This window comes from Pan troglodytes, chromosome 16 (genome assembly GCF_028858775.2).
Source record: "Pan troglodytes isolate AG18354 chromosome 16, NHGRI_mPanTro3-v2.0_pri, whole genome shotgun sequence".
Taxonomy (NCBI): domain Eukaryota; kingdom Metazoa; phylum Chordata; class Mammalia; order Primates; family Hominidae; genus Pan; species Pan troglodytes.
In genome coordinates this window covers 9,880,906-9,952,994 of record NC_072414.2, presented here as the reverse complement: position 1 = coordinate 9,952,994, position 72,089 = coordinate 9,880,906, and the positions used below count along the sequence as shown (strand labels likewise).

At 41.8% G+C, this 72,089-nt stretch overlaps 1 long non-coding RNA gene across 1 annotated transcript; it reads left to right on the top strand.

The window, feature by feature from the left end:
• Nucleotides 1-26,652: 26,652 nt before the first annotated feature.
• LOC112205570 (uncharacterized) lies at nucleotides 26,653-69,550 on the top strand. The gene is made up of 3 exons (XR_008539284.2): nucleotides 26,653-27,523; nucleotides 61,956-62,109; nucleotides 63,028-69,550. It is a non-coding gene; the product is annotated as an uncharacterized LOC112205570 (long non-coding RNA).
• The last annotated feature ends 2,539 nt before the right edge of the window (nucleotides 69,551-72,089 follow it).

Below are 72,089 nucleotides of genomic sequence, written 5' to 3'. Positions count from 1 at the left end.
ATATTTTAATTATTAATGTCACCATGACAGATTTCTTTTGATATGTGTTTGCATGTTTTTTCATCTCTTTACTTCATCCTATCTATAAATGTATATTTGAAATATGTTCATTGCGAATAACATATAGCTTGGGCTTTTAAAAATAGCTGACTCACTTTGTATTTTAATTGGTGTATTTAGTCCATTTATGTTTAATAATAATATATAACTGATCTGGTTTGTTTGTTTATCATTTTGCTATTTGTTTTCTATTTGTCCTGAAATTTATTTTCTTTTTTCTCTGTTCCTGCCTTCCATTATATTAATCAGGTATTTAAAAAATATTCTGTTTTATCTTATCCCTTAGGATTTTGTTATAACAAAATGTTATAGTATACTTTATCTTATAATGCACTTCTATCTTATCTATTAGTATGTTATTTTTTTGCTATAAAAGATTAGTATCAATCTTTTCATCATTACACTAGAAATTTCAGAATGCAATCTTACCTTATTATGGTCTGCCCTAAATTAGTATTTTAACACTTCCCCAATGGTCTGATAACCATGCAACAATTTAACTCCATTTACCATCCCTTCCTTTTTTGCTTTTGTTGTCAGGTATTTTATTCTACATAAATTATCAACTTCATGAAACATGTTTATAGCTTTTTTTAAACAATAGATTTTACAATTTATACATGTATTTACTCTTTCCAGTGCTGTTCACTTCTTGAACATCTATCTCTCTGTAAAGATGTAGATGCTTGAAACAGTGGGATCCCTCCATGACAATAAGGAGAAAGATGTGGCCAGTATGTGGCACACCGAAAGATCCTGAGAAATTATGGACTTGCAGAACCAGCCCTGGGACTGCCAGCATCCAGGCTTGTCATTGAATAAATCTGTCTACTCCTTTATGTTACCAGTCACTAAAATACCTAAGCTAATGCTCCAACACTACCATTCTCGCAGTTAAATAACCAGTCTCAAAATATGGGTCATTTAGATTCTTCTATTTCTCTCTCTCCCCCCACCCATCACCAATTATTGATGCTAAGGGTTTTGCCTCCACCCTGCCTCCCACAGCAGTCCTTTATTTCCATAGTTACACCAGACTAGAGTCTGGACCCAAGTACCTCTTTTCTGACACTTTCAACAGCCTCCTTGCTCTTTTCAGATTTCTCCATGAAATCCATTCTACATTCTAAGATTAATATCTCTTTAAATATGGCATTCGTCTTCAAACCAGCAGTTCTAACTTTTTGGTCTTAGGAACCTTTCACATTTCTAAACTTATTGAGAATGACACGAGCTTTTTTTGGTGAGTTATACCTTTTGATAGTTATCATATCTACAAATTAAAACAGAAAAATGTTTGAAGTATACTTACTAAGTCATTTAAAAATACCGAGAGTAAACCCATTAAAGGTTAAAATAAATAACACTTGTTATGAAAAATAACTATAACACAAATAGTGAAGAGTGACATTACATTTTTCAAATTTCTGTAATGTCTAGCTTAGAAGACAAAAGAGTTCTCATATCTATTTGACTTGAGATATTCAAGCTGCTGAAATATTTTGTTTTGGTTGAAGTTGATGACTAAAATCCAGTTGCATATAGTATTTGAGGGATGGGAGTATTTTAATACATTTTTATGGTAATTATAGATATGCTACTTTGATACTACCCCCGAACTCAACAAGTGGTAGCTTCTTAAAAGTTTTGCAATGTAGATTCTGAAACCATTTCAATAAATTTGTTAACTGTACATTAAAATTAATTGGTCTAGTTTGTACTTTGGATGGATCTTTTCCTCATGCCTGATTGTGTAAAATTATGTACCAGACACTTGGAAAATATTAGTTCACTGAATAACACAACTGTTTCAAATATTTCCACGTTTCATTATATATTAAAAATTGCATTTATTGATAGTACCATCAATCTTATAAAAAATTTAAGCATTGGGAAGTCATCAAGTTCATGGTAGCAGATACAAGTTTTCCAAAATTTTAATTTTCATTTGAAAACTTAAATGTAATCATTAGCAACAAATACTAATTCCTGTCAGTTGTTTCCCTTAAAGTAACAGGCTTACCTTATTCATTTTCAGGACAAGCCTGCTGTAGGGGAGGGAAAATTTTCCCATTACCCTTCCTCTGAGGATTTGATAATTGAGTTTATGAAATCAACAGACATCAGGCAGATTAGCAGGAGAAAAAGTATACAAATGTATTACGTGTGTGGGAACATCAAAGGAAAGAAAAGTGAATATCCTCAAACCCAGTGAGATCTAGAAACTTACATACCCTCCTCTTAGGAGAGAGGGTAGGAGAGATGTAGGCAACTTAGGGGACAGTAAATTACTTTTGTAAAAGATGGGATTAGAAGAGGAGATAACAGCCTGTGACAAAGCCTGTGTGTGGCATCAACTTCTACTCTCCTCTCCCGTGATAGGAGTCAATCTTCTTCAGTCGATGAGATTCCTTGGGGATGAGATAGATGGCAGTTCAATTCCTTTTCGAGGATCTGTCTCTAGGCAGATAGGGGAGTTCAGAGACAGCCCCTCCCTGCATTTGCCATTCCCCTGGTGCCCTCAGTTTGAAGTAATCAGCACACCAAAGTGACATATTTTGGGGTGGCATTTCCCAAACTCCTTCAACTCCCAAATACGCAAACCTAAATAATCACCATTTGTCAGTTGTTCTTTCAAGTAAAAATTGTGTTTCATGAAAAAAGCAGGTGGCTTAGCTCACAACCCAAATAATTGCACAAGTCCTTTCCTTCAAGGTAACCATCCTACTTTATTATGTGGCTGCAGTGCGTGATGTGTACTTCCCATCTTATCACACGGAATGTTATAAAGTTGTGTACTCAAGAGTGGAGATTTAAGAATTTAAACGTGTTTTTTTTTTTTTTTTTTTTTTCTGATTCACTAGGACTTTCTTTAGTGAAACTGGCTTTTTTAGTTTTCCGGCAAGTATTTGTACCTTGACTACTAGTACAGTTTGGCCTCACTTTGATTTGTGCTAAGTCACTGCAGTTTTATCCACCATTGGGTTTACACCATCATTGTCAGGGTTAACACAATGGAAAGTCCAAATAACGTCCATAAAAATAGTTTTGGCTTTGCAGACAGTTTGAAAGGGTCTTGGGGACCCCCAAGAGTTGACAGACTATACCTTGGGAGCCATTGAGCTAGGTCATTTCAGGTCTCTCCAAGACCTAAAGAACAAATAAGTCATTTTGTAATCCAAAGTCTTTATGTGAGGCCACAAACAGGTAACCTGCAGATCAAATCCAGCCTGTAGACATGTTTTATTAATATTTGACTAACTTAGGGTTCTTTAAAAATTTGAATTTGAAAGCCCTTAGGGCAGTGTTTGTTGATAAGCACCACTCCTCATCATCTCTCCCCAATCTAGCTACATTCATGTGAATTGCTCATCTAATCCCTAAAAGCAAAGCCTTATCCCAACCTTTGCTTCCAACATCTCCTATTACTCCTTCAAACACACCCTTCTCCTGAGGCTCACTGCTCCTGTTACTTGGAATGCACCCTTTACTTAACTACATATCTAAGTTTTTTTTCATTCTGCAAAATTAGACTTGTCACCCGTCTCCCCTAGAAAACTTTCACTGGAAACTCTGATCCAGGTGACAGCATCCCTTCAAGTCCTGACTAAAGACTGGGCAATGTCACTCCTTGGTTGGAAAGTCACATGCTACCTCTGACTTCTTGTGAATTGTTACCTTTTCTCCTTATTTAGAGTTTCATAGTATATGTTTGCTATGGCTTGGATGTCCCCTCCAAAACTCTTGTTGAAATGTAGTTGTCAATGTAATGGTGTTGGGAGAGAGGGCTTTTAGGAGGTGATTAGGTCATGAAGACTCTGTCCTCATGAATGGATTAATGCCATTATTGCAGGAGTGGGTTACTTATTGTGGGAGTGGATTCCTGATAAAAGGATAAGTTTTGGCCTCCATTTTCTTGCTATCTCCCATGCTGTCTTTCTCTTCTGCCTTTCCTCTTCTGCCCTCTGCCCTCTGCCCTTCCACCATGGGGTAATGTAGCACAGAACCCCACCAGATGCTGCTGCCATGCCCTTGGTGTTCCCAGCCTCTAGAACCTGGAGCCAATAAACTTCTATTCTTTGTAATTACCCAGTCTCTGGTATTCCATTATAGCAACAGAAAACTGAATGAGACAATGTTTTTTGTTGCCTTGGAAACAAAAAGTTGGAAACTACTTAAGGAAAGAAAACAATTTTATACCTTTGGAAAATATATAATGTTCCACCTAAGGCAAGCATCTAACACACACTTCTTCAAATAATGAATGGATACTTCTAAAGCAGTATAAACAGAAAGCTGATGCAGATTCAGCTAAAATTTATTGTCTTGTTCTTACAGACCAGGTACTGTGTGCTGTGTAAGGTGCTGTATTAGGGTTCTCCATACAGATGTGCCCACACACACACACACACACAGATACATATACAGCAACACACACACCACAGTACTGTGGAGACTGGCATGCCCTAAATCCACAGGGTAGGCCTGCAGGCTGCAAATTCAGGCAAAATTCCTTCTTCTTTGAGGAATCGGATTTTGCTCTTATGGCCTTCAACTGATTAGATGAGGCTCACCACACCATGGACATTTATGAGCTTTACTAAAAGTCCAGTGATTGTAAATGTTAATCACATTTTAAAAAGTCTTCACAGCAACATCTAGACTACTGTTTGACTACACAACTAGGCACCATAGCCTGGCCAGATTGACACGTAAGATTAACCATCGCAGGAACTTTCACACTTATAGCATTTGTTACTGCTTTCATCTGGAAAGCCCTATATTAAAGAGTGTTGAGGATTAGTTTGTCTCTCATATTTTCACTTACAGTCCCCTGCAGTTTTCTTTATTTAGTTCTCCTGATAACTTCACGTGAGTCTCAGTCTACAGGTTAAAGAGCAAAGGTTGAGAGGTGAGCAGAGCCCGATACTATACAACCAGTGTTCATAAAACCTAAATTATTGGCAGAAACCACACAATTGGATTCTAGGAAATTTCCTAAATGGCAATGACTAGTGGTTTCTAAGCTCTTAGACTTCAAGCATTTTTGATCATGATGAAAAACGAGAAATACATCACTATATCCTGAGTTTTAAAACAAAAATCACAGAACTATTGTGACTAAGGAAGGGAACTTTCTTTCATTGGTTCATTCTTCCAGTAAACATTTATTTAGCAGTATAGGGTCATGAAAAAGAGGGTGAGCTTTTGACAAATGCCTTGTATCCAGTTCTTGCTGAATCACTGGCAGTATAATATTGAACAAATTATTTAACCTCTCTGAGTCTACATTTACTCAAGAGCCTAGTAGGAAATTAGGACATGTAAAAATAACAACAGCACAGGGCTTACACTTCTGGGAGGACAGAATGGACCTACTTTTCCATATTATTTTTAGTTTTATTTTATTTTATTTTTTGAGATGGAGTCTCGCTGTGTCACCCAGGCTGGAGTGCAGTGGTGGGATCTTGGCTCACTGCAACCTCTGCCTCCTGAATTCAAGTGATTCTCGTGCCTCAGCCTCCTGAGTAGCTGGGATTACAGACATGTGCCACCATGCCCAGCTAATTTTTGTATTTTTAATAGAGATGGGGTTTCACCATGTTGGCCAGGCTGGTCTCGAACTCCTGACCTCAGGTGATCCACCTGCTTCAGTCCCCCAAAGTGCTGGGATTACAGGCATGAGCCACCACGCCCAGCCCTACTTTTCCATATTCTTCCAAGTCATCGAAACTAAAAATCCAGGACATTTTGCATAGAATGAACATAAGAAGCTGAGAGGTTGGGAGAAGGTAGAATAGCTAGGGAATCTGGGATCCGAGGAATGCCACAACAGAGAGTTACCTGGATTTTCTTTTTACCTCATATATCCTGAATTGAATGCTGAGGAAACCAGTAACTGAAAACACCTGTAGGTGCAGACAAAGAGCAACAAACAAAACAATCAAGAAAGCCTGCTTTCCTTCACCAAACGACAAGGAAAGGGGTGGCCAAGCAAAGGAGAAAACTTTTAGATACTAATTACTTAAGCCAGACACCAGAGCAAAAACAGTGGACTCATCCCACCCTCGCAGGCCATATTGGGAGCCTAGAATTCCACCCTTCTGAGGCTGGATGAGACTCCAGGTCCCCACTGTAGTGGTGTCAGAAAGAGCAGGTAAGAAATGGGGATGTTTGTCTCTTCCTTTCTCTGACACCACGGTGTGTGCTTGACTCCTCTTCTTGCCATGTTTTCTCACAAGACTTTCAGGATTAAGCGATTCCTGGTCAAGAAACAAAAGTGAAATTGTCCCATTCCCCATTGGATTGGGATGAAAACTGGTAATAAAATCAGTACAACTCCAAACGGAGACATTGGAGAAGAACCAAGCTGGATCTCTAAGGAATTGCACATGAGATGGCACACATATTTATGCTGTCTGAAGGTCACAAACATGTTATCATATCAAGCTGAAAATGGCACCACTATCTGGAGAGTTGGACATATTTTATTGGGAATATATTTTTTCTCTCTGAATCTGTTATGAACGAGCTGGTTTGCTGGGTTCAGTAATAAATATGTGAGACCTTTCGTTTTTTTTTTTGAAAAAGAAATATGGGAATGTTCATTTATGCTAGGTAGTAATGAGATCTAGCAAGATTGACAAAAGAAAATAGAGAAGATACAAACTACTGATGTCAGGAATGAAAGAGAATACCACTCCAGACCTTGCAGGCTTTCAAAGGATTGTGATAAAATACTACAAACAACTTTAGACACATCAACTTAGATGAAATGGACCAATTACCTAAAAATCACAAACTACCACAATGTGCTCAATATGAAATGGAAAATGTGAATAGCTCTATAAGAATATTGAGTTCACAATTTTAAAACTCTCAAAAAAGAAATCTCCAAGCCCAAGTAGTTTCACTGGAGAGCTCTGTCAAACATGTAAAGCAAAATCAATACCAATTTGACACAATTTCTTTAAGAAAATAGATGAGGTGGAAAAAATTCCCAACTCAATCTATGAAGCCAGTATTACTCTGATACCAAAACCAGACAAGACAGTATAAAAAGAAAACTACAGACCAATCTCTCTCAGAAATATAGATGTAAAACTTAAAATATTAGCTAATATAAATCAGTAATATATAAAAAGTATATATGCCATGACCTAATAGGGTTTATTCCAGGGATGCAACACTAGTTCATTATTCAAAAATCAATCAGTGTAATTCACTATACTAACAGGCTAAAGAAGAAAAAAAAAATCACATGGTTATATAATTGTTGCATTAAAAATATTTGAAAAAAATTCAACATCCATTCATGATACAAATTCTCAGAAAATAGGAATAAAGAGGAACTTTATTGATATTTTATACAGAACATCTACAAAAACCCTACAGCTAACTTTATACTGAATAGTTAAACAGTGAAAGTCTGAATGCTCTCACCTCGGATTGGGAAGGGGGCAAGGATGTTTACTCTCACCACCATTATTCAACATAATACTGGAAATTCTACTCACTGCAATAAGACAAGCAAGGAAAAAATAAAACTGTCCTGATTTTCAGAAGACATAATTGTCTACGTTAAAAAAAAAAAAACACCCAGGAATCTGCAAAGCAAAAAGAAAAGTCCCCCAAAAACTAACGAGTGAGTTTAGCAGGGCCTCAAGATACAGGATCAGCATACAAAAGTAAATTATATTTTGATATAGTAGTGCAAACATGTTGAAACCAAAATTTAAAATAGAATTTATAATCACTTTTACAAAATAAAATACATGAGATTTCCAGTTTCAGCTCCAACATACAATTTAGAAGTCTTCACTCTTTCCTTATAACAAGGAAATGTTGGCCGGGCGCAGTGGCTCACGCCTGTAATCTCAGCACTTTGGGGGGCCGAGACGGGCGGATCACCTGAGGCTGGGAGTTGGAGACCAGCCTGACCAACATCGAGAAACGCCATCTCTACTAAAAATACAAAATTAGCTGGGCAAGGTGGCACATGCCTGTAATTCCAGCTACTCGTGAGACTGAGGCAGGAGAATCGCTTGAACCCGGGAGGTGGAGCTTTCGTGAACTGAGATCGCGCCATTGCACTCCAGCCTGGGCAACAAGAGTGAAACTCCATCTCAAAAACAAAACAAAACAAAACCAAAACCAATCAAACAAACAAGAAAAAACAAACAAACAAAAAACCAGAAAAAAAAAAACAAGGAAAAGTTGAAGAAATGGAAAATCAGTGAGTTATCCTGGATCCATTAGAGTGCTGAGGTCATGGAGTGAACAGCACCCTGAAATCTGGAGAGAGACATGCCCACAGGGAGCCTCGGCTGAGACCTGCTTCCCTGGAGAAGCAGCTGCTGCAGCCCTAAGCCCACAGGAACACTTGAATGGAAATTTGAACTGCTGGAGGCTCAGTGTGGACTAGTGTAACAGCAAGAAACTCCAGGGGACGCAGTCTTGGGGTACCCCACACTTCCATACGTTTTTACCCCAAGGAACTGCACCAGTTTCTCAAGGGGAAGAGCCAAGAAAAATCTCCTCATGTTTCTGACAGGAGGAAGGAGAAAATAACCATTTTGGAGTATGTCCAGGGCACTCATCATAACAGATACCTATTCTCCGTGAGAAAAATACTTACCAGAGCCTTATCCCATCTACAGGAAAAGGCAGCTGATGAAGCCCAGCTTTCCTATCTCACCAAAGGGAGGAGAAAAGGAAAGAAGCAACTGTGAAAGTCACAGGCCAGGGAGAACAGAACCAGTAAAAGACAAATTTAATCATAATATTATAGAAAGCTTACTCCCCAACACCTTCCCACCGCATCAACGGGACTTCCATATAATAACAGGCGACTACAGCTAATAGAGCCACAAGGCACAGGCTCTACCTAAGGAATTCTCAGAGAAGCCCAAAGACAAAGGAAACAGTAACAAGAAATGTGAAGCCTCTGGCACCTACAGCTACAGTGAACATCAAACACAGCCCAGCTCCTAGCCAGGTTAATATAAAACCTCAAATTTAAGGCCTATTTACCTCAGTTACTATTTCCCTTACAGATTGAGTATCCCATATACAAAATGAGACAAAACTCTTCCGGATTTCATTTTTTTTTTTTGACTTTGGAATATTTGCGTGTACAGAATGAGATATCTTGGGGACGGGACCCAAGTCTAAACACTAAACTCATTATGTTCCATACACCTTTAGCCATGTAACTTAACGTAATTTTAGACAACACTTATATATAATTTTGTGCATGAAATAAAGTTCTGACTGCAACCCATCATGTGAGGTCAGGTATGGAACTTTTCAGTAGTGGTGTCGCATCAATGCTCAGAAAGTTTCAAATTTGGGAGCACTTTGGATTTCAAATTTTTGGATTAGGGATACTCAACCTGTACATCATGTCTGTCTTTCACCAAAAAATTACAAGGCACACCAGCAGCCAGAAAAATGATCTGGAGAGACAAAACAAGACGAAAGTATGACATAGATGTTGGAATTATCAGGTGGGAAATTTCAAATGACTATGATTAATATTTTAAGGAGAAAAGTAGAACTATATACAAGAACAGATGGGTAATTTTTTAAAAGGTGTCTCACTTTATTCAAATATAGTACTCAAAAGGACTTTCAAAATCAACTATCTTTTTAACATTTGAGACATGCCTATTTCAGGGTAAAAACTTGAATTATCACCCCATATATTTGAATTTTTTTAACTTTTATTTTAGGTTCAGGGTTACATGTAAAGGTTTGTTATATAGGTAAACTCATGTCATGGGAGATTATTGTACAGATTATTTCATCACCTAGGTACTAAGCCTAGTACCCAATACTTATTTTTTCTGATTTTCTCCCTCCTCCCTCCCTCCACTCTCAACTAGGCCCCTGTGTCTGTTGCTGTCCTCTTTGTATCCATGAGTTCTCATAATTTAGCTCCCACTTATAAGTGAGAACGTGTGGTATTTGGTTTGCAGTTCCTGTGTTAGTTTACTAAGGATAGTTGCCTCCAGCTCCATCCATGTCCCTGAAAAGGACATGATCCCATTCTTTTTTACGGCTGTATAGTATTCCATGGTGTATATGCACCACATTTTCTTTATCCAGTCTACCATTGATGGGCATTTAGGTTGATTCTATGTCTTTGCTATTGTGAATAGCGCTGTAATGAACATACACGTGCATGTGTTTTTATAACAGAATGATTTATATTCCTTTGGGTACATACCTACTAGTGGGACTGCTGGGTTGAATGGTATGTCTGTCTTTAGGTCTTTGAGGAATCGCCACTTTCTACTATGGTTGAACTAATTTACACTCCCACCAACAATGTTCCCTTTTCTCCACAACCTTGCCAGCATCTGTTCTTTTTTGCCTCTTTAATAATAGCCTTTCTGACTAGTGTGAGATGGTATCTCACTGTGGTTTTGATTTGAATTTCTCAAATGATTAGTGATATTGAGCATTTTTCACATGCCTCTTGGCTGCGTGTATGTCTTCTTTTGAAAAGTGTCTGTTCATGTCCTTTGCCCACTTTTTAATGTGGCTGTTTGACTTTTTTTGTAAACTTGGTCAAGTTCCTTACAGATGCTGTATATTAGACCTTTGTCAGATGTATAGTTTGCAAAAATTTTCTCCCATTCTTCAGGTTGTCTGCTTACTCTGTTGATTTTACATTTAAGTCTTTAATCCATCTTGATCTAATTTTTATATATGGTGTAAGGAAGGGGTCCAGTTTCAATCTTCTGCATGTGGCTAGCCAGTAATCCCAGCCCCATTTATTGAATAAGGAGTCCTTTTCCTATTGATTTTTTTTGTCAGCTTTGTCGAAGATCAGATGGTTGTAGATGTGCAGTCTTATTTCTGGGCTCTCTATTCTCTTCCATTGGTCTATGTGTTTGTTCTTGTACCAGCACCATGCTGCTTTGGTTACTATAACCCTGTAGTATAGTTTGAAGCCAGGTAATGTGATGCCTTCAGCTTTGTTCTTTTCGCTTAGGATTGTCTTGGCTTTTGGGGCTCTTTTTTGGTTCCATATGAATTTTAAAATAGTTTTTTCTAGTTCTGTGAAGAATGTTATTGGTAGTTTGATAGGTATAGCAATCAATCTGTAAATTGCTTTGGGCAGTATGGCCATTTTAATGATACTGATTCTTTCTATTCATGAGCATGGAATGTTTTTCCATTTTTTTGTGTCATCTGTGGTTTCTCTGAGAAGTGTTTTCTAATTCAAATTGTAGAGATCTTTTACCTCCCTGGTTAGCTGTGTTCCTAGGTATTTTGTTCTTTTTGTGGCAATTGTGAATGAGATTGCATTCCTGATTTGGTTCTTGGCTTGCCTGTTGTTGGTGTATAGGAATGCTAGTGATTTTTGTACATTGATTTTTTATCCTGAAACTTTCCTGAAGTTATCAGTTTAAGGGGCATTCAGGCTGAGACTACTGGGTTTTCTAGATATAGAATCATGCAGTCTGCAGAGAGAGTTTGACTTCAGATGGGTAATTTAAAGCAAGATGATGGAAATTTTAGGAAAGAATCAAACGAAAGTGCTTGAAATGAAAAACATTATAACCAAAATAAAGAATGGCTTTGGGCTTATCAATAGCCTGGGCATAGCTGACGAAAGAAGCAGTGAGCTTGAAGATATGCCAATTCAAAACTGAAATGCAAAGAAAGAAAACAAGATATTCAGGAACTGTGGGACAATTGTGAAAGGTGTAACATATGCATATATGTAATACCAGAGGGAGAAAAGGGAATGGAACAGAAGAAATATTGGAAATAATAATGTTCAATTTTTTTCCCTAGTGAACGATAGATACCAAACCACAAATCCAAAAAGCTCAGAAAACACCAAGTAAAATAAATGTAAAAAACCCTACATCCAACCCTATCATATTCAAACCTCAGAAAACCAAAGACAGAGAAAATCTTGAAAGAAGCCAGAGGAGGTAAAAATGAAATACTTTGATGTAAGTCTAACAAAACATGTACAGTACCTGTATGTTGAAAACTACAAAATAGTGATGAAAGAAAGAAAAAATCTAAATAATGCAAGAAATATTTTGTGTTCATGGATTAGGGAATACAACATAGTAAAAATGTCTGTTTTCAAACTGACATATAGGTTTAACATAATTCCTATTCAAATCTTAACAAGGTTGTAGATATAGACACAATTATTTTAAAATGTATATTTAAAAGCAAAGGGACTAAAGAATTATGAAAATGATGAGTAAAGTGAGAGGAATTACTCTAACAATATTAAGACCTACTGTGTAGCTACATCAATCAAGACAATGTGGTATTGGCAATGGGATAGACACATAGATTATTGCAACAGAACAGAGAACTCAGAAATAGACCCATGTATGGACAGCCAACTCATTTTTAACAAAGGTGCAAAAATAATTCAATGGAAGAAGGATAGTTTTTCCTTCCTTCCTTCCTTTCTTTTTCTTTCTTTCTCCATTCTTTCTTTCTTTCATTTTTCTCCTCCTGCTCCTAGAACAATTTGATTTTCATAGGCAAAAAAAGGCACTTTGACCGAATTATCATGCCTTATCCAAAAATTCTCAAAAAGGAACAGATTTAATGTAAATCGTAAAACTATAAAACTTTAAGAAGATACCTATAAGAAGATAAATCTTTGAAACTTTAGACATGACACCAAAAGCACATTTTATAAAAGGAAAAATTAATATATCCGACTTCATTAAATTTTAAATCGAGCTCTGTGGAAAACTCTGATGAGAGAAAACTATAGACTGGGGGAAAATATTTGCAAGCTGCATATTCAACAACAAAATCCTATCTAGCATATATAAATAATTCTTAAGAGTCAGCTCTTGTTAGAAAAACAAACAATCCAATTAGAAAATGAGAAAAAGAGATGAAAAGACATTTCACCGAAGAAGATATATACATGGCAGATAAGTACATGAAAAGATGTTCACTGTCACTAGCTAGTAGGGCAACACAAGTGCAGACAGTAATGAGATATCATCACATGTTTATTAGAACAACTAAAATAAAAAACAATGACAATACCAAATGCTGGAGGGGTTGTGGAGAAACTGGATCGGTCATATATCACTACTTAGGAATGTAAGAAGATACAATCACTCTAGAAAATATTTTGGGAGTTTCTTTAAGAAAACTAAACATACATTTACCATACAATTTAGCAATTGCACTCTTAGGCATTTATCCCAGAGAAATAAGAGGTTGTGTCTGCACAAAAACTGTACATGATTGTTCAGGGCAGCTTTACTTTTAATGGCGAACAATTGGAAACTACCAAAACGTTCCTTAGTAAGTGAAGTTAAACAAGCTGTGGTACGTCCATCGTCTATACCATGGAATGCAGAGAATGGACTATGCATACACATAAACTTTGATGAGTCGCAAGAGCATTTTGCTGAGTGATTTTAAAAAATCCCAAAAAGTCACATGTCATATGATTTCATTGTATAGCCTTGTCAAAATGATGACATTATGGAGTTGGAAAGCAGATGACTGGTTTCCAAGGTTAAGGAGGGTGAAGGGAGGGGAATAAGTGCAGTTACCTAGGTGTACCACAGTGCAGTGTCGGTGGTGATGAAATAGTTATTGTGATGATCACATGAATCTGTACATGGGAGAAGAGAAAGAGACAGAGACAGAGCTGTACACTCACACTGTAGCAATGTCAATTTTCTGATTTGGGTATTATACTATAATTATGAAAGATGTAATCATTGTGGAAATCTCAGTAAAAGGGTACATGAGACCCCTATACTATCCTTGCAAAGTCCTGTGGGTCTATAATCATGTCAAACTAAAAAGTCTGGGGCCGGGCGCGGTGGCTCACGCCTGTAATCCCAGCACTTTGGGAGGCCGAGGTGGGCGGATCATGAGGTCAGGAGATCGAGGCCAGCCTGGCCAACATGGTGAAACCCCGCCTCTACTAAAAATACAAAAAAAAAAAAAAAGGTATCTGTGGTGGTGCACACCTGTAATCCCAGCTACTCCAGAGGCTGAGGCAGGAGAATTGCTTAAACCTGGGCAGCAAATGTTGCAGTAAGCCGAGATCACGCCACTGCACTCTAGCCTGGGTGACAGCAAGACTCCGTCTTGGGGATAAAAAGAAAAAATAGTTCGAAAGCACAGAAAGTAGAGTGACAACCCTAGGGGAGGTAGAAAGGTTGTGGAGACCATACAGGAGCTGAGCCCCACAAGTTGCACAGGGGCTTCCAGGAGTGGCAGAAGCCTTCTTCTAGGCAGAGATCAGATCAGCCTTTCCAGAAGCATGGAGGTGGGAACAGGTGGAGGATCAGTCAGGGTGCCTTTGGCCAAAAGTAACAGAAGTTTTGTCTAAAAGTGGCTTGATGAAGAGGGGTTTGTTGTAAGTGTTGGCTGTTCTCTGATGGCCCTTCCACATCCATACACTGCACTTCTCTGTGTCCTGGGGAGCTGACCTCACCACCACCTGGGCTCCCTCTTGGATTCAGCCAGTGAATCCAAGAACCCTTCCCTTCCCTTCCCTTCAGGATTTCAGAAGGTGCCAGGTGGCAGAGGTTCCAGTATTTGAACCACCTTTTCAACACTGGGCTGCAGTTTTGAAAATAACTAAAGAGTTACTTGACCTGATCCCTCATGCCCTGTGAATTAAGTCTCACCAGGTCCCGGGAACCACCTCTTCCTCGCCTTCACCGATGTGGTGTAGCAATTCATAGCTTCCTGCTGCTGCCTGTTCCTGGATGTTTTGGCGACCCTTGCAAGTTTCTTTCATCTCACCCACACTTCTGCCACCAGAACCTCCACTAACCTCTTCAGTGAACCCTTTGAGAGTGGTCTATGTTCTGCAAGAATATAATCTGAAATTGAACATCAACTCACATAACAAGAATTCTGGGGCAGATGGTTCCAGGTTTGGTTCACCTGCAAACTTATTTCAACAAGCGTCCAAGCTCTTTCTGTCTTTGGCATATGGTCTCAGCAATTAGTTTCATCCTCTAGCGGTCCAACTTGTTAAGGTTTCAGGCAACCTAATATAAGCACAACAACAGGATTGTCTAAGGGTGACACTGGAGCTGTGTGTGTGTATGTGTGTGTGTGCGCGCGTGCATGTGTCTTTGTATAAAAGCAGAGATGCTTCCATTACACTTCTTTTAGGTCCCATGGGCCAGGATTAGATCCATGTCCATGCCCTGGCTACAGGGTTGTGGAAGTAACTATTTGGTATTTTTATCCTCTGTGATAAGAGGTGGGCTCTGACCACTGGCAAGAAGTGAATGGCAAGATCAATGGGAGGGAGGCAATTAATCATGTCCTCCGGACTTGGAAGATCACAGGCTGACCATGTGGTGGCGTGGGGCTGAGGAAGATGGTGGGGAGAGTGGGGCCACTTCACAGAGAGTTTTGTGTGTCAAAGACGTAATCCAAGAATCATTCAGGTTCACTTAAGGACCTAAACCAGCAGTAAAGTCACAGAGACAGAGCATTTTTGCCTCTATAGCTTCCAATGGTCACTTTCAAGAACCCATACTGGGAGTAAGATGGAATATTCTAGACTAGAGCGGGATAAGCTCCCTGGCCAGTCTGCACAAGGCTCATTGGTTTCTGGGCTCCTCAGTGTATTCCACTTGCCTGCCTGTCTACGTCTGTACCAGCACCACGCCATCTTAACAATGATGACTTTATCATAAGTTTGTAATAAGCCCAACTTGTATTTCTTCTTCTAGAGGGTCTGGGAAATTTTTGACTTTTTACAGACTGATATAAATTTTAGAATCAATTTGTCAAGGTCCACAAAAAACTCTTTTGGAACTTTGATTGGGTTTTCATTTAATGTATAAATTAGTTCAGGAAGAAATGAAATCTTTATAACGTTTTGTTTTAAAACTCACAAACACAGCATCTCTCTATTTATTTAAATCATTTTTACTGTCTCTCAATAAAGTTTCAAAATTTTCCCATAGTATTTTAAAACACATTTTATTAAATTATTACTGGCTACTTACTATTTTATGATTTTGCTGTTAATGGCAGTTTTTTTAAAGTACTTTTAAATTATGTCTTGTTAACATATAGAAATACAATTCATTTTTATTTTTACTTAATATACAACAACCTTATTGAACTCGATTAATTCTAACATTTTATCTGTTATTTTTCCATACATAATCATATTATATCTATAATGTCTTATATATTTGTTTCTAACTCTTGTATCTTTGGTATATTTTTCTAGATGGCTAGTACTTTTAATAAATATTTCAATAAAATGTTAAGTAGAAGTGGTGATAGAAAGCACCCTTACATCCTTATTATATTCACAATTTCAAATAGAAAACTTTCAATGTATCACCAATAAAGATAATATTTGCTGTAGGTTTTGTGTGTGTGTGCTTTTTTTTCTTTTTTTTTTTTTTGAGACAGGGTCTCACTCTGTTGCCCAGGCTGTGGCGTGATCACAACTCCTTGCATCCTTGACCTTCTGGGCTTAAGCAGTCCTCCCATGTCAATCTCCTGAGTAGCTGAGACTACAGGTGTGCACCATTACACCCAGCTAATTTTTTAAATCTGGTAGAGACAGGGCCTCATCATGTTGCCCAGACTAGTCTTGGGCTCTTGGCCTCAAGCAATGCTCCCTCCCTCGGCCTCCCAAGGTGCTGGGATTACAGGCGTGAGCTACCATGCCTGGCCTTTGTAGGGTTTTTGAATATTCCTTTTTATCAGGTTATCTAAGCTTTTTCTCTGTTTCTCATTTTCTAGAGGTTTCTAATAATTAATAGATGTCAAATTTTAATAAATCCTTTTCCCACATCTGTTGGGATTTTTCTGTTAAATGATCATGATAATGGGTAAATTATATTTCTTAGTTTTCTATTGATTAAAGCAATCTTGCATTCCGGACACAAACTCAACTTGGTATTGATATACTTGTATTGTCCTCTTTATATATTTTTGAATTTTGCTTGCTATAATGTTGTATAAGTATGTGTGTGTGTGTGTGTGTGTGTATGTGTGTGTATTCAAATGAGGTTGGCCTATATAATTTTCCTGTCAGGCTTTGCAATCAAGGTTATGTGATCAACTTAATATCAACTTAAAATAGTTTCGAAGTATACACCCTCTCACCAATCTTTGTGTAAGTAAGATTAAAAGAATATTTCCAATTTGTGCCTGAAATTTTCATTATGCGATGATTTTTAAATTTCTGATTTAATTTCTTTAATGATATTAGGACAGTTCAAGTTTAGATGTTCCTCTGTCCCTACTTTTAAAAAATAAATTGGTTGTTAAATCCATAATCTTGATCAGAGTCAGGGGTTTAGATTTTGGCAAGAATACATCATGGCAGAGTTGTACACTTCCAGCAGGAGGCACAAACGTCTGTGTAGCTCTCTCATTGTGATAAGAGATGCCATTGGTGATACTTGCCTAGACCCAGCAATTCACTGGTAGTTACAAAATTATGATAATCTAAGTATATATTTTTCTTCTTCACATCCTGGATGGAATATTTCAATAAAGAAAAACTTTCTGGCTATTATTTTGTTACTGTAGTGTACAGTTTGTACAGGAAAGGCAGAACCAAAGCTTTCATTCTTTCCCTTTATCCCAAAATAATGAATTGCTCTTCCTAGCATCAACCAAATGACACCAGAGTTTTTGCTGTTGTTGTTGTATTATCTTTACAAATTAATGGATTAATAAACACATTTGCTTTGTTTTAGTTTGTAGCATGATTGCCCTTATTAATGCTACAATTTCCCATCTTGTCCACCAAGTGTTTCTTTAGGTTAACTCCTAAATCCTTTTGACACAAACTTAAGAGTCTCTCATAACTTCCTTGTTTTCTAATAATATGGGTTCATCTAATACATTTCCTCCTCCAGAGCCATAAAAGCCATTTCTCTAATGAGCCCTGGTCCTTCTATTGAGAAATGGCATTTAGAGACCACAATCTGGGGATCAGGAGTGCTCATGGTTAATGGGTTGTCATTGTTTCTGTACCATTTCAGTGGGAAGGAGTAGAAATATGTGTTTTGTTTTTTTCCTGAAGATGTATATACATCATGGATTCATATAGACCTTTCCAATTCAAATTTAACACTACAGAAGTTTTACTTAACCTCATTGATCTTACTTCTCTATCTGCTTTTACTGTACCTAAAATTCCCACTAATTTGCTTTTCCCCAAAACTGTATCTGTCTTGAATGTTAGCACTAATAAATTCCCAATTATCCAACTACCTGTCTGTGCTTCATTTACTTTGTTTTGATTTTGATTTTTAGAAATTATTTCTATTTAGTTTTGTCTTATGATTGTAGAAAATATATGGTTCAAAGTTAAATTTATAAAGCATACTAAATTGAAAGAAATCTATGGTTTATTTTTTTCACTTTTATGTCAGTCTATTTTGTGTTGCTGTAACAGAATACCTGAGACTGAATAATTTATACAGAAAAGCATTTTATTTTATGGTTCTGCAGTCTGGGAAGTTCAAGGGGAATGGTGCTGGTGTCTGCTGGGCTTCTGGTAAGAGTTTTTGTGCCAGGACAATACATGGTAGAAGGTCAAAGGGGAAGTGGACATGAGCAAAGAGGGCTCAAACATGAGGAGGAACCTCCCTTTATAACAACCTACTCTCCTAGGAACTAATTCATGCTTATGAGAACTAATCCAATCCCGTGGGAGTGAGAACTCACTCACTACCTCATGAAGGGCATCAAACTCTTTAGGAGGGATCTGCCCCCATCACTCAACACTTTCCACGAAGCTTCACTTCCCAACACGGCCACACTGGCAATTAAACTACTACACAAGTTTTAATGGGGATAAACCACATCCAAATCAGAAAGAATCACTCCTCATTATTTGTAGATTCCATATTTGCAAGTTTGCTTACTCATTAAAATTTATTTGCAACCCCCAAATCAATACTAGTCGCACTTTGGTGGTTATTCATGGTACAAAACAGTAAAAAAAATGTGGCATTTGACCCATCCCAACTGAGGTGGAACAAGGCAACATTCTGCATTCTTATTTTAGCTCTCATGTTGCAAAAAGGGTCCTTTCCTTGGTCTATTTGTGCCACATTTTTTGAATTTTGTGCTTTTATATTGGTGATTTCACTGTTTAAAATGGCCCCCAAGTATAGTGCAAGAAGACTGTGACATACCTGAAAGAAAATACATGTGTTAGAGAAGCTTTGTTCAGGTATGAGTTACAGTGCTGTTGACAATTAGTTCAATGCTAATAAATCAACCATATAGTACATCAAGAGAAAGGAAGAAGAAAATCTGATGCTTTATATATATGACACCACTCTGGAAATGGGCTAAAGTAACATCTATATGATGTGATGAAGCTATGGAAAAGATAGAAAAGTGGTTAAATTTCTGTGTTCATGAGATGATGACAACTAATTTAAAAAAAAAGCATAGTCAACAGGATTGTGTGAAGTTGAAAGCCAAAGGAATTGGAATTGGAAAAGTCAAAGGCTCATGCTATTCAAGGACAGGATAATAGGAAACCTTCTCAGCTAGTGCTGGCTGGCTTGCACATTTCAAAAGGTGATATGGTGTGAAAAATGTTAAAATTGCTGTTGAGGTATATGAAGCAGGTCCTTCGGATTAGGAGGCTGCAGAATAATTTTTAAAATATCTGCTGTGTGTTGAATGGGAAAAGGGTTATGTGGAAGACTGATGAGACAACCGGCTCATTTTACAAGGATGTTGGCAAACAAATCTATAAACTACATGTGATCTCCAAAGCCCCTGGCTTGAAATCATTCAAACACCATGCGATTAATTATTTATTAGAAATGTATATATAATAAGGTACGTTTAAACAGAAACACACATAAAACAAGGTTATGTATTGGTTGGTTGACAATAATGTTGTGACCAGAGGCTAATAAGAATCTCTGCATTTTTCCTAGAAGCAGTGGTTCAGTATTTACTAATTCAGTATTCTTGGTGGCTTTATAGAAGATAAATATCATGAATAACAGGAACAATAAGAGCTATCTAAGCTATCACCTATCTATCTATCATCTATCTATCTATCTATCTATCATCTATCTTCTATATCTATCTATCTATCTATCTATCTATCTATCTATCTATCTATCTATCTAGTCTGATTTAAACCTTACAACATGGGTCCCCAGTGCCTCCCTGGGCTGCAGACTGATATTGGTCCATGGCCTGTTAGGAACTGAGAGGAGGAGGTGAGAAGGGGTGAGCATGATCACCTGAGCTCTGCATCCTGTCAGATCAGCAGAGGCATTAGATTCTCACAGAGGTACACACCCTATTGAGAACTGCGCATGCAAGGAATCTAGGTTGTACACTCCTATGAGAATCTAATGAATGCCTGATGATCTGAAGTGGAACAGTTGCATCCTGAAACTATCCCCCGTCCAGCTCCTTGTCCATGAAAAAATTGTCTTCCACAAAACTGCTCCCTGGTGCCAAAAAGGTTGAGGACCATGACCTTACAACGTATCCTGGAGCTCACTCCCTGGCAATATTCCTTTTAATATGAGTATAGCATTACACCTTGTGCATGTACCATAGTCTACGGATAAGGAGCTGGGTGTGCCAGTCAGCTAAGACTGCCCAAATCCAAGTTCAAGGTCTGAGGTTCCCTGTGCCACACAGATGACTCAAAACCAGGTTGCAAGTCCTGGCATGGTTGGTTTATGTCCACTTCACCCTTTCCCCGCATGTTGTTGGCCTTTGGAGTCCTAGCTTTATGTGAGTACAGTGTGCCAGTAGCCCCATTTCAGAAAGCCTGGGCATTTGACTTTTATTTCTTCTAATCTGATTTCAGTTTTCCTGCTATTTCTTTGTTTATAGAGTAAATCCTCAGGGCAAAATTCACTTTGAGCCTTCAGCTTATTTTTTCTGGCTCTTGTCTTCTTTCAAAGTATGGTCCTGTGATTCTTCACTCTCATTGGCTCTTTGATGCTTTTAAGATAATATATTTCAACATCCTACAGATATTTTCATTTTTCTCAGAGCAAGGATTGGTCTGAATTACCCAGCCTGCCATTACTAGAACCATTTGTTACTTTTACAGTTGGGGAAAAAATTAAAAAGAAACATCCATGCATATTTGGGAGATCAGTGTCAGTTTTGACTTGTAGATACTGAACCCAAGAAAAATACAACGTTAGTATTTTTCTCCTTTGGGAATAAAATAATTCTCTTTCTCATAGCATAAGCCCAAGCACCTTGGAAGGTAAAACGACTATGTATGTCTCAGAATGTCCCCAGACCAGTTAATGAGAATGGACTGTGATTTGTAGGGAAGGATTATGAATCTTTTCAGAGACACCTTTCCAGCACACCCACGTCTCATTATCCCAAGTCACGGGAGAGGTTATGGAAGTAGTGTGGCCCCAGAGCCTGACCTTCACCTCTCCAGTGCAATACAGCAGCAAGAGAATTAGCAGATAAACAGACGAAAGAATGAGCAAATGAAGGAACAAACCAAAGATCATTTGTTTGTTTTTTTTTTAATTTTCAAAAGTTTTTTTTTAGACACAGGGTCTCACTATGTTGCCCAGGCTGGTCTTAAAGGAATCCTCCCTCTGTGACCTCCCAAAGTGTTGGGATTACAGGCGTGAGCCACCTCACCCGACCATAGACCATCTGTTTCCAGGCCTGAGCTCGATAAGAAGCCCAGTGCTACATTTTCAAAGACCTGAGTGGCCACTGAGAGAATATCCAAAGACAATTTAAATCAGACTGTGGATGCAATTATCACGCGCCCGATGATGTGCCTCATTTTCTATACAGAGGCCCTTTTCAGGAGATGCTGTACCTCCAGATCATAAAATCAGGTAGATGACCTCTGCAGATCGGGCTGTTCCCAGGAGGGCTGAGCGCAGCAGTCAGAAGCTGGCACGGAAGGGAGAAGGAGGCCGATGGGAACAGCACTGACAACAGCCCGTGACAGGGCCGGCCCTTCTGTCTGCACCAGCCCAGCACGCCGGGCTGCACAGCAGATGCTCCAACGCGTCTTCCAGACCTCAGCTTCCACACTGTGACGGTTAGCGAGGCTGACGGGCGTGGACGGCGAGGGGTCGGGAAGAGTGAGAACGTTTAGGATCATGCATGTCTAATTTTATTGAAGCAGGGGCCCATCTAGCTGTGCGGCTGATTCCATATGTCAGGCAGGGCGGCGTGTAAACGGCCCTGAAGTTGCGCCGTCTGTCTGTGTGAACAGGAGCTGCTTCCTCCGCAGGACTCCAGCTGCTGTCCGTGGCCGGGCCATGCGATGGAAATGGAAACAGCAGAGTAAGGCGGTGCTGATGTGTGTGCCCGATTTCTCCTCGGGAGGAAAGCCCTCTTGGTGTTGAAGTGATATTAGTGTAGTCGCCATTCTCTGCAACCACCAAGGGCCTGCTGGATGACTCCTGCTGTCAGTCTTGAATCCATGCTTTGTCACGATGGTATGCAGAGAAACAGCTCTGCCCAGCCGCGCGGAGAGCATGCAGCCTGGAGAATGTTTCTGAAATCCAGATTCTCAGATCAGGTTCTGAGCTGGGGAAAGCCCCATGTCTCTGGACAGCTCTGGTTTCCAGAGTGAATAACCCATCTCCTGTTGGCAGAGACAGCGGTCTGAGTGGGCTTATTCCTTAGCCGGCAAGCCTTTGGCTTTTCCCGGCTGTCCTGGAGCTGCAGAGCCTTCAGCAGGCCTCTCCGAACGAGTGGTCGCTGGATCCCGGTTCCTGCTCCACCAGCAGCGACTTTGGAGGCATTCCCTAGCAGAGGGACTGCGCTGATTCCAGACAAGGGAATACACCCTGTGAGACTGACGCTCCTCACTTCCTCAGTCACCACAGGTCCTCCTCCATCTCTTCTTCTTCTCCTTCTCCTTCCTCTTTCAAATTGCAGTTTATTCTCTTTTTCCAGATTCCATTTTATTGCCAACATCAAACTCTTCTCAGACTTCTGGCACAACTTTGGAAAGGCATAAAAGCCTAAAAAGGAATTAAAAACAAACAAACGGGCAAAAAGCCCAGCCCAGTTCCTGCCTTGCTGTGTTTCCTGTTCCTTTGATTAAGAAAGTGGCCCGCACAACTCACAGATGCGCCTTCTGGGTCCTCAGGGCCAATGCGATTTCCTCCTGAGGTAACATATCTGGGCCAGCGTTGAAAATTTACTTTTTTTTTTCCTATTAAGAAACTCTTTCTGGAATTTGTGCCTTGCTGTATTTGGCAGCTTTGATGGATGTTTTGATCATCTATTCTACTGGTTCTTATAATTTGCTGTTTATGTGCCTGGACCATTCCTTGCAGACCTGGCCCACTTCGGGAGTATTTCCATAGGTCCAATGAGGTCTATACAGTGGTTCACTGAGACCATAGTCTTGGAAACTGAGCTGCTTCATAGAGTCTATTTACTTGAAGAAAAAGGTGGCCTTCACGGAAATGTGTGACTTGACGTTGTGGTTTCTTCCTTATTACTTACAGAGATTTCACCATACTTTATATTTACTTTCCTTAAAAATTATGATTATCCCAAAAAAGTTAAACATAGAATTACCATATGGTCCAGCAATTCCAACTTCTGGTTATATACTCCAAACAATTCAAAGCAGGGACTTGAACAGGAATTTGCACACCCATGCTTAGCAGCAGTGTTCACAAAAACCAAAAGGGGAGAAACAACTCAAATGTCCATCAATGGATGAATGGATACACAAAATCTGGTATATCCGTAAAAGGGAATATTATTCAGCCTTGAAAATGAAGGAAATTCTGTCAAATGCTGCAACATGGATGAACTTTGATGACATTATTATGCTAAGTGAAACAAGCCACTCGCAAAAGGACAGATACTGTATGATTCCATGTATATGAGGTACCTAGAGTAGTCAAATTCACGGACACAGAAAGTGGAGTGGTGTTTGCCAGGAGTTAGGGAGATGGGAATGGTGAGTTATAGATGAGAGTTTCAGTTTTGCAAGAAGATTTCTAGAGAGTGGTGACGTGAATGTACTCAATGTCACTGAACTGGTTAAAATGATACATTTTATGTTATATATATATATATATATAGATGCACAATAAAAATGTGACTAATTTGGATTTGTATACATTAAACCATGCTCTACCTACAGAGCAAGAGTGCTCTGGAAGGGAAAGGCACAGAGCCTCTGTAAAGGGAGGGTTTGGGGCCTGCCTGTAGGCACTGGCTTCCTTTTGTCGGTAGGTCTACATTTGTATACAAGCATTAGCTTGTCTGTATTGCCTTGAAAAAGCTGTTGAAGAATTTTTTCCACTGTCATAAACCAGCCTAAGAGGCCACTGCTGAAACTCTCTTGACCCTATTGGTTTTTTATAGTTTACAGAAAATTAGTTGTGTTTTGTTTGTTTGTTTTCATTTTTTGTTTTTTGTTTTTTGTTTTTTTTTGTAGAGATGGGGTCTTGCTATGTTGCCCAGACTGGTTTTGAATTCCTGGGCTCAAATTATCCTCCTGCCTTGGCCTCCCAGAATGCTGGGATTGCAGGTGTGAGCTATTGAGCCCAACCAGGAAATTAGTTTTTATATGCCTAGAGTACTTATTGCAACACCAAAATAAAGGGTACATTGTGTATGGACTTTGATTCCCTTTCTTTAAGTAACCTTAGAAGGCATCAACGTAGAAAGAAAGAGAAGTTTCTGAAAAAGTTGTCAGTTTAGGGTTTATTGCTAAAGGAACTCGAACCAAAGTGCTGGACTGAAGCTCCTGGGTTATTCTGACCCAAAGCATCTTTGGGGCCTATAAGCAACATTGTTAACTGCTGATATTCATGGATGGCTTAGTAAAGTAATCTCACAGTATTGGCACCCAGACAAAGATGAAGGGATAAGGAGAGCCCTTCAATACAGTTACAACATGACTTCATGGTATTTCTAGAACTATCAAGTCCGATTTGGTATGCTTTTAAAGCTTGGGAAATATTTTCAATAGTCAAGTTAAAGTACACTTGATGAAAATGTTTACACTAAACCTAACTGAATCTTTTTGTCTGACTTCTGGTTTATAGAAAACACAGGGAAGAGAGCACCAAATTAAATGACGCCACAGATGACACTGCCATACAAATCCAGAATGTGGGCATTCCGTGAGACATTGTCCTGGCCTCTTCTAACATCATAATCAAAAGGGGCTAAGAACATGAAACAGCCAAATGCAATCTGTGAATCTTGGTTCTTTCCATGTTTTTAAAAATTTGAGCTATAAAATCATTTCTGAGACAACTGGGAAAATGTTGGCATATACTGGATATGAGATGATATTAGGAAATTGAGGTTAATTTTTAAAATTGTGATTATGCTACTGTGGTCACAGAGGAGACTATTCTTTTTCCTAGAAAACGCATGCTGAAGCAGTGAAATGTCGTAACAACTGCAACTCACTTTCTAATGATTCAAAAAACACATGGATAGTTGGCCGGGGGCAGTGGCTCATGCCTGTAATCCCAGCACTTTGGGAGGCCAAAGTGGGCAGATCTCTTGAGGTCAGGAGTTCAAGGCCAGCCTTGCCAACATGGTGAAACCCCACCTCTACTAAAAATACAAAAATTAGCTGGGTGTGGTGGCACACACCTGTAATCCCAGCTACTCAGGAGGCCGAGGCAGGAGAATCACTTGAACTTGGGAGGTAGAGGTTGCAGTAAGCTGAGATCGTGCCACTGCACTCCAGCCTGGGTGACTGAGTAAGACTTCATCTCAAAACAAAACAAAACAAAAAACACACAGATAGATTAGGCAGATACAGAAGTAAATACAACAAAATGTGGAATATTGAATACTACTGTGGGTATGTGAATGTTCACTGCAGTAATCTTTCAGCTCTTCTTTATGTTTCAATTTTTTATACTAAAAAATTGGGCAGAAAATTAACATTCAAGTTACTTTTGGGTAGTCAGTCTAAGCTACAAACTTCTTGCTAGGTAGACAAGTCCAGGTTTGTTCTCTGGCCTCTTGAAGAATTTTTTTGCTGATATACAAAGGAACGCCAGGAAAAGAAATTTAACTTGAGCAAGAGAAGGGAGGCTCATAAGAGCGTTCCAACACTTAGAACTGAACCTCAGCATGGAAAAGAGAATTTGGAGCGTGGAAATGTGGGGTGCTACTCACCTTACTCAACTTGTCCTTTGAGACTGGGTGGAAGGAGACTCTGAGTCATTAAATCTACAGAAGACTCAGCACCCACCATTGCCAGAAACAAGGGAGGAAGGCCCACATGGTGACTCACATCTGTAATCCCTGTAATCCCAGCACTTTGGGAGGCAGAAGCAGGTGGACAGCTTGAGGCCAGGAGTTCAAGACCAGCCTGGGCAACACAGTGAGATCCCTATCTCTACAAATACTGTTTTTTTTAAAAAAAAAATAGTCAGGTGTGGTGATATGTGCTTGTAGTCCCAGCTACTTGAGATACTGAGATGGAAAGACAGCTTGAGCCCAGGAGATCAAGGCTGCAGTGGGCTATGACTGTGCCACTGCATTCCAGCCTGGGCAACAGAGTGAGACCCTGTCTGTGAAAAAGAAAAAAAAAAAAAAAAGCTTTGGCTGGGTTCAGTGGCTCATGCCTTGCCTATAATCCCAGTGCTTTGGGAGGCCAAGCAAGGCAGGAATGCTGGAGTTCGAGACCAGACTGGTCTACATGGCAAGACCTTAGTGTAGAGGTTAGGCTACGTCTCTGCAATCCTGCACAGGACCTACAGTAACACAGTCTTGTGACTGCTGTTGGGGTCCTTTTATATAAGTTAAGCTTTTGTGTTAATTTTACTTCAATTTATCACAAACTTCTACCCTGAAAAAAATATATCTGGGCAAGTGCCACTTGTCAATAAGAATGGATAAAAAAAGTTTTTAAATTAAAGTGTGATCTTGATTCTTTAAGAAACGTGTTGCACCTTCAAGCAATCTGGTGTGCATTCTTTCTGCCCTGCTCCCCTTCCTACCCCTACTTGTCTGACCTAGCCATCCTTTCAAGGTTCCCACTCTATTTCTGCTCTCTCCAGCTTTCTATCCTGGCCTATAGTCTCATCTCCTGCACCCCTCCTCCCCAATCTATTCAGCCCACCACATTCAAAGCATTCTTTCTCATGTGTAATACCAACCATGTGTCCTCTCTCCCCCCCATTTTTTTTTAGCTTTATTGAGGTATAATTGGCATAAAAGAAACTGCACATAATTAGGTGACTGACTTCTTTCACTTAGCATAATGTCTTCCAGGTTTATTCATGTTCTCACAGACTGTAGGCTTTCCTTCTTTTTTTTAAGGCTGGATAATATTCTATTACATGGCTATACCAATTTTTCTTTATCTGTTAATTTTTCAACAGACATTTGAGTTGTTTCCATATGTTGGCTATTGTGAATAAACCTGCAGTGAACATGGGAGTGCAGCTATCCCTTCAAGATCCTGACTTCAATTGTTATGGATGTATACCCAGAGGTGAGATTTCTGGATCATATGGTAGTTCAATTGTTAATTTTTTGAAAATTTTTCATACTGTTTTTCATGATGGCTATACCATTTTACATTACTATCAGCATTATACAAACCTCACTAATATTTATAAATATTTTTATAATAGTCATCCTAATAGGTGCAAGATAATATCTGATTGTGGTTTTGATGTTCATTTCCCTGCCGATGGGTAAAGCTGAGTATCTTTTTGTATACCTGTTGTCCATCATTTGTATATCCTCTTTGGAGAGATGTCTATTCCAATCCTTTGTTCATTTTTTAACCAGGTTTTTTGTTTGCTTCTGTTTTGCTTTTGTTTTTGCTATTGAGTTTAGGAGCTCTTTATGTATTTTGGAAATTAACCCGTTATCAGATATATGGTTTGCAAATATTTTCTTCCATCCTATAAGTTGGCTTTTTACTCTGTTGATAGTTTCCTTTGCTGTGCAGGAATTTTTTAGTTTGCTGTAGTCCCACTTAAGCTTTTCCCTCATGTTTTCTTCTAGAAGTTGTATGGTTTCAGCTATTACATTCAAATCATTAATCTATTTTGAGTTAATTTTTGCGTTTCATATAAGAAAGCATACAATTTCATTATTTTGCACGTGGATATTCAGTTTTCCCAACACCATTTATTTAAGAGACTGACCTTTCCCCATTGTGTATTCTTGGCATCCTCGTCAAGAATCCATTAGCTATGTATACCTGGGTTTATTTCTGGGCTTTTTATTCTTTTCTATTGATCCATATGCCCATTTTTATGCCAGTATCAAACTGTTTTGTTTACTGGAGTTTGTAACGTATTTTGAAATCAGGAAGTGTGATTCCTCCCACTTCATTCTTCAACATTGCTTTGGCTATTTGAGATCTTTTCTAGTTCCATATGAATTTTAGGGGTTTTTTTTTTCATTTCTGTAAAAATACCTTTAGACTTTTGGTAGGGATTACATTGAATCTGTGGATTGCCTTAGCAGTATGAAAATTTTAACAATATTAATTATTCTATCCATGAAAATGAGATGTCTTTCTACTTATTTCAATCTTCTGATGAATTTCTTTCATCAATGTTGACAATTTTCAGTAAATTCTTTCATTTTCTTGGCTAGGTTTACTCCTAAGTATTATATATATGTTAAACATATATTATTTATAACATATATATGTTCTGTTATAAAGTTGTTTTCTTAATTTTCTTTTTGGATCATCTGTTCTTAGTATATGGAATTTTGTTCTTAGTATATGGAATTTTGTTCTTAGTATATGGAATTTTTTTTCTTTGGTATGTATTGCCTAGCTTTGGTATGAGGGTAAATGCTAGACTCATAAAATAAGTTTGGAAGTGTTCCCTATTATTTCTTGGGAGAGTTTGAGAAGGATTGGTATTAATTCTTCTTTAAATGTTTGGTAGAATTTACCAGTGAAGCCATCTGGTTCTGGGCCTTTCTTTAGGAGGTGTTTGATTACTGGCTCATTCTCCTTATTTGTTATTGATCTGTTGAGGTTTTCTATTTCTTCTTGATTCAGTCATAGTAGTTGTATGTCTCTAGGAATTTATTCATTTCTTCTAAGTTATCCCATTTGTTGGTTTATTATTATTCACAATAGTCCATTATAAACTTAACATTTCTGTAGCATTGGTTGTGATGTCTCCTCTTTTATTTCTAATTTTATTTAGTTTCATCTCTTTCTTCTTATTCTAATAGTTTGTTAATTTTATCTTTTCAAAGAACAAACTTTAGTTTTGTCAACTTTTTTTCTATTGCTTTTTTGGTCTATATCACTTATTTCTCCTCTAATCTGTATTATTTCTTTCCATTTTCTAATCTTACATTTAGTTTGTTTTTCTTTTTCTAGCTCCTTGAGGTTGTTTACTTGGGAACTTTTTTCTTTTTTAATGTAGGGATTTATTGCTCTAAACTTCCCTCTTAGTATTGCTTTTGCTGTATCCTGTAAGTTTTGGTATGTTGTGTTTTTGTTCTAATTTGTGTGTTTACATTTTAATTTCCCTTTTCATGTTTTCTCTGAACCCATGGTTGTTCAAGAGTCTGTTGTTGAATTTCTATGTTTTTGTGAGTTTTTCTGATGTCCTTTTGTTACTAATTTCTAGTTTTATTCCATTGTGGTCAGAAAAGGTACTTGGAATTACTTTAATCTTCTCAAATTTGTTAACATTTGCTTAATGACTTAGCATATATTCCATCCTGGAGAATGTTCTGTGTGCACTTAAAAAGAATGTGTATTCTGTTACCATCAGGTGAAATGTTCTGCATAAGTCTGTTACGTCCATTTGGTCTACAGTGTTGTTCAAGTCTGCTGTTTCCTTCTTGATTTTCTGTCTGGATGATCTATGTATTATTGAAAGTGGGTATTAAAGTCTCCTACTATGAAGGATGGTTAGCAGAGACTTAAAAGGGTAGGTAGTAGGAGTCTGTGTGGGGAGGTGTGGATGGTCAATTGGTACTAAAAATGAAAAAAATGAATAAGACTTTCTATTTGATAGCACAATATGGTGACTATAGTCAATAATAACTTAATTGTATATGTTAAAATAACTTAAAGAGTGTAACTGGATTGTTTGTAACTCAAAGAATAAATGCTTGAGGGGATGGATACCCCGTACTCTATGATGTGCTCATTTTACATTGCATGCCCTCACCAAAACATCTCATATATTCCATAAATATATGCAACAACTGTGTAACCACAAAAATTTAAAAAACTAAAAATAAAGAAAAATTTTAAAGAAATAAATATGACCTTAAAAAATAAAAAATGTCTCCTACTATGATTATATTACTGCCTATTTCTCCCTTTAGGTCTGTCAATATTTGCTTTATATATTAAGTGCTTTAATTCTGGGTGCATATATATTTGCAATTGTTATATATTCTTGTTGAATCAATCCTTTTATCAATATGTGCTGTTCTTCTTTGGTTCTAATCACAGTATTTGACTGAAAGACTATTTTGTTTAAGTATGGCTACCTCTGCTCTCTTAGGGTAACCATTTGCACATAGAATATATTTTTCCATTCATCACTTCTGTTTATGTGTCCTTAAATCTATGGTTGGATTTTTTTGTGTGTGTGTGTGTCCCATTCAGTCACTCTGCATCTTTTGACTGGTGAGTTTAATCTGCTTACATTTAAAGTGATTATTGAAAGGTAAGAATTTACTATTGTCATTTTGTTCATTGTGTTCTGTCTTCTGTTTCGTAGTTCACTTGTGCCTCTCTTCTTCTCTTGCCTTACTTCTTTGTGGTTTAAATCTTTTGCAGTTATATGCTTTGACTCTTTTGTCTTTAACTTTTGTGTATCTTCTATAGAATTTTTTTCTTTGTGGTTACCCCATGGGGCTTCTGTTGAACTTCTTATAGCTATAAAAGTCTGTTTTATGCTGATAAAGACTTAAATTCAATTACATATGAAAGTCCTACCCTTTTACTCCTCCCCAACTTCATATTGTTTTTTTCTGAGTTACTTTTTATATTGTGTATCCATTAATGCTTTTTTGTGGTTTTAGTTATACTTAATACTTTTGTCTTTTGACTGTTATACTAGGGTTTAGGATGATTTACATGCCACCATTATTGTATCATGATATTCTGTGCTTGTCTATTTGCCTTTTACCAGTGAAATTTGTTGTTTAATATGGTTTCATGTTATTGTTTAGCCTGTATTTCTTCAACTTGAAGAGTTCCCATTAACACTTCTTGCAAGGTAGTTCTGGGGTAACAAATTCCCTTAGTTTTTGTTTATCAGGGAAAGTCTTTATCTGTCCTTCATTTTGAAGCACAGTTTTGCTGGGTATGGTAGTTGTGCTTAGCTCTTTTTTCTTTCAGTAATTTGAACATGTCATCTCATTTTATTCTGGCCTGCAAAGTTCCTGCTGAGAAATCTATTGTTAGCCTTATGGGAATTGCTTCATACGTCATGGTTGCTTTTCTCTTGCTGCTTTCAAAATTATTTTTTCTTTGACTTTTGACAATTTAATTATAATATATCTATGTGTAGATCTCTATGGTTTCAACCTTTTTGGAAATCTTTGGTCTTCATGAATCTGGATGTCCATTTTCCTCCCCAGATTTGGAAAGTATTCAGTCATTATTTATTTAAATAGGCCTTCTGCCCCTTTCTTTTTTCCTTTGGAGATTCCCATGATGCACATGTTGTTTCACTCAGTTGTGTCTCTTAAGGCCTGTAGGCTTTCTTCACTCTTTTTAATTTTTTTTTTTTTTTTTGAGACCGAATCTCGCTCTGTCACCCAGGCTAGAGTGCAATGGCATGATCTCGGCTCACTGCAACCTCCACCTCTCAGGTTCAAGCAATTCTCCTGCATCCACTTCCTGAGTAAACGAGATCATAGGCATGTGCCACCACGCCCAGCTAATTTTTGTATTTTTAGAAGGGATGAGATTTCACCATGTTGGCCAGGCTAGTATCGAACTCCTGACTTCAGGTGATCTGCCTGCCTCAGCCTCCCAAAGTGCTGGGATTATGGGCGTGAGCCACCATACTCAGCCCACTCATTTTAATTTTTTTAATGCTTCTCTGACTGGGCAAATTGTGTTCCTCTTAATGAAGTTTTAGATTATTTTTAGTGAAGTTTTTCTCAGTTTCTGTGCTCTACCAGGGTGTTATAGCCTCACTCCTGGGTTCTGGAAGGTTCACAAAGGCATTCTCATCTGTGGATAGAAGCTACATCAGTGTTTCTTTAGAGAGACTAGGGCTGGAGGCTCCTTTTCTGCCATGTTGTTGATGTCACCCCTTTCCTCTATTTCTTAAAATACTATAATTTTCCCCATCACTCCTTCAGGATAAAGCCTAAACTCCGTATTTTGTCAGATGAGTTTCTTCATGATTTGGCCCCCACTGAATTTCTAATTTCATCTCTTCTGCTGGCTTCTATGGCTCAGCTTTACCAGATTTTCCATGTCCCCAAACTGAATGGTCTTTCCTTATGTTTTGTCCTGCTTTTCTTCCTCATAATAAGTCTTTATTTAGTACTAACTGTGTATTCATACTTTAGGGACCAAGGAAGGGGCAAGTAAACTAATGAAATCTTGCTTTCAAGGAGCTTCCTATCTGGAAGTGGTCAGACAAGAACAAAGGAAAGTTTCAAGTGTTTCATCTCCCATAACATCCTTCTCTCCCTTGTCCACCTGATGGCCGTTCATCTTTCCAAGGTGTTTCCAGACATACCTCCCAGTAATGTATTCCTTGACACTCCTCTGCCCACCCCGTGCTGCCCACTCCAGAACCTCCGCTGTTTGCCCCTTCCCGCTTTGTTTATGGGCCTTTGCATCTTTCAGTAGGCATAGCTTACACTATGGGCATCAGAATTTTGGTCTGTTTCACAAAGGAAAGGAGTGTGCCCCATAGTGACTTAGTGGCAGCTGTAGAAACTAGATTCATAGCATCTCCTCCCTTTGTGTGACTATTTATGATAGTACATTTTGACCTGTGTCATTGGGACCTTCCACTAATTTCATTAGAGAGTACTTGCTTTTCAAAGCAGTGAGATGCTCCTGCACACACAGGAGTGTGAATACAGACTTAGGACCTGGAAAGTTCTGTGCTGGAGATTCATTAGACCAACACATGACTTCACTCAATTATGTGGATTGACCGATGAAAAATTTATGAAAAGGAAGTTTAGTTTATGCTCCTGGTGTCCCTATCGGTGATTACAGCCATGGCTGATATTTTAATCATGAAGGGATAAAGGATTTAAAAACCAAGACAAATTTCCTCCTTCCCATAAAACACTTCTCATATCCCTTGTTCTGCTCTATCATTTTTCAAGGCACTGACCACCTCCAACACACTGTATAATTTGCCATCTGTCTTCTCCCCACAAGAAATAGATTCATGAGGAAAGGGGTTTTTCTCTATTTTTGTCGTGGTTCACTAGCGTAACTCAAATGCCTAGAGCAGCGCCTGGTGCATGGTGGCTACTTAAATGTAGCTGGCTGTTCGTATCCATGGGTTCTGCATCTACAAACTCAACCAGCATTGAATTCAACCAACCACAACTCGAAAATATTTGAAAAAATAACAATACAACCATAAAATAAGATAAATTCAGATATACAGTATAACAACTATTTCCATAGCATTTACATTATGTTAGGTATTGTAAGTAATCTAGAGATGATTTAAAATAAATGAGAGGGTGTGCATATATTATATGCAAAAACAGTGCCATTTTACCTTAGGGACTTGAGCATCCACAGATTCTTCTATCTATGGGGGGTTCTGGAAATAATCTTCTGTGATACTGAAGGACAATTATATTTCTTGAGAAAAAGAATGTATAAAAATATAAACTAAGTGTTTAAATACCTTCAGATACAAGAGCTACCAGACTTCGGCCACACTCAGAAGGATACCCCATAAATACACAGTGGCCATCCAGGCATCTTTGCACTCATAGCTGGGCCTAGGGAGGGGGTCCAGCTGGTGATGCAGTTTGTGAGTATGGCTCAGAGGCAAAAGCCAATAGAGCCTGGCGTTGTGGACGGTGAAGACTTCCAACAAAGGCAGACACATGATCAGTCCCTTCCCCAGGGTACAGCTAACTGGCACGGGGTTCCTCTTAATCTGCATTAATGATGCAGATTAATGATTTTAGCAACATGTATACTAAAATTACAGTGATGCAGAGAAGACTAGCTAGCATGGTCTTGACAAGGATGACATATTAATGACAATCTGCATTACTTGAAAACTTTGGAAAACAAAAAAAAGATTTTTATCTATCAAGCACAGGAACAAGAATGCCCAGCGCTTCTTGCAGCCTTCCTCTCCTCTAAATATTTGTGCTGTTGTTTTCTTTTAGAACTTCCCTCATTTCCTCTTATGGATACTGTTAGGCAGTTTTTCAATGAGCTTACCTGTCCCGCCACTTCACATTCTTACCCTGTCCAGCTTGAAAGGCTGGTGGGACAGGAGCACAAAGAGAGATCAAAGGCCATCCTTTTGCCCTGAGGGTAATGGCATGTGGATTAGGGAGCACCTGCCTGGCAATTGGAGTGGCGGAGCACAGAGGCCCGTTCCTCCATTGGGATCAGCAAGGGTCATCTGCCCCGCCTTGGTGCACAGGGATCACCCTCTTCAGAGATGGCGGCCCAATGGGAGTCGGACTCCCTCTCCAAGGGAGCGTTCCCTTTTCCTCTCCCCAGACAGAGAAGAGAATAAAAATACCTCCGTGTGAACCAGGATAACCACCCTTGTCCTTGTGGATTACTTACCCACGCAGTGTTGAGTTTACTCAGAAGTATGCTGAGTCAGCTTAGCCTGGCTTGGGAGGGCCGACTGTGCTAAGCTCATCTCAAACATGCCTGCAGTAACCTCACACTGTGGCTTGAAATTGGCCACAGCTGGTGTATTTACATCGTGGATATTGGCAAATTCTGCAAAGCAGAGTTGGTTTCCCAGAAAGCCACTTGCTAAAGACGTATTGGCCCATGGCCTGTTTATACAGCACAAAGAGTGTATTTGGTCTCATGGCCTGCCCTGTTCAGTGTCACATTATGGACAGAGTGACCAGGAACTGGAAGAGTATACCATCCATGATTATACCTAGGACTGTAATGGGAAAATGCGGATGCATGGTCACTCTAATCATGAACTCTTTGCCAGATTTGAAATTATTATTCCAAAACATAGTTATCTGTTGGCTGTATAACATTCCTTCATTTGGAAATTTAGAGGAGTTTTTTATTCTTCAACTGTTCACAGATTTTCCTAATGTAAATGATATTTCAATAAATATGTAGTAGAATAAATTTCTGAGGGTGTATTTCTAGGGTAGAGGGTATAAACATTATTAAAACTCTAAATACATTTTGCCAAGTTGCTTACCCAGAAGGTTAGAGGCATTTACACTCTCTGTAGTCAGCCCAGTTCACCAAGTTCCTATTTCCAATACTTGAAATAAGGACAGAGAACATTTTCTAACCACCTCTAGCTCCTCTCTGTGCTGAGTCTGCTTTCCAATTAAGCTGAGTATATTCTAGGAACCCAACCAATTCTGTTCTCTTTGGCCCTCATCTGCTCCTTTGCACCCACTGTTCCCTCCACACAGAGGCTGTGGCTCCCATTCCTCTCCTGGAAATCCTGTCCATTCTAGTTTTAGGCATGAATCCCAAAGTCATGATTAAAATTGCACTGGCCAGGCGCGGTGGCTCATGCCTGTAATCCCAGCACTTTGGGAGCCTGAGGCAGGTGGATTACCTGAGTTCGAGACCAGCCTGGCCAACATGGTGAAACTCTGTCTCTACTAAAAATACAAAAAATTAGCCAGACGTGATGGTGGGCACCTGCAATTCCAGCTACTCAGGAGGCTGAGGCAGGAGAATTGTTTGGACCTGGAAGGCAGAGGTTGCAGTGAGTCGAGATCGTGCTACTGCACTTCAGCCTGGGTGACAGAGTGAGACTCTGTCTCAAAATAAATAAATAAATAGTGCACAAAGACACATACTCAAGTGTGTTTATTTATAATAATGACAAATTAGAAACAACTTGAAATGTTTGAAATGTTCAAATATAGGGATTCATCAAATAAATTAATGGTATCTTATGACAGAATAATATGCAGTTATGAATAAAGATTGTGTAGACATAATTGTGCACATGAAATGATCCTCATGAAATGGTCACTAGAAAAGAATATGTCATCAAATAGAATATTAGGGTGTAATCTCATTTCTGTGTATTTAATTTAAAAGAAGCTGGACCTAAAAATAATTTAAAAGTTTTTAATCTATATTTATGACTTTTAGACAGTGAATTATTGAAAATGAATTATTTAGATAGTGAAAAGGCTTTGGGGGAGATTTTCATACATGAAAAAACAGTAACTCCTACCCATACGTCAGGATCCATTCAAATACTCCCTCCATTGGAGGAATTTGAGAAAGCAGCTATGACAGCTCCATTCTTTGTATCTTGGTCAGTCTTTGTGGCTCTTTCTGGATCCTCATATGCTATCAAATCAAAAGGTGTTGGCTTGCTTGTCTTGTCTTTTACTGATTCTGTATGTTTTTGTTTTTACTTTTTGAGATAGAGTCTCGCTCTGTCATTCAGGCTGGAGTACAGTGGTGCGATCTCAGCTCACTGCAGCCTCTGTCTCCCAGGTTCCAGTGATTCTCCTGCCTCAGCCTCCTGGGTAGCTGGGATTACAGGCACGTGGCCACCACACCTGGCTAACTTTTGTATTTTTAGTAGAGACGGGATTTCACCATGTTTGCCAGGCTGGTCTGGAACTCCTGACCTCAGTTGACCTGCCCACCTTGGCCTCCCAAAATGCTGGAATTACAGACATGAGCCACCAGGCCCAGCCTTGATTCTGTATATTTTAAAAGAAAGAAAATGCTCCATCACATTTTTGCTCAAGAATATGCTGGTGCTTCCAGTTTGTTGCAGAGTTTCAATAAATGTTTGATAAATTGATACAATTTAATTTTCCTAGGTGATCCACACCCTAGTAAAAACCATGTTTGCTGAAAGTCTTGGAACACGTGTGTGAGGCAGTCTTAGTAATGCATGACACACACAGAATGATGACATCTATGAGTCCTGGTTGGCTGTGTCGGGTGGAAAACTCATTGCTGGCTGCTTCTGGGGTTTGTGTTGCATTTTCCATGAGCAGCCGTGGCCTGCTCTGTCATGTGGGAGGTCTCAGTGCAGCCAGCACAATAGGCAGGATTGTTGGTCTTGTCCAGCACAGAGCACACTTGGTCCCATAGCTTCTGGGCAAGGATCAGATGAATTCATCCAAGAAAGCCAGCGCTGAAGCCCCAGCCAGAGGAAGCATGATCTGATCACACAGGATACCACTGCACTGGGCATTTTCTTAGTTGTACTGAAATCCCAGAATTGACCAGTCCCTTGTGCCTCCCACCCTCTGCTCCAGTGGAAACTAAGCCAGCCAGGGCTAGAACCAGGATGAGGGCAAAAATCTCTTTGGTCTTATCTTTAGGATTGACAAAATAATTGAAAGCTGTTTGACAACTCTTTGCATATAATAGGCATTTAATAGAGTTTTAATAAAAGGAGTGTATCAGATAAGAAAGCCCACTGAAAATTGAAGCATGATTTCATAATTTGACTTCTAAAATATCAATGCACCAGCCCCAGGGATTTGGGTAAATCTGGACTATTGTATCCTTTCTTATTATTGGGTAATTTTCAAGCTCCTCCTCCTGGCGGGTGGGTGTGGCTATCCCTCCCCAGAAACACCACCCACAGCCCCTGAAGAAGTGTGATCCTGGAGAAATGGGGCTGCGGCCCTGACAGGCTGGGTCCAGCTGCCTCCCAGCCATAAGAGCCTGAGGCTTCTCCTCCTTCCTGAGGATATGTGAGCGGCAGTGCGGGGGCCCAGGGCAGTTGTGAGGATGACAGGGAATTCATACTTTTCCAATGGTAGCCAGTATTTTTCCTGACATCTACCAGAGCCTGGAGCTCCCAGAAAGCCTGCCTGGTCCAAATACAGAACTCTCTGCTTTGTGCCGCAGGCTCTGCACGGGCACGCATCAGCCAACGGCAATTGTGAATGTAAACAAAGGGCGGCAAAGCAAAGGCTCTGCAGCAAGGGGCGGATGTCCTAAGGAAATGTATGGGCTCTTCACTTTGGTGGGACTCACACAGGAAAAAATGCCCGGGGACCAATGCTTCTGTCTTAGATCTGCTTTACAGGGAATGGCAGCTCCTAGCATGCAGCAAACCCTGAAGTACAGCCCTTTTCTGTTGAAACCTGCCTTGTAGCAGAAACATTTGTGGATCCTCCTCTCCACGTGGGTGAAGGCCACTCCCCGGGCACACCTGCATCTCTCTGACTGAGGCTTTCCCTCAGTTTCCCCGAGGGGAAAATCACAGGCACATCATGCTGGAAGCAGTTCTCCACCCACCGAGAAGGGGTCTTTGGTGGAGAAATGCCCCAGCCAGGGCCAGCCGCAGGAGTACGCGGCCTGTGCAGGTACATGGGCCCAGCATTGAGAAGGGCCCTGCTCCTGGTTCAGTGTTCTCTGCTGTCATTGACCGTCTTGAAATTCTTTGTTGTTTTATCTCTGACTAGTGCTTTGTAACTGAAGCCTGACGGGGCACTGGAGCATGCATGTCTGCAGAGGAGATTGGTGCAGTGTGTGTCCCTGATGCCCTTCCTTGCCCTCTAATTGCTATAGAGCATTCAGAGTGCCCCAGGAGCACAGAGTTTCCAGGACCTGTGATGCGTGAGAATTCAGAGAGCCAGGGCAAGCCCAAGGTCAGTGTGCCATGGCTGTGACGGAGCAAAGGGGATGTGGATGCCCCCACACTTTCCCATCACACCCGAACTCACTTCCAACGCAGAAAGAAGATACGGGAGCAGCCAAGTAACCCTGTCACATCCCTGCTCCCCCATATCACTACTCTGAATTAGCCAACCACTCCAGCTGACTACACCAAGACAGGAAAGGGAAAGTGGGACAGCCACTGTTCCTTTCCCTCTCCTTCCTTCCTTTCTTCCTTTCAGGGAGAAGGATGCTTCCTTCCTTTCAGAGAGAAGGATCCAGGTGTTGTCGCCAGGAGACTGGGAGGATGAGATGGGTGCCCATGGAGAAGTGAAATAAAATCAGATGAGTGAGTTTCCCACAGTCATTGTTCTGGTAAGAAACATACAGACATTCTGACGTGCAAAATACAAATGGTATAATTTCCTTGACTCTGCCTAGGAGTTAAATGTTGATATTTGCTGTCATTGCACAATATAAAGATGAATGGTGAATGTATGTGTATAATTTAAAATTACTTCTCACTGCTTGGCTGGAATAACTTTGGGTGTGTTCTCCATTGTGGATAGAGGTCCCCAGGAAAACTGGTCTCCAGCTGTCCCTGCAGTTACTTGCTGGATGACACCTCCTACTGGCTGTCTTCCCTCCCTCACTTGCAGTCTTCCTTGGGATCACCTCCCCAAAACAAGACTTGCACCAAATCCTCGAATCAGCTCCTCTTCCACGGAATCCATTGAAAACACCTGTCTGCATTGGCCACTGCGGTTCAGGGGCTGCTGGCAGGGCCGTTTCTTTTGTGGCTTAGCCGTGAGGGGCTCGTCACCCGCAAGGCAATGGAGAGCTCACAAGTGCCTATGACCAGCTATCCCTGGAGCTCACTCTTTCTCAGACAGGCAGGAAACTGCAGTGCTTTTTGAAGTTGTATTGATATTTTGAAGGAAAATATTGTTAGTTTTAGAAATGTTGAAACCAATGATCAAAATATTTTTTCTTAATGTCAGACCATCCCCAGATAAATACCTTTTCATCATTTCACCAACCTGTGGAATTTGTTTTGTAGACACCTGGGGCATTTTATTATTTTCATGAGGCCCGTGAACTTCATGGGCAAAGACAACATGAAGTCTGGAGCCCGTGTTGAAAGTGTGGACCTGTAGTGCCAGGGTGTAGACAGCCACACCGAGCCCTCTCTCTGTTCCTTGTCATAATTCTTTTCTGAATTGCAAGGCCTTCCCTACAGTCAAATGGCAATGAGGAGGTGGCGTTATCAAGGGAGACGGGAGACTGCTGTCCTTAGGTCAGGGGCGTTTGTCCAGGGAAGCTCCTCTGTTGCAGTCTTAGCCCTCACATCAGCACTGAATTATTGAGTGACCAAGGTACAGTCATTCTCGGACAAAGGTCACTGTCGGGACAAAGGTACAGAGACACTTCTCTCATGTCTGGAATCAGAAGACGCAGTGAGCGCCAAGGCCATACTGAACCTTTACAGTCAAATCCTGGTTGAAGGGAGGGCCAGGTATCCCTGGGTGGCTCAGTTAACAAATACGAAATGACAGAGATGCTGCCCTTCCTGTGTCCCTGAGGAGCAAGGGGAACACATTTTAATCAGACAAGGTTTTGCTGTCACTGCTGACACCAGAGCCCCATCTGGTCCTAACAGTGTTGACTCTGTGCTCCCTCTCTTGAGCAAGCACTGCAAACACCACAACGGGCTGTTCCAGAGCACTCACAAGGGGAAGGCGCAATTTACTGGCTCTATCCTCACCTGACCTCTCTCAAAGACTTCCTGCAAGTCCCCAGGAGGCATTCCCATGACACAAGACCCCTCCTCTGGATTTGTGAGGTGCCAGCTTTGCCCTCTCTCCTGATCTGGTTCAAAGTTGGGTCCAACTTGTCATCACTGTCACACTGACCCTCAGGTGCTTCCAACCATAGAGGGCAGATCACCTTTCCAGAAAAAGACTCAATGCAGCCTTCCTTCAGATAAGTTCTTTGCTTACCTCCTTTTTGGAAGAGATTCTTGGGTCTCTCTGTAACAAGGGGAGTCCCAGGCCCCTACCTGGAAATAGCCTCCCAGGATGATTGACAGGCTTAGAATGGGGCCCACATGTCACTCCCTTGTCATAGAAGCCACACAAGTGCCCTTGGGGTGCAGGACAGCTCAGGGTCAACCCTACTCAGTCAAATGCCCATGCTTTCTCTGAGATAGTCTAATGGCCTCCGAGAATCACCAGGATTGTTTTTAAAATTATTTCCAGAAAGGGAGAAAAGTGGGGAAAGAACTTACCATCACAAATGATCTGTCTGTCACAACCCGGTCTTTGTTTCAAATGAGGATATTTTTTGGAAGACGCTGCCTTAAGAGGACTCCAGCTTACACTCCAATGCCAAAGGCAGGAGAAAGCAACCAAGAGTTAGAATAAGAGCTCAGCTCTGAAGTAAAATGTGTGTTTGCGAAATCTCCAGGCAATCTCTCGTCTGGAAGTGTCGCATGGTGTCTTGCTTGCTTGCCCTTGTGTAGTGGCTCCATTAATCTTCCACGTGGATGGCTACCTTTTGATGGAGCCTCACTGGGAATTGTCAAGGGATAAGAGCTAGAAGGGGAATATGAATGTGAGCTCCATAGTCTAAGGGTCACCTTTCATAGTTCGTATGGTTCATATTTTTCTTTTCGGTCAGCACATTTTTATAAATCACCTGAAAACATTAACATTGATACAATTGCATTTTTAAAGTTATGTATCTGAAATTATTCTTTTTATATGTATGTATAATTTTTAATAACCTACTTGAGAAAACAAGTAGGATTTTTAAACAAGAAGGATTTTTTCAAAGATCATTCTTTTACCCATTTTCCATATTATATGTTATCTATTGCTTTATAATAAATTACCCCGAACTCAATGGCTTCAAATAGTGATAAATATTTGCTGTCTCACAATGTCTGTGGTTATGACTTGGGGTCTCTCTTGAGGTTGCAGTCAGGTGTCAGCCAGGACTGCAGTCATCCAGAGGCTTGAATGGGGCCGGAGGATTCAGTTCCAAGGTGCTATTCACATGTTGGGCAGAGAGTGCTGGCAGGGGTTGCTGAGTGTTGGCCAGAAGTCACTGTCTCTCCTCGTGGGCCTCTCCACAGGCCTCGCCAGTGTGCTTCCAGCACGACAGCAGGCTTCCCTGGAGCCAGTGACTCAAGAAACAGGGGTGGAAGCCACAGAGCCTTTTATGAAACAGCCTTGGGCGTTACACACCATCACTTCCGTCATATTGTGTGGGTCACCCACACCAGCCCTGATTCTGTACAAGAAGTGACTACCTAAGGGCATGAATACTGGGAGGCAAGGATCCTTTTGAAGTCCTTGGAATCTTTGAAGGTAGCTACCACAGTTATTTATTTATTTAGAAATGGAGGCTTGCTCTGTCTCTCAGGCTAGAGTGCAGTGGTGAGATCATAGCTCACTGCAGCCTCAAACTCCTGAGCTCAAGCAATCCTCCTGCCTCTGCCTCCCAAAGCACTGGGATTACAGGTATGAGCTACTGTGCCCGGCCAGCTCCAACAATTTAAATGTCATATTTGTGTACACAGTTTTCTTTATTATTATTATTATTATTATACTTTAAGTTTTAGGGTACATGTGCACAATGTGCAGGTTTGTTACATATGTATACATGTGCCATGTTGGTGTGCTGCACCCATTAACTCGTCATTTAGCATTAGGTATATCTCCTAATGCTATCCCTCCCCTCTCCCCCCACCCCACAACAGTCCCCGGAATGTGATGTTCCCCTTCCTGTGTCCATGTGTTCTCATTGTTCAATTCCCACCTATGAGTGAGAACATGCGGTGTTTGGTTTTTTGTCCTTGCGATAGTTTGCTGAGAATGATGGTTTCCAGTTTCATCCATGTCCCTACAAAGGACATGAACTCTTCATTTTTTATGGCTGCATAGTATTCCATGGTGTATATGTGCCACATTTTCTTAATCCAGTCTATCGTTGTTGGATATTTGGGTTGGTTCCAAGTCTTTGCTCTTGTGAATAGTGCTGCAATAAACATACGTGTGCATGTGTCTTTATAGCAGCATGATTTATAGTCCTTTGGGTGTATACTCAGTAATGGGATGGCTGGGTCAAATGGTATTTCTAGTTCTAAATCCCTGAGGAATCGCCACACTGACTTCCACAATGGTTGAACTAGTTTACAGTCCCACCAACAGTGTAAAAGTGTTGCTGTTTCTCCACATCCTGTCCAGCACCTGTTGTTTCCTGACTTTTTAATGATTGCCATTCTAACTGGTGTGAGATGGTATCTCGTTGTGGTTTTGATTTGCATTTCTCTGATGGCCAGTGATGATGAGCATTTTTTCATGTGTGTACACAGTTTTCTAACAATGAGAAGGAGGCATATGAAAATGTGTGAACTGTCCTAAGATGAAGCATCTTACATTGTCCTAAAGTGACACCAACCCTCAAGCCCCAGATGTTTGAGTCAGGCCAGCCTCAACCACTCTCCTGGTGTCCTGTACACATCTGTGTGCATGCACACACACAAATACACTCACACTAAAGACACACTCATACACACTTATTAACAGACACTCGCACTTACACAAACATACAGTAAGTCCTCCCTAAACATCCTCGATAGGTTCACAGTGAAATGATGTGTAATAAAACTGTTTTACCATAGGCTAATTGATATAAACAAGACTTAAGTTTCTATGACATATTTCTGTTCACAAAAAATCACCAAACTTCTTAATAAAGACCAAAACACTTCTAATATTAAACATTGAAGTACATGTGAGCTATACAAACACTTAAGAAAGATTAGTAAAAACTAGTATGAATTATTTACCCACTTATTCCACTTCAGGGTCTCACGTGACAGGAGTCTGTCCCAGCAGTTCAGGGTGCAAACTGGGAACCCGCCCTGGCTAGGACGCCATGCCCTCATGGGGAGCACTCACACAGCCACACTCATTCACACGGGGACCATAGAGACATGGGGATATGCTTTACCTGCACGGCTTTGGGATGTGGGAGAGAACAAAGTACCTGGGGAAACCCATACAGACAGGGGGAGAACGTGCAAACTCCACACAGTGGCCTGGCCAGGAATAGATTTTTAAATCATCAACATCGTAACAAAACAATCTTTAAAATGATGTTATTTGAGGACCTGCTATCCTCACACACATATATGCACACTCACACACACACACACTCTCACAGACACATTTATGCACTCACACTTATTCACACACCTATATACACACTCACAAAAGCCCACATGCACACTCACACATATAGACACTCTCACATACACATGTACACATATATACATTCACACTCACATGTGCACATACGTACACACTCACCCACATTCATGCACTCATGTATACACACTCAAACACGCATTCACACATAGGCACACTACTCACAAACACACACATGCTCTCTCACACACTCACACACTCACACATATATGCATGCACACTGACGCTCGTTCACACACACTGTCCATGCACTATACTGAGACCCTTGGCTGACGCTGTCCTCACTGCTCAGCGGCCCCTGCCCCTTTCCCTATGCGCACCCCACAGCCTCCCAGAGCTGCAGTTTACTGAGTTGGCTCATTCCATGCTCCAGGCTCTTGGCTTCCCACCTGCTCTAGATGCCCCCCTTCTGGTTTTACATGTGCCCATCATCCTGCACTCCTCTCCGATTTCAGAACCGGATCTTCCTGCATGGTTTTCACAGGTCCCCTGCTTCAAGCTTGTTCTTTCCTTTCATATCAGAAGAAGATTCCCCAATCCAGCGCCAGCCCGTCTCTCCTGCTTCTCTCCACTCCAGCTTTGTGACCAGGACCCTGCTGGGAGCAGCACCAGCTCCTTACTGAAAGAAATGAAAGGATTTAGATATCACCGCCATAAGGACCATAGCAAGCGGAAATGAAACACGATTTGAGCTGACACTTCCAGGCATTTCTCTGAGCCTCTTTAGCCTTAATTTGAAAAATTGTCCCTGAAAGCCCAGACTTACATCCACCGGCCACCGGCCATGGGGGTTGATGAGAGGCATCTTCCCCCACTTGCTGTTAAGCCATGCTCTCTGCGATCTCCAGAACTCATTCCATATAGGTTTTATTTTCTTAGCACATATTTCTGCCTTCACTACCTGCATATGGGGCCTTGGAGATATTCCAGCTTAAAAGGGGATTTACACGTCCTTGTGAGAATTAGTACACCAATGAAGCTGGTCACCAGGAGTGAAAAATGGCTCATTTAGGCATCCACAGCCAATTTCATAATGCAATATACCAAGAGAAGATAAAATGTTTTCCGGCACTGGCTGGAAAGCCAGTGTACGAATGGGAAAGCATTTGCAGAAGTCGCTGATTCAGGGTGATGGGTGCCTATGTCTAGGAACGCATGTCTGGGATGAAGAACTCCATGAAACACACCCTTTCCAAGAATGCTGCTGCACGCCATGCTCTTGGCTAGGCTCTAGGAACACAAAGATGACAGGTGCTCTAACCCTATAGGCCTCCTGGCCTGGGACAGAGTCAAACATGCAGATACCAATGGGTAAGCAGATGTCTAAGAGCACAAGTAGCTGTGCCTGCCCCTCCTGGAAAAAGACTGCTGTGTTCACCCCAAGCTCTGATTGTCTGAGTCTTTGGCCCTAAGCAGAAGCACTTCCCTACTTTCCTTAATCTAAAGGTTTAGGCAGGGCAAGGTGGCTCACGCCTGTAATCCCAGCACTTTGGGAGGCCAAGGCGGGTGGATCACTTGAGGTCAGGAGTTCGAGACCAGCCCGGCCAACATGGTGAAACCCGGTCTCTACTAAAAATAAAAAAATTAGCTAGGCGTGGCTGCGGGTGCCTGTAATCCCAGCTACTCAGGAGGCTGAGGCAGGATAATTGCTTGAACCTCGGAGGCAGAGGTTGCAGTGAGCCGAGATCACGCCACTGCACTACAGCCTGGGCAACAGAGGGAGACTCTGTAGCAAAAAACCAAACCAAAACAAAAAATCTAAGGGCTTAAAAATATACATTATTTACACTTATTTGGATGGCTGCTATCCCCCAAAATAACAAATATTGGTAAAGATGTGAAGAAAGTAGAAACCCTTGTGTGCGCTGCTGGTGGGAATGTAAAATGGTGCAGCCACAATGGAAGACAATGTAGAATTTGCTCATAAAACCAAAGATAGAATTATTATATGACTCAGCAATTCCACTTCTAGGTAGATACCCAAAAGAATTGAAATCAGGGTCGTGAAGAGATATCTGCACTCCCACATTTATAGTAGCGTTGTTCTTAGCAGCCAAAAGGTAGTAACAACTCAAATATCCATCAACAGATGAATGGGTAAGCAAAATGTGGCGTATGGATACAATGGAATATTATTCAGCCTTAAAAGGGAGGAAATCGGAATGCGGCACAGCATGAATGAACCTTAAAGACATGCTAAGTGAAATGAGCCAGTCACAAAAGCACAAATACTGGATAATTCCACTTACATAAGGTGCCAAGAGTCTTCAAATTCCTAGAGAAAGAAAATAGAATGGCGGTTGCCAGTGGCTGGGGGGAGAGGAAAAGGGGAGCTCCTGTTTAATGGGTACAGAGCTTCAATTGGCAAGACGAAGAGTTCTGGGGATGGAGGGTGGTGGTGGTAGCACAGCACTGGATGTAAAAAATGCTGCTGGACTTCATGCTTAGAAATAGCCCAAGCTTCTGAGAACCTGCCTGGATTGATGGCACTGACTCTGGTGCGCAGGCTGGTTCCTCCCTTCACTAGAAGCCTGGCCAAGCAGCCCAAGCCTGGACACAGATCCATCATGGTGGGCACCAGCCAGGGTCAGCAGACATGTCCAACTCTGCCGGCATCTGCCTTCTCTCCCCAGGGACCCTGAGCCATGGCAAACTCCCAGTCACAGGCATGCTAGCCCTGTGGGTTCTGCCTAGAACTCAGATGTCCTGTGTGAGAGAGACACTTCCCTATCTGGGCCCCAGAGAGTGTTTTGCTGGCTTGAGGCTGCCATGAGACCACCCTGAAGATGTTTGGTTCCTGGAGTTCCTGCTGTTTCCTGGCTGGCTTCTCTCCACCCTGGAACTTGACCCTCCAGCCACCTCTTGTAGCAGATTGGTTTTCTCTCCTGTCCTGAGAATCCAGTGGCCACTGGTGTCTGGGAGCCAGCCCTGGCCCCAAGGGCTTCATTCTTCAAGTTACCCCCACTGCTGCTGGTTTTTTTGTGTGTTTGTTTGTTTTTTGATGGAGTCTGGTTCTGTCACCCAGGCTGGAGTGTAGTGGTGCAATTTCAACTCACAGCAGCCTCCGCCTTGTGGGTTCAAGCAATTCTCTTGGCTCAGCCTCCAGAGTAGCTGGGATTATAGGCACCCGCCACCATGCCCAGCTAATTTTTGTATTTTTTAGTAGAGACAGGGTTTTGCCATGTTGGCCAGGATAATCTCAAACTCCTGACCTCAGGTAATCCACCCGTCTTGGCCTCCCAAAGTGCTGGGATTACAGCTGGGAGCCACCGTGCCCGACCATGCCCCCGGTGTTTCCACTCCAAACCTCGGAGGTGCGTCTGGGGAAAGCTCTCCTATTCAAGTGTCCACTGCCCCAGTGATGGAGCACTGGGCAAGAAGACACTACAGCATGGGGTGGGGGTGGCTTTGGGACCAGAGGCACATGACATGGAACCTCCACTTTTCCAAGTCCTGGCTCTGCGACTGTGGCAGGTTCTCAACCTCACGGGCTTTGGTTTCCTCTTTGGTAGAGTTGTTGGAGGAAAATCAAATGAAAATAGATACGTGTGAATGTCCCACAGTGTAGGGTGCAGAGGAGGGGGTGCATCAATGGTAGCTCTAAGTGGTGGTGTTTGCAGTTCGGCCTAGGTCTCTGGTTCTTTATCCCGAGCATGGTAGGGCAGATCCCATCCTGAATCACAGCCGATGTTCCCCTGAACACATGGAGGACCCTGGGTGCCCCAGGGGTCAGCGAGTGGAGCTGGGAATTTACTCCACAGGCGAGGGCTCCCACACCAGTGAGAAAGTCTGCTCACCTGAGTCTCTGAGAGGGAAAGTTCAGGAATGCTGATGGTAGAGGTTTTACTGTGGCCATGCTAATGGAGGACTGAGGCTGGCCCCCAGCTCGGATTAACTAATTGGTTACATTGAGTCCCAATTGACTTGCTGGTCAGGAAGCATCTTCAGTTAGTCCCAGAGAGGGTCTGGTATCCCAGCTGGTTATGTCAACGAGAAACAGCACAGGACACTTGTTAAAGGTGGCAAGACAGATTTATTCAGACTATTTCAATGGGGGAAAGGGACACCAGTATAAATGAACTCAACTCCAACCAAGACCTAAAGGTGATAGGGGTTTTAAAAGAGAGAACAGAGAAGGAACAAAAACAGGCTATGAGAAGTATAAAAGGGAGAACCAAAAAGGTGACGAGAGGGAATGTGGGGAAATGAAAAGTTACAGGATTGAAGTAAGCAGGGGATTACTGGAAATTGTTTTGGCGATGTGGGTTCGGACGATGTACATTTTGCAGTTTGGCAGCAAACTGCAAAGACTCAACGTGGGGGCTGGTCATGTTAAGGGACTCGGCCAGTGCAGGTGAAAAGCAGGCTGGAGTGTGGCTGAGGCTCCCAGTCGAGTGTCTGGGCAAGCCCTTTGTGTCTACTGGAGTTTGCAGTTGGAACCAGACAGCCACCGGTTTGGTTAACTCCTTGGAAGATGCTGGTCCAACTGCCATTTCTTCCTTTTACACCTGGACGCTTCTTGAAGCCACCTCCAGGGACATAGTCTTGCAAGATCCTGACAGTTACAGTAGCAATGTGAGCAGCCTTGGGCAAACAATAACAAGGACATGCACTGAGAAGCAAGAGGCTACTTGCCCCTAACAGCAAAGTGTAGAAGGTCAAACTGCCAAGGCTTCAGGAGGGGCGAGAGTGTCCTTGGGACTGAATGCACAAAGGGCCACTGGCATCTGGGTTTGCGTGGGAGCTTGCAGAGGGGAGTGCACCATTCAGTGGGATCCTCATTTCCAGATATTCTACGTTTGTCGTCTGGCTTGCTGTGATTATTGTGCAAAAAGGACTTTCCCCACTTTTATTTGCTTAGTATTGAATCCAAGCAATATTTTCAAGAGCTATTTGTCAGGGGCTGAAAAGATCAAGGAGGCACAAAATCGTGGCTCCAGGGCACATGGGTACCTCAGAACAGGCCTGGAAGGAGTCCATTTGCTGCGCCCAGGACAGTGTGAGTGGCTCACTCCCTGAATCCTAACATGGGTTCACCCTGCCTTCTCTCATGCTGACTTCTCCTACCTGACTTCTGCTCCTTCACACCTGGCCATCCTCCAGGACTCATCCCCCTGGCCTCCACCCAGCTCTGAAAAGCTTTTCCCGGCACCCTCCTCACCAGCCCCTCCCCAGCACTCCTCATTCACTGGTTCTCTACACCACTCCCTGCTGCCCTCAGCAGGACCCTGCTTTGTAAAGGCTTGGGGACTTCATACGTGTGTCTGGTTTCTCCAGCTGCTGGACAGAAGGGCAGAGAAGGTTCTTCAACTTTCGCCATTACACCTCTGAGCACAGTGATAGATGTAGTCCTTTTGGCAATGAGTGGGGGACGAGGTGGATGTTTAGGCTTATGCATTCATAGGCAAGACCACCGCAGTGCCTGGATGTGTCAGGCAGCATTTCAAGCCAAGAGAAACTCAGCAATGGCTGGAGAAAGTCCAGGACGGTCAGGAGAGCAAAGACTGAGTTACTTGAAGCCTGCTGCTCACAGACTCCGGGCAAGCACCTGACTCTAAGCCTCAAAGCCCAGTAAGATCTGGTTCATCTTCCAAGGTGGTGTGGAGAGGATGGCTGTTGCCCTGAAGAGTCCCTTTGCAAGGCCACTTGCCCAGACTTGAGCTGGACAACATCAGCTTTTATGTAGTATAATTTTGCAGAGGAAGGTTCCTCTTGATTTGACCATTTGTCTTGAGTTTTGTTGCCCTGAGTATTGTCTTGGGCATAGGGAAGGGCTCTGATTTCTGGAAGAGGCCAGACAAGAAGAAGGAGAGCCCAACTCTAAAGAGGACTTGGGTCTCAGGCATCCTGGCCTGGAGAAAGAAATCCGGATCAGCAGCTCGGTTCAAAGGAAGCAGAGCTGGAGTTCCCAGAAGAGGAACACCAGTTGCAGGAACTGTGCTAGGCGTGGAACCAGTGGGCGTGAGTGTTTTTGACTTCTGGTCCAGCTTGGCTCTGGGGCTGTGGTGGACTGAGCCCACAGCCGAGGACAGCTGAGCTCAGCTCTGGGGAACACAGAGGCATGTACACTGCCACAGGCATGCTGGATTTGGTTTGAGCAGAAGTAGCCTCTGTTTTGTCTTCCCTGTGTTTCTCAGCATCGCAACAGTGGAAGCCGACATCACTGTGTGAGTGTGTGAAGCACACCGTTCTTCAGCTCTGCACAGCTCGCTGGGGACTCTGGATCAGCCCAGTCACCTCTGCGGCCTCAGGCCCATGGCCCATGCCATGAGGGGCTGCTCTCTTCCAGTTCAAAGAGGCGATGACTCGGAAGTGCAGACAGACACCGGGCAGCTGAGGGGAAGGCTGCAGGCTCAAGATGGCAGCTGTCTTTCCCATCTGTTTAATTTGCCAAGCAGCAGGATAGAGTCTCCAGGGGCAGGAATGGAGCAGGGTGGGGAGAAGAGGTTTGAAAGGTTATCACAGTTTGAAATTAGCCTAGTGTGGCCGTGTATTATTATTTCCTTTTTCTTCTTCTTTCTCAGGCAGTATGGAGACTTTGAGAAACACCAACTCATGTTGCTGAGTTTTCAGAGAAAGTTAATTTCTAGAGGAAACATTTCTAAGTATGAATGAGGACACAGAGAGTTTGGGTCTTGCCATCCCCACAGACTCAAGATCTGCCTCTGTGAGCAGTCTTGGGTAGGAGGAAAAGTTCATCCAGAGCCAGCCGCGAGGTGTGTCTGGGGCCTCCGTGGACTGCCCCTCAGGGCTCTGTTTCCTGGCTTTAAAGAGGTTATGTTTGCACTTTGGGAGGTGAGGTGGGTGGATCATCTGAGGTCAGGAGTTCAAGACCAGCCTGGCTAACATGGTGAAACCCTGCTTCTACTAAAAATACAAAAATTAGCTGGGTGTGGTGGTGGGTGCCTATAATCCCAGCTACTCAGGAGGCTGAGACAGGAGAATTGCTAAAACCTAGGAGGCGGAGATTGCAGTGAGCTGATATTGTGCCATTCCACTCACTCCAGCCTGGGCAACAGAGCAAGACTCTGTCTCAAAAAAAAAAAAAAAAAGAAAGAAAGAAAGAGAAAAAGAGGTTATGTCGGTTCCCTCATGCACCCTACACATGTGGGCCTGTTCTGAATCTTTCAGAAGCTGCCTCTGTGAAGTTTCCATTCCATTGCAGAACAAAGATCATTCTCTGGTCCAGATGCTCTGAGCTGCACAAATCTGAAGACACGGAGGGTGGCTGGTGGTAAATGAAGATTATAGGAGGCCATTGTTGTGGACTAAGTCTAGAAATCAAAGTAGAATCAGCCATGCTCAGCAAACCTAAAGTAAGTTGTTATCTGACCTTCTGCAAAATCAGGAGCGACAACACCCTATTTCCCAAACAGACCAGTTTCCATCTTCTGTTGACTTCTGTTGAAGGTCATGAAGCTGCCTCTGTTTTCATCCTTAACTGAAGTCACCTGCTGGCAACAAACAGTTATTTTTCTATTGTTCTGCCTCCTTGTCCTCATCTTATAAGACAAGTAACTGTGAAATGACCAATCTGCTTTTGTCCTGGTTTCTGCTCTCTTCAGCCCTTCCTTCTCTGTCTACAAAGCCCCTCTCTGTCTACAAAGCCCTTCTCTGTCTCCTCTGCTCAGCTCATTGGAGCACTGATCCTGCATTATGGAATGAGGTGTTGCCCAACTCTGGAACTGCAAATAAAACCAGTTGAGATCTTTAAACTAAATTTGTTATAATTTTGTCTTTTGACAGTGGCTAGACCTTAACCCATGGGTGGCTGCTGCTGTGAGCAGTAATTCTCTTTTTCTGTCTGAGCCACTGGAAATAAACAGAGTTACTAATAATAACTGGCCAGGCGTGGTAGCTCACACCTGTAATCCCAGCAATTTGGGAGGCCAAGGCATGGTGATCCCAGCTAACTCGGGAGGCTGAAGTGGGTGGATTGCTGGAGCCCAGGAAGATGAACCTACAGAGAGCCATGATTGTGCCACTTCAAATTAAATGAATAAAAATTTAAAAGCAATGACTAGGAATAAAATGCTAATGAATACAATAAAAACAGATTGGCCTGGGTGCTGTACTCCCCCTGATTCCTGGGAATGACAAAATTTTGAGTAAATGCTCAACTTCAAGATGAAATAGTGAAGTTTACCTTGAGGGATGGTGATGGAGGCTGGTGAATATTTAACTTTTTTTTTTTTTTAACTTTTAATTTAGGTTCAGGTGAACATGTGCAGGTTTGTTGTATAGGTGAACTCATGTCACAGAGGTTTGTTGTACAGGTTATTTCGTCACCAAGGTACTAGGCCTAGTACCCAATAGTTAGCCTCTAGCTCCATCCATGTTCCTGCAAAGGACATAATCTCATTCTTTTTTAGGGCTGCGTAGTATCCCACGGTGCATATGTACTACGTTTTCTTTATCCAGTCTACCATTGATAGGCATTTAGGTTGATTCCATGTCTTTGCTATTGTGAATAGTGCTGCAATGAACTCCGAGTGCATGTATCCTTATAATAGAAAAACTTATATTCCTTTGGGTACATACCCAGTAATGGGATTGCTGGGAACTTACACTCCCACCAACAGTGTATAAGCATTGCCTTTTCTCTGCAACCTCTTCAGCATGTTATTTTCTTGACTTCTTAATCATAGCCATTCTGACTGGTGTGAGACAGTATCTCATTGCGGTTTTGATTTGCATTCCTCTAGTGATCAGTGATGATGAGCTTTTTCTTCATACGCTGGCCACATGTATCTCTTCTTTTGAGAAGTGTCTGTTCATGTCCTTTGCCCACTTTTTCATGGGGTTGTTTGTTCTTTTCTTGTAAATTCAAGTTCCTTATAGATACTGGATATTAGACCTTTGTCAAATGCATAGTTTGCAAATATTTTCTCCCATTCTGTAGGTTGTCTGTTTACTCTGTTGGTAGTTTCTTTTGCTGGGCAGAAGCTCTTTAATTTAGTTCCCATTTCTCAAATTTTGCTTTTGTTGTGATTGCATTTGGTGTATTTATCATGAAATCTTTTCCAGTTTGATGTCCTGGGTGGTGTTGCCTAGGTTGTTTCCCAGGGTTTTTATGACTTGGGCTTTTACATTTAACTTTTTAATCCATCTTGAGTTGATTTTTATATATGGTGTAAAAAAGGGGTCCAGTCTCAGTCTTCTGCATATGGCTAGCCAGTTATTGCGGCATCATTTATTGAATAGAGTGTCCTTTCCCCATTGCTTCTTTTTGTCAGCTTTGTTGAAGATCAGATGGTTGTACGTGTGTGGGCTTATTTCTGGGTTCTCTATTCTAGTCCATTGGTCTATGTGTCTGTTTTTGTACCAGTATCATGCTGTTTTGGTTACTACAGCCTTGTAGTATAGTTTGAAGTCAGGTAATGTGATGCTTCCAGCTTTGGGTTTGTTTGTTTTTTTCCTTAGGATTGTCTTGGCTATTCAGACTTTTTCTGGTTTCATATGAATTTTAAGATAGTTTTTCCAGTTCTGTGAAGAATGTCACTGGTAGTTTCATAGGAATAGCACTGAATCTGTGAATTGCTTTGGGCAATATGGCCATTTGAATGATACCGATTCTTCCCATTCGTAAGCATGGAATGTTTTTCCATTTGTTTGTATCTTCTCTGATTTCTTTTAGCAGTGGTTTCTAATTCTCCTTGTAGAGATCTTTCACCTCCCTGGTTAGCTCTATTCCTAGGTATTTTTATTCTTTTTGTGGCAATTGTGAATGGGTTCGTGTCCCTGATTTTGCTCTTGGCTTGATTATTGTTGGTGTATAAGAATGCTTGTGATTTTTGTACATTGATTTTGTATCCTGAAACTTTGCTCAAGTTGTTTATCAGCTGAGGGAACTTTTGGGCTGAGACAATGGAGTCTTCTAGATATAGAACCATGTCATCTGCGAACAGGGGTAGCTTTCTGTCTTCCTATTTGGATGCCTTTTATTTCTTTCTCTTGCCTAATTGATCTGGCCAGGACTTCCAAAACTATGTTGAATAGGAGGGGCAGAGAGAGGGCATCCTTGTGTTGTGCCAGTTTTCAAGGGGAATGCCTCCAGCTTTTGCCCATTCAGCACGATATTGGCTGTGGGTTTGTCACTGATGGCTCTCATTATTTTGAGGTATGGTCCTTCAATACCTTGTTTATTGAGAGTTTCTAACATTAAGGGATGTTGAATATTATTGAAAGTCTTTTTTTGCATCTATTGAGATAATCATGTGATTTTTGTGTTTAGATCTGTTCATGTGATGAATCATATTTATCGATTTGTGTATGTTGAACCAATCTTGCATCCCAAAGATAAAGCCTACTTGATGGTGATGTATTAGCTTTTTGATGGGCTGTTGGATTTGGTTTACAAGGATTTTGTTGAGGATTTTTGCATCAATGTTGATCAAGGATATTGGCCTGAAGTTTTCTTTTTTGTGTGTGTCTCTGCCAGGTTTTGGTATCAGGATGATGCTGGCCTCATAGAATGAGTTGAGGAGGATTTCCTCCTCAATTTTAAAAGATAGTTTCAGTAGAAATGGCATCAGCTCTTTTTTGTACATTTGGTGAATCAGTCTTCTCCTGAGCTTTTTTTGGTTGGTAGGCTATTTATTACTGCCTCAATGTCAGAGCTGATTATTCATCTGTTTAGGGATTTGATTTCTTCCTGGTTCAGTCTTGGGAGAGTGTGTGTGCCCAGGAATGTATTCATCTCTTCCAGGTTTTCTAGTTTGTGTACATAAGGGTGTTCATAGTAGTCTCTGAGGGTTATTTATATTTTTAGTGGGGTCAATAGTAATATTCCTTTTGTTGTTTCTGGTTGTATTTATTTGTATCTTCTCTCTTTTCTTCTTTATTAGTCTAGCTAGTGGCCTATCTTATTATTTTTTTTTTCAAAAAACCAACTCCTGGATTTATTGGTCTTTTGAATGGTTTTTCGTGTCCTAAGCTCCTTCAGTTCAGCTCTGATTTTGGTTATTTCTTGTCTTCTGCTAGCTCTGAGGTTGGTTTGTTCTTGCTTCTCTAGTTTTTTTTAGTTGTGATGTTAGGTTGTTAACTTGAGGTCTTTCTAACTTTTTGATGTGGGTGTTTAGGGCTATAAATTTCCCTCTTAACACTGCCTTAGCTGTGTCCCAGAGATTCTGATATGTCATATCTTTGTTCTCATTAGTTTCAAAGAATTTCTTAATTTCTACAATAACTTCATTATTTACCCAAAAGTCATTCAGGAGCAAGTTGTTTAATTTCCATTAACTTTCACTTCATACATTTTTCCTGCTGGGTCTCTTTTTACAAGAGGCATGCTTTACTTTGTTAAATTAAAAAAATAAAGAAAATTGAAAGAGAGAAATAAACAGCAATTTTGAAAAGAAAGAAGAAAAGTTGAAATAAAGATGATTAGGGATGGGATATGGGGGGAGATGAGACAGCCTAGGGTCAGAGAAGACCGAGAGAACCTCTCCGGAGTCAGAGCCTACATGGATCTTCCAAGCTCTAGAACCCAGTTTGTAAATTGCATGTGCATAGTGCAAGGACGGTCTGAAGCACAACTTTGTCAAAACTACGGGATACAGAACCTCATGACCCCCATCACCACAGGGCCACAGGGTGTTTGTTCCCAAGAGCCAGGCAGCCCCAGCTGGCATCCATCCCTCCTCCTGGGCAGCATGGCTGAGGGCACATGGTAACTGGGAAAGTCCCCAGCCCAAAGGCCTATTTGAATTAGGACCAGCCAGTGGTGGCATCAGAGATGAACCCACCTCTACAATGGGCAAGTGTTATCATTCTTTGAATAACTGTTATTGAGTCTTTATTAAGAGAGGAGTAACTGGGCATTAGAATTCACATGTGTTGGAGAAAAAGTTTGTGTTTATCTGATGACATAGTCTGGGGCCAAAAAGCTTTATTAGCCACCATTTACAGCTCTTGCTGAGCATGCTCTCAGTGAAAATTCCAGGATTTCCCACTAAAAGTTTGGCTTCCTGAATACTCTCTTCATCCTAAAGTGGAGGAGCATGGCATTCTGAGGACAAGAAAAGGAGAAATGGTATATGATAAGTAAAGCACTGAGTTTTTAATCCAGAGGCTTCTAGTAGCTGCTTTGGGACATCTTCCACAGGATACAGATGCCTTGTTCTAGAGCTAACCCAATCAGCTTTGTCATGGCCCCTGGGAGGTGCTGTCCAGAGTCCCTTCAATGACAAACTCTCTGCCCAGCTCCAGGGAGTGCTGGTGGCAGGTGGTTTCCAGATGCCAGACCCTTGGGGGCTGCCTCTGCTTCAGAGCCACCTTGTCCATGGATGCATCCCTCCCTGGGGTGGCCCACACCCAGTGATGGATCCAAGTGGTTATAGGAAGGCCCGTCCATCTCTGTCCACCTTAGAAACAACACTAACTAGCTAAGGAGCCCCCCTAGGGCCAGCTTAAGCCACTTCTGGGTCACCCCTCAGCCCAACTTCCCCTGAACAAATCCCGCTTCTTGCTTCTCCTCCCATAGTGTTGATCCCTAGTAAGCACCCTGTGTGCCCAGCTTCATCTCAGCATCGGCTTCCAGGGAAACCTGACCATGACAACCATCTGACCTAAAAATGCTCAAAGGCAGAACACTGAGGAAGCAAAAGGTTTAATTTATGTACTATGTATATCTGCAAAAACATATTCAACATATGAAGTATATTTACACAAATGTTAATGTATAAACATAAATATTCAAAGTATGTATTTACATCTACACACATATTTAATTATTTGAGTATTTTTAAAGTATTTAAAGTATTTACTAGGAGCTCTCTTATCTAATTCCTGTGAACCCTGTAGTGAGTAAGCATACAGCCAAAATTATTTAAAGTAGAAAATCATTATATATGAGCATATATATATAACATGCACATATGTATATATGTGATGTGTATATGTGTGTGTCTATGTAGGCATGTGCAGGTATGTGCGTGGGCACACACATATGCACATCACATGTAAACGTAGTCACATATGTGAACATACATATGTATACGTGCATGTCTATATGTATATGTGTGTGTACGCATGTATGTGTGTGTCCGTGTGTGTGTGTATAACATTTTATTTTAACTTGAAGCCTAAAGACATAGATTTACTTGCTGGTCATCTGATTTGGTGATTTCAGATCTATATTGACTTCCTGTTCAGAGCACACAGTTGTAATACATTGTCCATATTTATCAGTTTCAACTGATTTAAAGTGACGTGAGAGCTTAAAGACTTTTGGACAGACTCTAAGTGTGGAATTCTTATGGAATTTTACTTCCCTCCATTTGTTAGAGTTTCTTCCCACACACTTAATTGGACATAATGTTTTTTCATGATTCACCTTGACTGAGTCTTTCCAAAGCTTTGAACTTCATTTTCATAGAAACAGTAACTCTTTCCCCACTCATTTTGTCATGGGATTAGGTAATATTTAACTAAATCACACGACAACACTATCTGGGCGCACTAGGGCCGGGCACCAACGCCGCCGACTCTAAGGCGGCGAGCATCTTGATGGATCAGGCATGGGGCTTGCTCCCTGGTGCTCCAGACCCTCAGTTGCAGCCCAAGGATTCCTTCGGGAAGGTGCAGGAAGCTGGAAGAGCCCTGCCAGCCCAGCGAGGCCATTGTGGGAGGGTCTTTAGGAGAGTTTCTCTTGAGTAAGTGTAAATGCAAAATGTTGAACGTCTAGCTACTGTGGTGTCATGTATGTTTTTAAGAGGTGCACACGCTCACTCCCATCACTCAACCCATATCACTAGGTTTCTCTGTGCTGGGCACTGAAAATACAGTCCCCCAGAATGCAAAGTCCTTGCCTCAGAGGGACTCACAGGTGCATGGCACCAATCTGTAAATAGCTATCCCAAGCAACGAGATAGGTGCTGTGAGAATGTGCAGGTGAGAGAGACCACCTAGGCAGGCAGGGCACAGTCCAAAGGGAGGTGACATTTATTTGAGGCAAGTCTTGCAGAATGAATTTGAGGCAGATCTTGCAGAATGAGTAGGAATTATCTAGGTGAATAATTGGGGGAGGCACCTTCCCAGCTGGTGACCTTTAGGCAAAGCCACTGATTTCTGGAAGGTTTCAGCTATCTTCAGGAATGATCAGCAATTCAGTGTGACTGGAGGCCTGTGCATGGAATCAGAGAGGCGGGAAGCACAGAGGCTGCAGAGGGAGAGGCAGAGTGGACGGGAACACTCATGTGTTTGTATATTTATGTTCTCCTCACATACTAATTTTCCTATGGAACAAACAATAATACTTTTTTTTTCTTTGGACAGAGTCTTGCTCTGTCACCCAGGCTGGAGTGCCATGGTGCGATCTTGACTCACTGCAACCTCTGCCTCCTGCATTCAAGCGATTCTCCTGCCTCAGCCTCCCAAGTAGCTGGGAGTAGAGGCACCTGCCACGTCACCCAGCTAACTTTTGTATTTTTAGTAGAGACGGGGTTTTGCCATGTTGGCCAGGCTGGTCTTGAACTCCTGACCTCAGGTGATCTGCCCGCCTAGGCCTCCCAAAGTGCTGGGATTACAGGCGTGAGCCACAGCGCCCAGCTGACAATAATACTTTTTAACAGATTTTTTGAAGTTTTAAATTTTTAATTATTATGGATACATAGGCACATTGGGTACATGTGATGTTCTGATACCGGCATACGATATGTAACAATCACATCAGGGTGATTAGGGTACCCATCACCTCAAGCGTTCATCATTTCTTTATGTTAGAAACATTCCAATGCCACTCTTTTAATTATTATTATTATTATTATTATTTATTTATTTATTTATTTTTGAGATGGAGTCTCACTCTGTCGCCCAGGCTGGAGTGCAATGGCACCATCTGGGTTCACTGCAAGCTCCACCTCCCAGGTTCACGCCATTCTCCTGCCTCAGTCTCCCGAGTAGCTGGGACGACAGGCTCCTGCCACCAGGCCCGGCTAATTTTTTGTATTTTTAGTACAGATGGGGTTTCACTGTGTTAGCCAGGATGGCCTTGATCTCCTGACCTCGTGATCCGCCCGCCTCGGCCTCCCAAAGTGCTAGGATTGAAGGCGTGAGCCACCGCGCCCAGCCCATTATTTTTGAATGTACAATAAATTATTGTTGACTTTAGTCACCCTGCTGTGCTTAACTGAGATTAAATGCAGGTCCGATTAAATGCACCTGGAATTTATTTTGCGTGCTAGAAGGCAGGCATCAAGTGGCTCATCAGATTTTCCAGGACTATTGATTGCATTGTTTTCGTTTGTGCTCACTGAGTAGCAAAGGCTGGCCTGTCATGTATCCCGTGGCCTTGGTGCTGCAGTTTCTACATTACAGGATTCCAGGGGCTTTGCTTACATCATAGTCCACAGGCTGTGCAGTGAGATGCCATTGCACCCCATGAGAATGATGACAGTGATAAAGGCCAACCACACAGGTGAGGGTGAGATTGTGCAGGACTGAAACCCAGACACCGCTGATGCAAATGTCACATGAAACAGCCACTTTAGAGAACTGCCTGGCAGCCTCTTAGAAAGTTAAACATACACCTACTGCATGATCCGGCCATTCTGTGGTACTTACCCAGGAGGAAAGAAAGCAGAAGTCCGTATGAAGGCTTTTACACAAACGTTCTCAGCAGCCCATTTGCAATAGCCAGAAACTGGAAACACACAGTTTTATCCACATGATAGATGACTACTCAGCAATAAAAATAAATCAACTATTGATACGCATAATCATATGGGGAAAAAATAAATCTCAAAATAATTACGCTGAGTGAAAGAAGCCAGGCCCCTTACCCCAAGAAAGGGGAGGGTGCTGTATGATTCCACATATTCTATAAATTTATAAGATGTATATAAAATCCTAGAAAATACAACTAATTCACAGTGCCACCATATAGATATGGCAAGACCCATCAAATTGTATACTTTACATATGTGCAGCTTATTGTATGTCAATTGTACCTGAATAAATGTTTGAGAGTGTGTGTAATCCATGCAGCTACCAGAATCAAGCTTCTCGATCAAGAGGTGTTTTGGAATAACAGTTATTTTATTTTAAGTTATTTATTTAGAGACAGAGTCTGGTTTTTTTCTCTCAGGCTGAAGTGCAGTGGCGTGATCTTGGCTCACTGAAACCTCTGCCTCCTGGGTTCAAATGATTCTCATGCCTCAGGCTCGAGTAGCTTTTTTTTTTTTTTTTAATTTTTACTAGAGACAGGGTTTCACCATGTTGGCCAGGCTGGTCTCGAACCCCTGACCTCAAGTGATCCACCCACCTCAGCCTCCCAAAGTGCTGGGATTATGAGTGTGAGCCACCATGCCCTGCCAGTAATTTTAATTTTAGATTATATAATAGAAATGGATTTTTGAGTCAATGTGGGAAAGGTAAAACTTTCCCTAATTGTTTTCTGTTTTGAATTAGAAAAAGAAATTTTTTTCATGGATAACATAGAGAATTTACAAGAAGCTTATATGAGTTTCCTGGGGCTATTGTAACAGAGCACCACAGACTGGGAGGGTTTAAACAACAGACACTGGTTGTCTCACAGTTCTGGAGGCTGGAAGTCCAAGACCAAGTTATAGGCAGGGTTGGTCTCTTCTGAGGTCCCTCTCCTTGCCTCACAGATGGCCACCTTCTCCCTGTGTCTCTTCACCTATTCTTCTCTCTGGGTTTGTCTTAGTCTCTTCACATGGCATTCTTTTCCTAGTCATATTACCAGTCATATCAGACTAGATAGAGCTCCACCCTACTGTGGCATGACCTCATCCTAACCAATTATACATAACTGCATGTTTCCAAATAAGGTCATATTCTGAGGAACTGGCTATAGAACTTCAATATATGAATGGGGGGTAATGAATTCAACCCATGACAAAATTCTACCTTATATTTTCATTCTTAAAAATAATAGAGGGGTTAGGTGTGGTGGCTCACACCTGGAATCCTAGCATTTTGGGGGGCCAAGGTGGGAGGATCACTCGAGACCAGGAGTTCAAGACCAGCCTGGGCAACATAGTGAGATCCCCGTTTTTACAAAAATAAAAATTGAAAACTATTTTAAAAAAATAGAACAAGAAAGAAATGTGCACCTCTGTTTCTGCCATGCTATACTTGGAAATCAGCCAGGAAGGGAAAGAGCTTTTTGTGCAGCAACTCAAGCTGCCTCCTTGTGCTCTGGAAAAGACTTTCTCTCTGCCCCTCTTTGTTCTGCAGCCTGGGGTGCAGGTTTCTGCCAGGCTGGCCCTTCAGGTTGCCTGCTTTGCTCCTTTGGGCTGGGCCTTTGTAAGGGTGGCACCTGTGCATGCCACATCCTGCAGGGTTCTAGGGGCATTGCTGCTTTATTGAGGTTTGTTGGTTCGTTGCCATCCTTTCCTGACCCTCCTTTCCTTAGACTAGCATCAAGTTGTCTACATGAACTGAATTCGCCAAAACTGTTGTTAGAGATCTGCTGGTGGCAAGCCCTAAGCCTGTCATGAACAGGCCTTAAAGAAACTGGCCATAAACAGCATTTCTGCAGCAATGTGACATGCTCGTGATGGCTATCACGCACACTGCTAAAAGTTGTTGGTTTACTGGAGCAGGACAAGGAAAACCTGGCCCACCCAGAGTGGAAAACTGCTCAAATCACAAACAATAGCAGAAGCGGCCTGTGCCTTAACAACATGCTTTTGCTGCAGGTAATCAGCCAGGGCCTGTTTCTCTGCTCCTCACTAGGAATGCTTTTAGTTAATCTATAATCTGTAGAAACTACGCTTATCACTGGCTTTCTGTCAATAAATGTGTGGGTCAACATCTGTTCGTGGCTCTCAGTTTTGAAGGCTGTCAGCCCCCTGATTCCCACTCTGCACTCTATTTCTGTGTCTTTGTCTTAATTCCTCTAGCGCTGCTGGATTAGGGTCTCCACGACTGAGCTGGTCTCAGCAAGCGGTGCCCAACATGGGGGCTTGAACCCAGGATGAAGAGTCGCTGGAGCGATGGTTGGAGAACGTGGAAGTAAGCTGGAGAACACCCGAGTACTCTTAAGCAATCCCCGTGGTGAGTAAGAAGGGGAGCTCGGAAGCATCAGGGTAACAATGGGGCAAGGGTCGAGCAGACAAGAGGCTTATTTGAGTCGGCTTCAGCATCTCCTCAGAAAAGGAGGAGTGAAGGTTAGCACTTATGCAGCTTTTTAGTGCAGTAGAGAAATATTGCCCCTGGTTTCTGGACTGAGGAACTATGAATGTAGAGGTCTGGGAAAAGGTAGGTGGCACACTGAAAAAGGCATATAAGGATGGTGCTGAGGATATTCCTGTAACTGTCTGGTCAGTGTGGGCTCTGGTTTGCTCCACCTTGGAATCTTTCCACACAGATGATGAGGAGGAGGAATCAGAGGAAAAAGAAGAGTGTAATGAAGTAACAGAAGAGGTGACAGAGCAGGTTTGCTTGCCAGCTAAAGCGGCAAAGGAGGGAGAGGTTTGTCCCTACCCCTCTGCACCCCCCATTATTTTGAAGAAGAGTGGCCTGACCCTCCAGATCTTTCTTTTCTGGAGGACAGGGGCAAAAAGTAGCTGCCCTGGTGACCGTTCAAGCAGCGCCTCGAGTGACCTCTCTCAGTTCTATTCAGGCAGGAATCCAGCAAGCTAGACGAGAGGGTGATATGGATGCTTGGCAGTTCCCTGTTAGAATACACTCACCTGATCAACAGGGGAGTATTATAGCTATGTTTGAGACTTTTCCTCTTAAATTACTTAAAGAATTTAAACAAGTTATTAATCAATATGGACCAGGTTCTCCTTTTGTAATGGGACTGTTAAAGGATGTTGCTGTCTCCAGTCAGATGTTGCCAGCGGGGATGGTAGGATTACTTCTAGGTAGGTCTAATTTAAATTTAAAAGGAGCACAAGTACAAACAGGAGTCATTGATTCAGATTACAATGGAAATTGTTATATCTACTTCTGTTCCCTGGAAAGCAGAGCCAGGAGAGCGCATAGCACAGCTCCTGATTGTGCCATATGTGGAAATGGGGAAAAGTGAAACTAAACGAACAGGAGGATTTGGAAGCACAAATAAAGAAGGTAAAGCAGCTTATTGGGTGAATCAAATTCCTGATAAACGTCCTACCTGTGAAATAACTATTCAGGGAAAGAAATTTAAAGGTTTGGTACATACAGGAGCGGACATTTCAGTCATTTCTCTACAGCACTGGCCGTCCACATGGCCAATTCAACCCGCTCAATTTAACAGAGTTGGCGTTGGTAAAGCCCCTGAAGTATATCGCAGTAGTTATATTTTGCATTGTGAAGGGTCCGATGGACAATCTGGGACTATTCAACCAATTGTAACTTCTGTACCTATAAATGTATGGGGAAGAGATTTATTACAGCAATGGGGAGCACAAGTGTTAATTCCAGAACAATTATATAGCCCTCAAATTCAGCATATGATGCAAGAGATGGGGTATGTGCCTGGCACGGGATTAGGAAAAAATTTACAAGGGTTAAAGAAACTGCTCCAAGTGGAAGGACAGAATTCTTGTCAGGGTTTAGGATATCATTTTTGATGGCGGCTGTTGGTAAGCCTCCAGAACCTATACCTTTAAAATGGTTAACAGATAAGCCAATTTGGATAGAACAACGGCCACTGAATAAAGAGAAACTAGAGGCTTTAGAGGACTTCTAATTTTTACTGAACAATTAGAAAAAGGACACATAGCTCCAACATTTTCCCCCTGGAATTCTCCAGTCTTTGTTATTAAGAAAAAATCAGGTAAATGGAGAATGTTAATTGACTTAAGGGCCATTAATTCAGTTATGCAACCTATGGGGGCATTGCAGCCAGGATTGCCTTCTCCTGCTATGATTCCAAAAAATTGGCCTTTAATAGTCATAGATGTAAAAGGCTATTTCTTTACTATCTCCTTAGCTGAGCAAGGCTGTGAATGGTTTGCATTTACAATTCCTGCGGTAAACATTCTGCAGCCTGCTAAGCATTTTCACTGGAAAGTGTTGCCACGAGGCATGTTAAACAGCCCAACAATTTGCCAGACTTATGTAGGGCAAGCAATTGAACCTACTTGTAAAAAGTTATCACGGTGTTACATTATTCATTATATAGGCAATATTCTTTATGCTGCCCCTACTTGGGAAATATTACTCCAATGTTATGATCACTTAACAAAACTCGATTTCTCAAGCCAGTTTAATTATAGCACCTGACAAAATTCAAACTACTACTCCTTACTCCTACTTAGGGACCTTAGTAAATGACACTACAATAGTGCCACAGAAAGTAACTATATGTAGGGATCAACTAAAAACACTGAATGACTGTCAAAAATTACTAGGGAACATTAGTTGGATACGACCTGCTCTAGGCATTCCTACCTAAGCCATGAGTAATCTATTTTCTATCCTTAGAGGAGATCCTAGTCTCACTAGCCCTCAACAATTAATAAAGGAGGCTGACACAGAGTTACAGCCGATTGAGAAGCAAGTGCATAAAGCTCAAATAAATAGAATAGATCCAAAAAATACTTTTGACTTGTTGATTTTTCTGACTCAGCATTCACCTACTGGTGTTATTGTCCGAGAGCAGGACTTGGTAGAATGGCTTTTTCTTCCACATACGAATTCACAGACTGTCTTTATTTGGATCATATTGCTACTCTGATAGGAAATGGGAGAACTCGAATTGTTAAATTGCACGGATATGACACTGGAAAAATTATTGTCCCTCTTACAAAGACACAAATACAACAAGTCTTACTTGGCAAACCCATTTAGCTGATTTTGTAGGTGTTCTTGATAATCACTTTCTGAAAACAAAATTATTTCAATTTTTAAAATTAGCTAATTGGATTCTCCCTAGAATAACTAAATTTAAACCAATTTAAATTGGTTTACAGAAAATGTTTTTACAGATGGGTCTGGCAATAGTAAAGCTTCTTATTCTGGATCAAAAAGTAAAGTTTTCCGGACACCCTATACTTCAGCTCAAAAATGGAGCTTGTAGCTGTAATTGAGATACTGACTGCTTTTGAGATGCCTGTCAATGTAATTTCTGTTTCTTCATATGTGGTTCATTCTACACAGTTAGTTGAAAATGCTCAGCTACAATTCCACACAGATGAGCAACTGATGACTTTATTTACCCAATTGCAAACAGCCGTTAGGAATAGAATGCACCCTTTTTACATTATTCACGTTAGGGCTCATATACCTCTTCTAGGACCTTTAACTGAAGGGAATCAAATGGCTGATCACCTAGTTGCTACTGCAATATCTAATGCTAGACACTTTCACAATTTAACCCATGTCAATGCCTCTAGTCTCAAACGCAGATACAGCATTACCTGGAAAGAAGCTAAAGCTATTATCCAGTGATGCCCAACTTGCCAAATGGTACATTCCTCATCTTTTACAGGAGGAGTTAATCCTGGAGGATTGAAACCTAATTCTCTTTGGCAAATGGACGTCACACATGTTCCCTTGTTTGGGAGACTAGCTTATGTACATGTATGTGTGGACACCTTTTCTCACTTGGTCTGGGCTACATGCCAATCAGGAGAGTCTTCTGCCTGTGTTAAACATCATCTTTTGCAGTGTTTTGCAGTGATGGGCATTCCAGCTTCTATTAAAACAGATAATGCCCCAGGCTATCCTAGCCAAGCTCTAGCTACATTTTTCTCTATATGGAATATTAAACACATTACTGGTATCCCATATAATTCACAACGACAAGCCATTGTGAAAAGAATGAATCTCTCCCTAAAACAGCAGTTACAAAAACAGAAAGGGGGGAACAGTGATTATAGGACTCCACACATGCAACTAAATCTAGCATTATTAACTTCAAATTTTTTGAGCCTGCCTAAAGGCCAGATGCTATCAGCAGCTGAGCAGCATCTACAGAAACCCGCTGCAAAGACAGAAGCAGAACAACAGGTTTGGTGGAGAGATCCGTTAACAAAAAGTTGGGAAATAGGTAAAATAATAACTTAGGGTAGAGGTTATGCTGGTGTTTCTCCAGGCCAAAACCAGCAGCTGATTTGGATACCATGAAGACACCTGAAACCTTGTCATGAGCCAGATGCCGAGGAAGAGATTTTGCGAGGGACCCAAGGACCACCCTGTTGCAGCCAAGTCTAGACTGACAATAAGGCCTCCTTTCCTCTTTGTAGTGGGTGATTTAAAACTTGACCTGTCTAGATCAAGCTTTTTTTTTTTTGAGCTATACTTCAGCTCAAAAAGAGGAGCTTTTTGATGTGATTTGTCAAGAATGTAGATTGTTTTCTTGCGTGAATTCTTCCTTGTATAATCCTGATCATTCTATTTTAGTGGTAAGAGCCCGAGAAGGAGTATGGATACCTGTAAGGCTTTCCCGTCCTTGGAAAGCCTCTCCTTCTGTGCATATTATTACTGAAATTCTTCAAAAGATTTTGAGGCACTCTTGGCGTTAAATTGCTGCTTTAATTTTAGTCATTATGGGATTGATTGCTGTCACAGCTACTGCCACGGCAGCTGGAGTTGCTTTGCATTCCACAGTACAAACAGCAGACTATGTAAATAATTGGCAGAAAATTTCTACTCTGCTGTGGAATTCCCAAACTAATATAGACCAGAAACTAGCTAATCAAATCAATGATCTCCAACAAACTATAATGTGGCTAGGAGATTGAGTAGTTAGTCTAGAATATAGAACGCAGTTACAATGTGATTGAGATACTTCTGATTTTTGCATTACTCCTCATCGGTATAAAGAAACAGAGCATGAGTGGGAAAGAGTTAAGAGACATTTAAAGGGTCATACTGGAAATTTATCTTTGGATATTGCAAAACTGAAGGAACAAGCATTTCAAGCCTCTCAGGCATATCTGACGCTAATGCCAGGAACTGAAGTGCTTGAAGGAGCTGCAGACGGATTAGCAGCTATTAACCCGTTTAAATGGATCAAGACGCTTGGAGGGTCTGTGATTTCAATGGTGATTGTGCCTTTAATCTGCGTTGTTTGTCTTTGTGTAGTCTGCAGATGGGGATCCCCAATCCCGTGAGAAGTAGCCCACCATGACAAAGCTGCCTTTGCCTTTATTGCTTTGCAAAAAACAATAAATAAATAAATAAAGAGGGACATGCTGGTAGCGAGCTCTAAGCCTGTCATAAACAGGCCTTAAAGAAACTGGCCATAAACAGGATTTCTGCAGCAATGTGACATGCTAGTGACGGCTATCACGCACACTGCTAAAAGTTGTTGGTTTACTGGAGCAGGGCAAGGAAAACCTGGCCCACCCAGAGTGGAAAACTGCTCAAACCACAAACAATAGCAGGAGCGGCCTGTGCCTTAACAACATGCTTTTGCTGCAGATGATCAGCCAGAGCCTCTTTCTCTGCTCCTCACTAGGAATGCTTTTAGTTAATCTATAATCTGTAGAAACTATGCTTATCCTGGCTTTCTGTCAATAAATGTGTGGGTCGAACTCTGTTTGTGGTGCTCAGCTCTGAAGGCTGTCAGCCCCCTGACCCCCACTCTGCACTCTATTTCTGTGTCTTTGTCTTAATTCCTCTAGCGCTGCTGGGTTAGGGTCTCCACGACTGAGCTGGTCTTGGCAGAGTTCCATATCCAAATCTGAGTTGCTGTGAAGGTGCAAATTCTTTTAACATTAGAAAAAGGGAATATCCTGCGAGGATCAGAACTCCAAGACAGAGTCTTGGATTTCAAAGCCTGGTGATGGTGAAAATGGTGTGTCTTTGGGGATAGAGAGAACTTTTTCCTTCACATCTCTCACGTTCACCCTTATACATCGTTGCACAGGGGAGCTTGCAGGCTCTGAGCCCACCCTGGCTGTGGGAGCAGGAGGAATCTCTGGTTTGGGTGCTGAGGGGTCCTCAGCAGGGTGGGTGTGTTGGGGAGATGTATAGTTGGCAGAACTGTCCACACGCTTTTCTTTTCTGCCACTATCCTCACTGTGGTGTCCTTGGGAGGCTACAGGAGTCATGGGACCAGGGACCTGCTCAGCTATCCGACCGCTGGCCCCACCGCACACAGACACTTTTGCACAGGACATCACACATCCCAGGGATTGTAACATATTCATTTTACCAACTCTTCCTTCCTCAGCATACAGATGTCCTTCCTGCCTGCAATTAGCACTTCCCAAAAAACTGCCAAGCCACGTATCTACCTGACTTTTCTTTACATCAACCCACACTTCTACTTGAATATTCTTTTTTTTTTCTTCAACTTTTATGTTAAGTTCAGGGCACATGGGGAGAACAACACACACGGGGTATTCTTTTTAAAAAACAGAACAATCAATACTTGCTATCAAAAAATAGAAGCTACACACTTAAATAAAAGATGTTGCCCATGGAGTCCCTAAAATTGTCCCGTGCGTCAGCGGCTGGGTGCACACCACACTCTGCGAAATGGTGATGGTAGGCCTCTGGCCCTTTCCTGGAATTCGCAGCCCCTCATGAGGAGCCCTTTGGAATGAGAGGAAAAATAAGCATGTGGACATGCCCTAGCCGAGGAGTGTTCTTTTAGTATCCGCCAATTGAGAAAATAGACAACGTACAAAGCTACTATTCAGAATGAATTCACCTTATGTTAATGAAAGGGCCCTCTGCAGAGGGCCTGGTGCACTAACCCTCCCTTCCATCTGCAGAGGGCCTGGTGCACTAACCCTCCCTTCCATCTGCAGAGGGCCTGGTGCACTAACCCTCCCTTCCATCTGCAGAGGGCCTGGTGCACTAACCCTCCCTTCCATCTGCAGAGGGCCTGGTGCACTAACCCTCCCTTCCATCTGCAGAGGGCCTGGTGCACTAACCCTCCCTTCCATCTGCAGAGGGCCTGGTGCACTAACCCTCCCTTCCATCTGCAGAGGGCCTGGTGCACTAACCCTCCCTTCCATCTGCAGAGGGCCTGGTGCACTAACCCTCCAATTTGAAGCCACTTTGCAACTCTGTGGCTTCCTGGGGTCTGCAACTCACAGTTGGGAATTCCTGGTTTAGGGGAAAGAGCCAAGACCCCCTTTGTTCCATTGTGTGGACTTGAGCATTTTGCCTTCTAGCTGGTTTTAGGTTCCCCTGACTATGAAATAGGCATAAAAGCTCCTGCTTTTTTTTTTTTTAAACCTCACAGATGTTATTTTTGTGAAGACAATGGAAAACACTATTCTTCCACTCTGGGCAACATGGTGAAACCCCGTCTTTACCCAAAATACAAAAATTAGCCAGGCATGGTGGAACTCACCTGTAGTCCCAGCTATTGGGGGGCGGGATGATGGGGAGGGCCGTTGAGGCAGGAGAATTGCTTCAGCCAGGGAGGCAGAGATTGCAGTGAGCTAAGATCATGCCACTGCACTCCAGCCTGGGTGACAGAGTGAGACTCTGTCTCAAAAAAGAAAAATAAAAAAAGGAAGAAATAAGGAAAGAGAAAGAAAGAAAAAGAAAGAAAGAGGAAAAAGAAGAAAGAAAAAGAACAAGAAGAAAGAAAGAAAGAAAGAAACTTTTCTAAAGAGGAGAAAAATAATATTTCTAAATGCAAATTGTCAATATAACCCTTTCCATGAAATCTCAGAAGAAGCTAGGACTCCTGGGAGACAAAGAAGAAAGAAAATATGAATGGAAACGTCATGGGAAGGCCAGTGATCAGTGATGGAGACACTGACCACAAGGGCCCCGGTGACTCAGCTCCTTAATAATCACCAGGCCGAGGAGCCCAGGAAGTTGAGACCACGTGTGATGTGGAGGAAACTCGGCAGCATTGGGCTTAGGCGCCTGGCTCCGGGCACTGAAGGGAGGGCTGCAGAGATCATGGGGACAGGCCATTCCTCTTCTCCCAAGGACAGTCTGTGTTACTGCGGAAACGGGCCAGGGCTGCCCTTGAAGTCCTTGGAAATCACACCAAGAATGGCCTGACCACACTGGGCAGGAGGGAGAAGAAAAGGAAGCCCAGGGACTGGGCGGAGAGGGAGAGAGCCTGCCGCAAGGGCTTCAGGGCAGGAGGGGGCTTCTCATTCCCCCCTCAGCTCCCAGAACAAAGGAAAGCCCCGCCCTGCCGCCCTCACTCAGTCCTGTGTTCTATTTAAATCCTGTGCCCCATTGCAAGACTGCATTCAGTCTGCATGAGCCTTAGTTTCATAAAAGCCCCCTCACACCGAGGGGACAATGTTCAGAACTAAATGACTGCAGGTGAGCAATTCTCTGTATTGTACAAACTGGGACCAAAGATGACTTTATAATAGTGGCAAGAGACAATCAGGCAGACTGGGAGGACGTTATAAATAGATTATAAGGCTGTGGTGAGTTTATTTTAACTTAAAAAAAAAAAAACCTTCTTTTCTGGTATACCATAGTGAAAATGTAACAGTGTCTGGATGATCTATTGCAAAAAAAATTATCCTTTGTTTCTTGATTTTTTTTCTTTTTAATTCAAAAGCCCCAAATTTCTGAGTTTCCATGTTGAGGATAAAACTCCTTTTAGAAAAATTCTAAACTGGGAAAGTAGTGAGGCCCTGATTAAAATGGCAGCTCATTTGGAAAAAAACAGAAAACAGCCCATTTGCTTTCCTGATGTCATCATCACCAGCAAGCATTTCTTGAGCTTTGGTTTGATACACAGACTGGGCCCAATAGAGCTGCTGGGCATGGAGGTGAGGCCAGTCCTCTGCATCCCTGAAGAAGGCAGGCTGTATATGCACAACTGTGCAGGCAGCACACTGAGGACACATTGGATCCTTTGGGATGTCTTCTGGGCTTTCCACTTGAGTCAAACAAAAAGGCAGCAGGAGTACAGAGAGCTGGCTAGTCCCTTCCCCTATGTGAGGACCCAGTGAGAAAGTGCTGTCTATGGACCAGACGATGGGCCCTCACCAGACAGCAAACCTGCTGTGCCTTGATCTTGGACTTCCCAACATTCAGAATGGTGAGAAATACATTTCTGCTCTTTATAAGCCACTGAGTTTATGGTATTTTGTTATAGCAAATGGACTAAGATAATGACTTAACACTGGAACAAGCTGGCAAAGGTGTGGTGTGCATATGTGTGTATGTGCGTATGTGTCCATGTGCATGTATGTGTGTTTATGTGTATCTGTGTGTGTGCACACATGTGTGTGCATATGCGCTTGTGTTTTGAGATGGAGTTTCGGTCTTGTTGCCCAGGCTGGAGTGCAGTGGCGGGATCTTGGCTCACTGCAACCTCGGCCTCCTGGGTTCAAGTGATTCTCCTGCCTCAGCCCCCCAAGTAGCTGGGATTACAGGCGTCCACCACCAAGCACAGCTAATTTTTTGTATTTTTAGTGGAGACAAGGTTTCACCATGTTGGCCAGGCACAGCCCAACTCTTGACTATCCCAGTGTCTGCTTGGCTGTCTTGCGGGATTCCAGGGTCCTGTGAGGTGCTTTGTGCAAAGGGCTTCCACAACCAAGTACGAGCAGATGTTCCTGTGATGAGGGAGTCAGAAGGTTGCAGTTGGACTTTGCTGATAGAATCTCCATTCCTGGAAATGTTTTCCAGAACAACAAAAAACCAAATAATCTGATTAAAAGATGGCCAAAGGACTTGAACAGGCATTTCTCCAAAGAAGACATACAAATGGCCGACAGGTATATGAAAACGTGCTCAACATCAGTGATCACCAAAAGGAAATGCAAACCTAAACCACAATGAGATATTACCTCTCACTCGTTAGAATGGACAGTATCAAAAAAGTGGAAAACATATTGGTGAGGACGTGAAGAAATTAGAACACTTGTATACTGTTGGTGGTCATGTATAATGGTGCCGCCACTATGGAAAATAGTATGGAGGTTCCTCAAAAAATTATGAATAGATTTACTATATGATCCAGCAATGCCACTTCTGGGTACATATCCAAAAGAAATGAGAGCAGGATCTGGAAGACATATTTGCATACCCTTGTTCACTGCAGCATTAGGTGTAATAATAAAGAGGTAGAAGCAACCCAAGTGTCTACGGAAGAATAAGTGGATCAACAAGATGTGGTCTAGCCATAAATAGAATATTTATTCAGCCTG